This window comes from Leptosomus discolor, chromosome 2, assembly GCF_034619465.1.
Source record: "Leptosomus discolor isolate bLepDis1 chromosome 2, bLepDis1.hap2, whole genome shotgun sequence".
Classification (NCBI taxonomy): Eukaryota; Metazoa; Chordata; class Aves; order Leptosomiformes; family Leptosomidae; genus Leptosomus; species Leptosomus discolor.
In genome coordinates, this window is record NC_141392.1 from 71260024 (window position 1) to 71332112 (window position 72089).

The window sequence follows — 72089 nt, forward strand, 5'->3', positions numbered from 1 at the left end:
GATCCCATTTTAAATACAGTTCCAAAATCTACTTGCTTTACTCATCCATCAGAAATACACCATCGGACACACATATACACACAAATTAAATAAAATTCAGTTTCTTTCTATGCTTTGAGGAACATTTATACTGTTGTCATGTTAGAGTGAATGCAATTGTGTTTTTTACTATGACACACAATTCCAAATATAGTTCAGGAAAATACAGGCACTGCCTTTCAGAGCAAGCCGGGCTAATGAAATATCTTCCTTTGCTTGGGACATTTCCCCACAGAAAATAGTTAACATATTGCAATCACCATAATCTCCAACATGCAGCAAATCCTAATGATCCTGGAAGATGAACAGCCCACAAGTTTTACTCTGAAGAGTTTAGCAAGCGCTATTACTCTGTTTAGAATAGGTACAGAGAAATAGGCACAAGCCCAACATCATGCACAGTACAAACCAGAGCAAAACAATGACTGCAGCTCTCCCTGATCCTAAACAAGGTACTCAATCACGTGACTGTCCTCTCATACTCCAGATTCAAAATACAACTCTTCTGTTTTCCAGTAATATAAAAATAATTCGGACACCTTTCCTACTCAGTTCACCTTTAACATGTTTTGAAGTTTAATTCATTCTTTTCTTCCTCCCCTAAAACAAAAACATTATATCCCTCTTAGTGATATTCTATTTCCTTCTTCGGATAGAAAACATTGCATTATTCTTAGCATCCTCCACTCCTCAGTCACCTTTCTTCTGTTTGGTTTGTCTGATACTTAGTTTGCTGAACTTGATTCTCCAAGACTATTTCAAATTTCTATCAGATAACGTTCTCTCTGATTTTCTGTTTTCCAAAGGTGTGAAATTTATATGTTAACTTGAATCAAAAAAATATATCAATGCATAGAAAATGTCAAGGATAAATACAGTCCTGTTACAGGATCCAGGTAAAACTGAATTATTTACAGAGAGCATGTTGTATCTGAACACAAAATAATGCTTAAGTAACCTCTCCTGGATATATCAATAAAGATTTCCAGAAGTACCAGACAAAAAAGACAAAATACAAGAAAGATTACATTTGGAAATTCAAGAAGTGTAAAATATTGCCATTTAAAAAGTTAGAATAAAATACCACATAATTTCATGAGTTTGCAGAGAAGAAAACAGGAGCCTCTCTAGTTATTCTACAAGATCAGAACAAAAGAGACCAGGAAAGCAGAACTTACTATACACATTCACTTTTTTCTTCAATTTGGAATATATAAGCTTTAGTTACCTGGTCTAAAGATATACAAGAAATGTACACAGACACCAAAAGGTATTTAAAAATGTTAAGGCTGCAAAATCAAGGATTGAAAAATTACAAAATTCTAGGCTTGGTCTTACAATGTCATTGCTGATGCACACACATGTGTGACAGCTCTGATGTTTTTCAGGTGTTGAGAATCTTCATACTGCTTCATTCTGCTTCATCCCAGGAAAAAAGATCAAAGTAATCAGTTAAACAATTAATTATTTCTGCTCACTTTGTAAATGAAATTGCAGGACAGTCAGGGTGTTTGGACCCTCTAATTCTGCCTTATGGGCCGCTTTTCATGGTCAGCCCATACTGCTGTGTGCCACTTTCTGCAACTTTGGATGTAGCAAGTAAAGTCCCACAGAGGGTTGTTTCCCAGGGACAATGTACCCTGTGCTGTGCCAAGCTCGGTGGCAGCATGTGCTTTATATCCATGTATGTAGCATAGGAGGGAAAAGTCTCAGAAAGGTCTTACTGAAAACCTTTACAGTTCCAGTAGGAATGGAATTCTTTATCCCCAAGGCAAAAGCCACCCACCCACATGTTTTACTGCATGATCCTACAAAGATTGTCCTTATGGCCAAAACCTCATTCAATATACCACTGAGCACAGTGCCCTGAAATAATCCATCCTTCTGTGATGCATGGAGACTGAGATGGCTTCTCAAGTCCATTTGCATCAGATATGTACAGCTTCTGCAGTTCAGTTACAATCTAGGGACAATATTTTTTGCTTCTAAAAATCCTTAGGACTGTTCTTTTAACACTAGCATTATTTTTGATAGTACCATAATAATTTGCTAATTGCACACATAAAAAGGGAAAGTTATTAGGGGGGAAGCAAGGGAGGTGGCACACGTATATAGAAGCCGTACTTTTGTTTGCTTTTAAGTTGCCTGAACCTTTTTGAAATTTTAAAATAAATTCAACACAGTGTGGAAGATTAAATGTTCAGGAGAATTTTACTGAACGACAAATGATATCAAAAAACTTTCCTAGAATAAATGTCTAAAATTATTATATATTTACCCTGCATTCATTAAAGTATTTCAGGGTGATCACTTCAAACATTTTGGAACAAGTGACTGGAATTTAACATTTCCATTAATAAATCAGATACTAAAAAACTTACTTGATTGAACAGTGTAATTATTGTCAAAATGAAACCTTTTCAGACAGTTTCTTTCCTAAGTTTTCTATCAAATTAAAAATTGTAAGAAATGAATGATACACTAAAGAACAATATGTGATACAAAACAGTGCAGTGGAGAAAAGCAATGGTAATATTCAGGCTATGCCACTTATCAAACAAAAGATAATGATGGTTAGTCAAAAAGATGGCAAATAAATTCCACATTTACATGGAACATAGTGTACTTCCAAAGGACAGTTTATTCCACCGTAAAAAGTATCTAAAATAGTTGGGTTGAATGTTTTTTTAAATCATTTTGTTACTTTTTATTTGGTATGGAGGGAACCAAGATTATCAGTTTAGATACCTATATTCCAGACAGCTATGGTAGATGGGATGGCTGTCACCTAGAATTTCTAGGTCTTAAATTCCAGTTATCTACCTTTAAAGCAGTATACATTTATTTTAAAAATCCCACAAAACTCTCTTGCATGTATACCAGGCATGGATACTTACATTTACAGGTAACTCAGGAGAAAGAAGCTTAAAATGCTGATGTAGGTCTTAAAAATTCTCTAAACTCCTGAAAAACACATTACTATGAATCACACAGTACAGACAAAGAGGTAAGATAACACTTTTCAGCTGTCTGGATGTACATATCAGTGACTACCCAGCTCAGCACTCCAAAAATTAACAGTTATATGGAATATCACAACAGTCAAATTAGCTGTGAGGAAAAACTAACCTAAAATTAAACTAGCTGTGTGTGGGGGGGGGAAACCCAAACCAAAAAACAACAGAAAACTGAAAATCTACTTTATGAGAACAAAGATATGTGAATAAATAGACAAAACACTCAAAAGCTATAAACCAAAAACCTATAGAAATGTAATTTTCTCTCACCAGAGATGCACATAATGCATTTCTCTCACAAAAATGCAATGGATCAATATTTTAAATTATTATATGATGACATGAACAATGTAATTATCAAAGACAGTCTGTCCATTCTTTAAATACCCTCTGAAGATTATCCAAAACTTAGATTTGTACACCAAAGCACACATACTCTCACCTGAGAACAGGCAAGTGATGAATACACAAGCTTTGACAGAATTTCACTTGAATGCTGTTTAACACAGGGAAAGTTGTACTATACAAGTCCAAAGAAGTGGGAAATTACTGGCATCCAGACCAAATGAAATCACAGAGCTCCACCCCAAATTGCTGGGAGTCACAGTGTTTCTTACACAACTCTTTGCTAATCTTTAAGGTAGTTACCACTTTTAGAACTTGATACCTCTTTGCTCAAATATGAGATGTTTCCCTTTTGCTGTCAGGCAACCTAATGTCTAACAGAGTTTGCATCTATGTGGCCTATAAAAGTGTTTTTTTTTCTTTTTGGAGAAAAGAAGATATTCTGAGTTGAATTAAGAAAAATTTAGTGAAATATAGCAAGTGAAAATTTAACTAGCAATCAGCAGAAAGTGTAAAATTGTAGCTTAAGGTCAGCCCAATAATGAATGACAAAAATGGTGAATGCAATTTATGTGACAAGAGACGATGTCATATGGAAACATAGGATAAATATAAGCTTTTACATCCTCATTATTGAACATACATAAATGAAAGGTGTAATTGATAGTTAGTAATTTTGATTTTACTGCACAAAATTCAAGCAACAGGCACCAAAATACCAAGAAACAGCTGCTTTTCAGGGTCCTGTATATTAGATTAAAAAAAAAAAAAAGTTCAGCCTAAGATGAAAAAACTCTTATTTCATGTTCTGTAGTTTAGATCAACAGATTTCAGTTCTGAGGACCATCCATTCTCAAATTTTCAGTAGACAGGAAAGTATCTTCAAAGATTTCTTCTGATTGATGATTTAGTTATGGTTCACCTTTGACTTGTTTAATTGCACGATCATGCAAAGGAAGATTAAATTAACACCTTTCCTCCTTTAAAGAATGATTCAGTCCAGATTCTCTACATTATTTTTCACTAAATAATCAGGCATTTGCAAAAGCTGAAGGCTAAATAATTAATCAGGCAATGAGCTGAAAACATGAAAAACTAATGAGTCAGGGTGTGTGTAAGAATCACAACTGCTGTAGGATGGAATACATGTGTGGCACCAATTTATATGTTTATTTAGACTTCACCTTTACAAGTATTCAAAATTAATGTCTACAGCCATTTTAAAGGTCAACAGTACTGAGTATATTGGTGTTTTTATATACCAATCTGAATTATTTTTAGGGCTGCACCTGGTGTGAATGACTTTTGAATCGTTCCTTGATCTTTACTGAAATAGATCTGTTAGCAAAAGAAATTGCATTTCTCAGAAAGTCCCATCCAATGCACGGAGATTTCTATCTCTCTTGGAAAGGTTACAAGACATCTGATCACGTTAATCCTTCCGTACAATAACTTCTTTTTTAAATTCAGAGCAAAACAGGCAATATTTTCCTACTAACTCTAAGTCACCAGGGATTGCTGGTACTCTGTGTGTTTGTGGATTTAACCAATATCTATTGCAAAACTGGACGTAATAGATGTACTTTATCCAAAAGTACTGCAAGGAAAAGAAGGTGAAAAGGACCGTACATCTAGCAGAAAAAGAGCAGAAAGAGAACAGGACATTGGAAATTGAAAAGGACATTGAGGTCAGGCTAACTGCCCTGCACATGCCAACATACAAACTGCTGTGCAGGAGGGTACTGTAATGTATTGATACAATGTGGAGAGATTGACTATCCCACTTTTTTCTGTTCCATGTTTTTGTCTATTCTGACTACTCAAAGCAGAATTGTTCTCTGGTAGAAACAGTCCAGTCCTGCAGTAAAGGTCCCAGATTAGGCTGCAAAGATTGAAGGTTCTCGGGAGTCTCTCCCCTCTAATGCTCTGGTAAGAATGTTTTTGGGTTATTTCCAAGGATTATTTCCAAGCCAAATAAATATGGACAAATGGAGAATGGATAATCATAGATACTATGAAGACCACCTTTCTCTGAGGTGTGGTGCAGGGTTTTTCTCTTCAAGAATCATAGGAAATTCTCTCTCACTGCTCTTTCTGTGTTGCTGAATCACTTAGTCAACACAAACAGAACTGTACAAATAAAAGCCAAAATAGGAGAGAAGAATTTTTTACTTTTTTTTTTTTTTAATTTATAGTGGCACAATGGCTACCTCTATAGCAGCACAATAAACAGCATGTGGGCTCTTGCCTGAGGACTGTCGTGCTAACAATTAAACTGTTAGCAAGGTGCCTGTGTCAACTAAGCCTGGGCATATATCAGGGTTTTGTATAGGCCAGGAATAATTTCCAACAGGCTGTCTGAATAAGGCCATCCTCTTTAGGTGGGTAAAAGAGTTAATGGCAAGACATAGGTCATATCGTGCCAGCTGGCTGCAAAGAACTGTCCCAGCCTGGGTTTTTTTTGTTGATTTTAAACATGATAAATGTAGCCGTTGGATTCAGCCAGCCCAATAGCTTGTCTCTGGCAATGACAAATAGAAAATGTTTAGGGAAAGCATTTAAAGAGCAAGAAAAGCACGGAGTGGTATTTCCCTTGGTGCATCCTGCTGGCTTCCAACAATCAACAACCTATGGATTTCATGAGTCACAGACTGCATCCAGATGCATTGATTTTAATAACTTCATCTTGCTTCCAGCTGTTTTCAGCTTTGTATTTTCCATTTTCTTCAGGCTTATTTTTAGAGTGAGCTCTTGGCCAAGAGGGGAGCGCAACCTGCCTCTCTTACAGTTTCTGAGACCAGCTATGCACAAGCTGCATCGGATCACACCAGTTCCAGCAGGTGCAATGGGCTGGATCCAGAAAATTAGGAATTCAGTTCTGGAAAGATCTGAGTACCTGACTGATTTGCTAGACTTCTCTTTTAGGAAGTTAGTGGCCTTCTTCAGACTCACATGCTGGAGAGAAACATCTCTATATGACAAGGTGACAGAAGTTCCATCACACAGTGGTGTATTTTAGATACTTGAAGTTCAGGTGAGCAATGTTTGATTTTCTTTCAAAATGTAATATTTATTTCAAAATTTGATCAGCACTGTTACTTCGTATGTTTTCTGTGGATTTTTCATGAGCTCTTCCAAAGCTTATGCTGCGGATAAACTTGTAGGGATAATTCAAAGCTTTCATATGAATAATGTATGTTGAAGTTACTTGTTCTCCAGTCTAATTAACAGCTTGGTATGGATGAAAGTGTGACATCTGCCTGTAAAATAAATATTTTTTTTCAAGTTCAGGAGATGGTGCCATTTCACAGAAAGAGGGCAGGGACCTTTTTAAATGCACAGAGGTTAGAAGAGGAAAGCGGACAAGAGACCTTTTGAATTTCTGAGCAGAGAAGTTTAGGAGAAGAGCAGAGGCTGATAGTCTGAAGGGAGAAGTAAGGTCACGCTGTCTTTCACCAATTACTCCTTGGAGAAGACAAACCCAATAAGAAAAACACATTTGACTATAGTTCAACTACACTTTACACTAAGGCAGTTTCTAATACCCTTTAAGACAAGACTGGACTCTCCTATCATCTGACACAGGAATCAATGATAAAAAGGGACCTAGCAGAGATAAAGCCCTACAGGCCCTTGATCATGAGCTGTGGCAGCAGCAGGTAACACTGCTGGTGCAAGCAGCTCCCATCTGTGTGTCTGATCATTTGGAGGGGGCTTACAAGCTGCCTGTGGCACATATGCTACTGTTTAGAAATCTATGATCCAGGCTAAAATAAGTTTTTTAAAACAAAAAGACAAAAAAAAAAAAAAAAAAAAGCCTTAGCAGAATCTTAGGCTGTCCTTAGTGTTTCTTTTACTTGTATTAAAACTCAGTTTTGTTCATAACAGTTTTTAAATGGTTTTCCAAACATGGTGTCCCTGTTCATCTGGTTACATGATTTCACATCGTATTTCCTAGTACAAAAGAAACCAAATTATAAGTAAAACCCTTAGACTAATTATATTACTTACAGACTTTTTTCTTCATGACTGATAAGAAACAGACCTGCTACTAGCCATATTCTAATTATAGTCTTAAATGGATTTGGTAATATAATCTGAGATGAACATTAAACTACCTTTGCCTTGTCTTATGCTACCTGGATCAGGAAGGTTGATTGGGGTTGTGGCCTAGGCCGTGAAACCTTTATTTTACTGGCACTGTCACTACTTTTTTTTTTTTACTTTTTTTTAATTCAGAAAAAATAATTCTACATTTTTATTTGATTTTGTTTCTAAATTAATTTTCCATCTCATCTGCTAAGGAAATGAGGTGTGAAAACAGTTTCATACTGTGTGTGAGCACATTAGTTGAGGAAAATACTTTCAGACTTAGTCTGGCTAACACTGTAGCAATGTTACATTTATGTTTTTCCTACCAGCTGAATAAAACACCTATGCAAAAAAATCTTTTTTTTTTCCATTAATAAAAAAACTTCAAATATATAAAAAAGATAAATTTCAGTGTGGCATGACAACAGTGAGTGCTCAGGAAGTCTTAAACTGTCAGTGACCCAGGAGACTAAGCAGTACATCACTGAGATTTGGAAATGTCTCTCAGTATTTGCAAAATCCTCTGTCACATTACAAATGTGTGACCTCTGCACAGTGAAGAAGACTGTCTCACTGATCTATGCGTCACACCTGAAACAATAGGATTCTGATTTTGACCTTACATCAATTTTACTTTACTGCAGTTACAAAGACTCCAGCAGAGTTATTTCAGAAACACGTATGTGCAGCTGAAATCAATGGAGATCCACAGCTCTCTGATATCACTGCCTGAGCTCATCTTCATTATCTTCCACATTTCTTCTCTACTATCTCATCGCACTCAACAGTTGCCTCTGTTTCCTCTTGTATTGCAAGCTCTCTGTGACAGAGACTACCCATTTATGACTTTCCAGTCAGAGTTTCTGGACATTTCTGTAAAGCTAATCTGAAATAATAGTAGTATTCAGAAAGTGTCTAGACAAGGTAGAAGCAATTACTGAGCCAAGGCCCTTCCATGATCATGCATTGCCTACAAATTGCATAATAATAACCTGATTTCTCACTGGAATCTATTCTTGGTGTTTCTCAGTCATGTGAGTGGTTTGTTGTCAGTCCAAAGTTGACAGCAATCTAATCCATAGGACCATTTTGCAATTTATTCTCAAGCCCATAACATATCCAGGCAGTCAATCTCAATCAGAGCATAGCAAGTTGTAGTATCCCTTCAATATCCTCAAACTTTATTCAGCTTGCTTTGGCTGACTGTCAATCCACACTTACTGCTCTCTGCACTTCCATCTGAGTATACTTGCTGGCAGCAGAGAAGGAAACACTGGCATGCCTTACAGGCCATCCAGGCTGATGGATGCTTACTTTCTATATTTTCCTGCACTACCGAGTGCTTTCCTTTTTCAGGATTCATTACAGAAATGCAGGTCATCTTTCAGAGATCTCTGCATAGACTAAAGAAAAAAGTCAAAATTCTGTTTTGCAGCGGGATTCAAGGTTTTGTGCATTTGTTCTCTTTTTCTATCCAACAAGTCTGAGACGCTCAACAATGTTTTCAGCTTTCCCACCATCCAGGTAGAGCCCAGAGATTAGAGGTCCCACCAGGGATAGGGAATAGCCACGTTCAAGGTGTTTTAAGGAAAGACTAGGAAATAGATTGTTCAAATATTCACTTGCAGGCGGAAAAACAGCTTGAATTTTGAACGCTAACAGGCAGCAGCTACTTGGGTGTATGTTTACTGGATTCAGTGTCTGAAACTGAACTTTTGAACTCTTCAACTCTCAGGCAGAAGGCTACTACTTGGTAGCTGCAGCTGCTATGGGCTGCTTGTAAACTTTGTTGATACTCAGACCGAACAAAGTGAGACATCCTGAATCCTCCAGCTAAGAAAACATGACGGAGAAACACACTAGTTAGGAGACTAAACACACATTGTGCTTCTGCACATAAGCTATTTACACTGGGAAAATGGGAGGTTTGGGGGCCAAGAAAGAAGAGCTGGTGTCAAAAAGAAGTGGTCTTGGAAAAGAGAAGCGAGCCTAGAAAGCAGAAGGTGAAGACCCTGGCTGCAGGAAAGATTCTGAAAGTGGAGGAAGATCCTGGAGATCAGAGAGTTGTGTGGAGTTGAATGCCAGGGATGCCCAGGGACCTTGGCTAGTGATGTCAAAGGCTGGTACCTGAGAGCAGCGGATCAGTGGGAACTGACCCAACTTTCTGCACAACTGTCCCAGAGCAGCAATGACCTCCCTGTGAGGAAGGGGAGTCAGGACCCAGGGAAGATAGCACTGTGGGAACAGAGTGAGTGAGTGTATGAAACAAATAGATAGGGAAATAGCTGTCATCTTGTTGGTCCTTAAATAAACCCCAGCATCCAGATCCACTACAGATTGTGGTTTACAATGTCTCACCTGTGACAGCTCTCTACCAGGCTGTCCTTTCCTGCTTTCATCTACTCTCTGGTTTTCCTTCTGTCCCTTAGCTAAATTCTGTATGAAAAGCTTCCATTTCAAGAGTCTCCGTCTCTTGCAAAAGGTTTGTCAGAATTCCTGACTGTATCTATGAGACAATGAAACATAGTAAGAATTCTTCCATTTCCAAAATTAATTCAGAAATTTGTGCTGCCTGACTAGCTGCTACCTTCTCTCTATCTGGATCTATTACTTGCTTGCTAATTGTTTCCATGAAGTCCTAGATGACTGTGACAAAAGCAGCACTTATTTCTCTTGAGCTTTAGGCCTACACACTTCATTGTTTCAATATAATAGACTTATTACGTTCTTCTTCAGAAAGGTCATACAACACCGCCTGTAAGCGATCACCTTTCAGGTGCTGCCGTTGCTATTACTTTCTTCGTTGTGAGTTGAGGCATATGAATAATGTCAAGGGGAAATAGTCTATTCAAATTGTTAAATGAAATTAGCTAGCTTGACACTTCATGAATGTAGAGGAATCTGGGGGGAAATGAAAGACCATAAGGAAGCAAAACTGCATTTTTTTAATCTGTAAAAAATCTTGCCTGGTACAAGCAAGACCTGTCAAGAGTTATACAAATTTCCGTGAAAAAAATTCATAATTGATACAAATAAGATAAACCTGATTTAACTGTACCAGTTCTTTCCAAGTGAATATTTTCTTTTAATTATCCAGCTGTCTGTCAGTCCTAGCCTTGCAAAATTTTGATTGGCAAAGTACCTATCGTATCTTGAAACATGACAAAATTCTCAAAATGGTGTTTACTGAAATTTAGAAAAAAAAATTTTTCCATAATTTGAAATGGTGTATATCCTGATTTGTGACAATATGCGATGTTGTGAGATTTCATAGTTTTGTGAAGTGCAAATGCGGCTTTTCTGCCGTTATTGAATTACCCTCTGCAGGCTTTCGTTAAAGCTGGACAAAGAATTTTCAAGAATTAAGAATTCAGCAAAAGTGTGGTTTCTGCCACCTCAAACTATTTACAAATTTGACTTCGGTTTCACCAAGTACTTTTAAATGAAAGCGTTGGGGATGGTTTGGCAAAAGTATCAGATGAGCAACTGATGATATTCCCCTCTATTCTCCAACAGTTCAGTAGTTCAAACACACTTAGAGGAAGCAGGACACTTCTAATTTGTATCTATATTCTGTACAGCCCTGGGGAGGGTTTCAGCAAAGCTTTTGCTTCTCCTTCCTCTCACTGAAATGCATGGCCTGGTCAGAGGCTTAAGAAACAGATGTGTGCTTAGTCCTCCATGTTGAAATCATAACATTTTTCATATTGAAAATGTAAATAGACAGAAGGTGATAAAACCGGTGGCTGGACTGGTTGTCCTGTCCCACCACCCATGCAGAGCAGGACTAACTAGTAGGAACTAACTGTTAAGGACTCCTAAGGAGTACAGGAAGGCTGGACATTCTTCAAGAAGGAAATCTTAAAGGTGCAGGAGCAGGTTCTCCCCATGTGCCAAAAGACAAGCCGGCAGGGAAGAAGACCAGCCTGGCTGAATAGAGAGCTTCATCTGGGACTCAGGAAAAAAAAAAGGGAGTTTATGACCTTTGGAAGAAGGGGCAGGCAACTAAGGTACTTAGTGCCTTCTTTGCCTCAGTCTTTAATAGCAAGGCCAGTTGTTCTCCAGGTACCCAGCCCCCTGAGCTGGAAGACAGGGATGTGGAGCAGAATGAAGTCCCCATAATCCAAGGGAAAATGGTTAGCAACTGCCACACACCTTAGACACACACAAGTCACTGGGGCCAGATGTGATCCACCCAAAGGTACTGAGGGAGCTGGTGGAAGTCCTCACCAAGCCACTTTCCGTCATTTACCAGCAGTCCTGGCTAATCAGGGAGGTTTCAACTGATTGGAAGTTAGCGAATGTGATGCCCACCTACAAGAAGAGCTGGAAGGAGGATCTAGGGAACTACAGGACTGTCAGTCTGACCTCAACACTGAGGAATGTTATGGAGCAAGTCAGCTTGAGTGCCATCACGTGACACATACAGGACAACCAGGTGATCAGGCCCAGTCAGCATGGGTTTATGAAAGGCAGGTCCTGCTTGACTAACCTGATCTTCTATGACAAGGTGACCCGCTTAGTGGATGAGGGAAAGGCTGTGGATGTTGTCTACCTAGACCTCAATAAAACCTTTGACACTGTTTTCCACAGCATTCTCCTAGAGAAACTGGAAGTGCGCACTCTTCACTGGGTAAAAAACTGGCTGGATGGCTGGGTCCAAAGAGTTGTGGTGAATGCAGTTAAATCCAGGTGGCAGCCAGGCACAAGTGGTGTTCCCCAGGGCTCAGTAGTGGTGCCAGTTCTGTTTAATTAATCTTTATCAATGAGCTGGACGAGGGGGTTGTGTGCATCCTCAGTAAGTTTGCAGACAACATCAAGTTCGGTGTGAGTGTTGATGTGCTTAAAGGTAGGAAGGCTCTACAGAGGGATCTGGACAGGCTGGATCAATGGGCCGATGCCAACTGTATGAGGTTCAACAAAGCCAAGTGCCAGGTTCTGCACTTGGGTCACAACAACCCCATGCAACGCTACAGGCTTGGGGAAGAGTGGCTGGAAAGCTGCCTGGCAGAAAAGGACCTGGGGGTATTGGTGACTAGCCAGCTGAATATGAGCCAGCAGTGTGCCCAGATGGCCAAGACCAAGAGCATCCTGGCTTGTATCAGAAATAGTGATGGCCAGCAGGACCAGGGAAGCGATTATCCCCTGTCTTATGAGGAGTGGCTGAGGGAACAGGGGTTGTTTAGCCTGGAGAAAAGGAGGCTGAGGGGAGACCTTATTGCTCTCTACAACTACCTGAAAGGAGGCTGTAGCGAGGTGGGTGTTAGTTTCTTCTCCCAAGTAAGTAGCAACAATAGGACAAGAGAAAATGGCCTCAAGTTGTGCCAGGGGAGGTTTAGATTGGATAGTAGGAAAAAATTCTTCACCAAAAGAGTAGTTAAGTATTGAAACAGGCTGCCCAGGGAAGCAGTGGAGTCACCATCACTGGAGGTATTTAAAAAACATATAGATGTGATGCTTAGGGACATGGTTTAGCGGTGGACTTGGCAGTGCTGGGTTAACAGTTGGACTTGGATGATCTTAAAAGTCTTTTCCAACCTAAAGGATTCTATGATTTGATGGTAATGCCTGCTGGGGCTTCACCTACCTGAACCTTAAAAACTTCCAAGCACAGAAATTTTGCGAGTTCTCTGTCCCAGCGCTTCAGTCTTTCCCAAACTTCTGACTGTTGCCCTTCATTATGTCAACTGCCATTGCAGATGAGAGTTTGGCTCTGCAATCTTTGTAACTCCCCACATTTGGTCACTTTAACCTGCACTTCACTGAACTGAAAAAGCTCAGCTGCTTCAACCTCTCCTGCCAGCTTGTGTGCTCTAGATCCTTGGTGACCTGAGCAGTCCTTCATTGCACTTCAGTTTCTCAATCTCTTCCTTAAACTGGGTGGTCCAAAATTAGACAGTATTCCAGGTGCCATCTCACTAGTGCCAAGCAGAGTGGGTCATAGCCCAGTATGCAGTTTGTCTTATTTGCAATGAGAGTGCAGTCTTGGCTCATGTTCAGCCTGGCATGCACCATAATTGCCGCGTCTTTTTCCAGCAATGCTTCTCCTGAGCCAGCCAGTCCCCAGCCAGTACTGCTGCATGGGGATTATTCCTCTGAGCTGTGGGAGTTAGAACTTTTCACTTAACTTCGTGAAGTTTCTGCTAAGGGTAGACAGGGATGACAAACTCATCTTCAAGTTTGTCAAGGTCCTTGTGGATTGAAGTGCTGTTTGTTTTGATGTGCTGTGCCTGTCAGACACCTCCACCCATACATATAGAGTGCTGTACCGCACACCTGGTGTTTGGGAAACTCAGGAGCTGCTCAACCTTCTTCCAGCCTTCATGACAAAGTTATTTGCTCAAATTAAGTAGAAAAGATTCTGCAGAGATGGCTGAGACTCCCTTACCTCCGAACACAGATAGTTTATAGTATGGTTATCAATTCACTTTCCTGTGAAGAGTAATCAGGAACAAGCTCCAGGCAAAGGAAGGACTTGCTCTGCCTGTCCCACAGTCTCATTCAGTAATCTGGTTGCTGGCTATGGAAAGGAACAGCAGGACCACCTCTTCCCTGTCTGAAAGTTTGGTGTGCGTGTTTAGCCCTTTTTTTTCCTCTACCTTTTCTTTTTTGTCCCTGAAAATGAAAATTCATGTTTTGGCGTCAGCAGACAGTTTTGCTTCTAACAAAACAATATCTTTGCCTTCATAAAGAGAATGAAATTGAAAAAATAAACTTTTCATTAAAATCTCATCCCAAACTGTATTTTTACATGGTGAATTGTTTGCCTAGACCTAGCTCTAATATTTTCTCTAATACCACACTTTACCTTTCAATTCAGTTCTCAAAACCACTGAAAACAGAATCCATTGCTATAACGATATTTAAGGGATTGAATCTTAAAGCAAAATAACGTAAAAGTATTAATTACTTGTCTTTAAAACTAGAGAGCTACTTTTTGTTCTACTTCAGTCTAAAAAATACATCTCTGTCATCTAAAACAGGATGCTAATCTGTGAGCAACTTGTTTGGAATTAAAATCTTTAGCTTAATTATTTTCTAGAAAACTCTTACAGAGTTAAGTTTTCCTCCTAAACTGTTTCCAAACAAGCTAGTGTACATTAACTGAGCTGATTTTTCAGACTCAATTACAAGATTACATTAATCATCCATTCCTATATTTTAACTTTGGTTTCAATGTCACTGATTTAGACACTCACTTTCAAGAACCCACTAAAAACATAAATCTAGGAAGTGATTCAAGGAAGAGATGCCCGCACATTTCCTTGTGTTCTAACTTCTCTCACTTTTCTTATAGAAAACACAGCAGCAGGAACACTTTCTTCCTTCTCATCCAGCATCGTTTTTTCAGGTAGTCATTTCACAGAATCACACAATCACAGAATCACAGAATGTTAGGGGTTGGAAGGGACCTCAAAAGATCGTCTAGTCCAACCTCCCTGCCAGAGCAGGACCACCTACAGCAGGTCACACAGGAATGTGTCCAGGTGGGTTTTGAATGTCTTCAGAGAAGGAGACTCCACAGCATCTCTGGGCAGCCTGTTCTAGTGCTCTGTCACCCTCAAAAAGTTTTTCCTTATGTTAATGTGGAACCTCCTATGCTCCAGCTTGCACATGTTGTCCCTTGTCCTATCATTGGCCATCACCGAGAAGAGCCTGGCTTCGTCCTCCTGACACTCACCCTTTACATATTTATAAAGATTAATGAGGTCGCCCCTCAGACTCCTCTTCTCCAAGCTAAAGAGACCCAGCTCCCTCAGCCTTTCATCATCAGGGAGATGTTCCACCCCCTTAATCATGTTTGTGGCTCTGTGCTGGACTCTTTCAAGCAATTCCCTGTCCTTCTTGAGCTGAGGGGCCCAGAACTGGACACACTATTCCAGATGGGGTCTCACCAGGGCAGAGTAGAGGGGGAGGAGAACCTCTCTCGACCTACTGACCACACCCCTTCTAATATACCCCAGGCTGTCATTGGCCTTCTTGGCCACGAGGGCACATTGCTGCCTCATGGTCATCCTGCTGTCCACTAGGACCCCCAGGTCCCTTTCCCCTATGCTACTCTCTAACAGCTCAGTCCCCAACCTATACTGGTACATGAGGTTGTTCTTTCCCAGATGCAAGACTCTACACTTTTCTTTGTTGTATGCCAGATTTGGCCTTTGTATTTTGAGTGTTTTGCTATTGTCCAAAGATTTTGTCTTCTGAAGGACTGAAGTACTCACATTACTTTCTCTAGTTCTTCTTGTTGCTTTAAAAACACTTTGAAATGTTAAAGTTAATAACTATGTACATTCTTTAGAGATGTCTGCATACTTCAAAAAAATTAAAACTATTTTTGGAGAGGGTCTTTATTCAGTAGTCCAATGAAAACCTGGGCCCTCTTGCAACTAATTAACAATTGCTTGTTAATTCCTAAAAAGTCCTTGTATTTTTATTGTTTTGCTATGCAATTAAAATATTCTTTTATGAATTAGACTTCATCAGAAAATAAAAAAAATAAATAACAAAGCACTATTTGTATTTAATAATAATTTTCTACTATTTGACTTGGTAATGAGAAGGCTTTACAGACAGTACCCCTTTCTGAATTAAATACAGCATCTAGACAGTCTTAGCAGTCTTTACTGCTAAGGCTGACCCTCAGGAATATCAGACCTTGGAGGTGAGAGAGATAGTTTGGAGAAAGGAAGACTTTCCCTTGATCAAGGAGGATCAGATTAGAGATCATGTAGGCAAACTGGACACTCATAAATCCATGGGCCCTCATGGGATGCAACCCATGAGTACTGAGGGAGCTGGTAGATGTTATTGCTTAGCCACTCTCCATCATCTTTGAAAGGTCACAGAGAACAGGAGAGGTACCTGAGGACTGGAGGAAAGCCAACATCACTCCAGTCTTCAAAAAGAGCAAGAAGGAGGACCCAGGAAACTACAGGCCAGTCAGCCTCACCTCCACCCCTGGAAAGGTGATGGAACAGCTCATTCTGGATGTTATCTCTAAACAGGTGGAGGAAATGAAGGTTATCAGGAGTAGTCAGCATAGATTCATCAAGGGGAAATCATGCTTGACTAATCTGATAACCTTCTATGATGGCATGACTGGCTGGGTGGATGAAGGGAGAGCAGTGGTCGTTGTCTACCTCAGCTTCAGCAAGGCTTTTGACACTGTCCCCACAACACCCTCAAAGGTAAGCTTAGAAAGTGTGGGATAGATGAGTGGACAGTGAGGTGAACTGAGAACTGGCTGAAGGACAGATCTCAGAGAGTTGTGATCAGCAGCGCAAAGCCCAGTTGGAGGCAGGTAACTAGCAGTGTTCCCCAGGGGTCAGTACGGAGTCCAGTCTGTTCAATACATTCATCAGTGACCTGGATGAAGGGACAGAGTTCACCCTCCGCAAGTTTGCTGATGACACAAAACTGAGAGGAGTAGCTGACATGCCAGAAGGTTGTGCTGTCATTCAGTGAGATCTGGACAAGCTGGAGATCTGGGCGGAGACAAACATGGTGAGGTTCAATAAGGGCAAGTGTAAGGTCCTGCACCTGGGGAGGAATAACCCCATGCACCAGTACAGGCTGGGGTCAACCTGCTGGAAAGCCACTCTGCAGAGAAAGACCCAGGAGTCCAGGTGGACAAGTTAACCTTTAGCCAGCAATATGCCTTCGGGCCAAGAGGGCAAATGGTATCCTGGGGGGCATTACAAAGAGTTTATCCTCCCCCTCTACTCTGCCCTGGTGAGGCCACATCTAGAGTATTGTGTCCAGTTCTGGGCCCCCCCGTTCAAAGGGGACAGGGAACTACTGGAGAAAGTCCAGTGGAGGGCTACAAAGATGGTTAGGGGACTGGAGCATCTCTCCTACGAGAAAAGGCTGGGAGAACTGGGGCTCTTTAGTCCAGAGAAGAGGAGGCTGAGATGCTTATCTAAAGTGTGGGTGTCAAGAGGGTGGGGCCAGACTTTTCAGTGGTGCCCAGCGACAGGACAAGGGGCAATGGGGACAAACTGGAGCACAGGAAGTTCCACCTCAACATGAGGAAAAACTTCTTTTCATTAAGGGTGATGGAGCACTGGAACAGGCTGCCCAGGGAGGTTGTAGAGTCTCCTTCCCTGGATGTATTCAAAGGCCACCTGGATGTGGTCCTGTGCAACCTGCTCTAGGTGAACTTGCTTTAGCAGGGGGGTTCGACTAGATGATCTCCAGAGGTCCCTTCCAACTTATACGGTTCTCTGATTCTGTGGTTCTGTGATTTTGCTACCCAACCCACTAAGCTTCACAATGGGTTCTGTGAGACAGGAAAAAAATACTCCTGCCAACCATCTTTCTTTTCTCCTTCCCCAGAATGATGCTCCAGCCCAGATATATTCTATGCCTTCAAAGACAGAGTTCTTTTCCCAAACCATCTGGAAGCATTGATCCTACAAACAGAAATACGGTTTCACATTGGCCTTTCAGGGTCCACAGGGTCTTGTTCACATGTACGATAAAATGCAAACTGTGTATTGTATGAGGAGTTTATGCAGAGCCTGCTTTTGTGATAGGAAAATCTTGATTGATAACTAATGAAAAGAGGTTGTACAATAATCTATGTAGCAGTAATTCTGTAAAATAAAACAGCAGCTATTAAAATGGAGAATTCAAGGGCTAAATGTGGTTAGGATTTTACAAGAGAAAATACATAATCTTAAAAAAATTATACAAAGTTGCAAAGCTTGGAGTGGGTTTTAAAAGTTAGCTACTGTAGAGGATCTACAGTAAGGAGTTGATATTCTAAGACTTTCTTTTCTGCTTAGATCTTGTACGTCTTGAAACCATTGGTTTAGGATTAAATGCACCACAAAAAATTCTTATGTCTTTAGTCAGTAGAAGCCTGCTGCCAAGTAGGAGACAAGATGGAATCCTTGGAAGTTGGCTAATATGGATAAATAAATGAAAAACTTGTTTTGCAATTTCTTGGACGTCTTGAATCTTCATCTGAAAACCAAACACAATTAAGATACCTAGAAGGGCATCTTGCAAAAAAAAAAAAAAATAGTTTGCCTCTTATAACTAGTATGCTGACACAAGTACTTCCAAAGAGAAAAAAGTGTAAAGGTTTTAGAAACATCTCACTAATTTACTCATCAACTGTATCTTAAAGAACATATTACCTTCTAGGAAGTTCGATTTGATCAAATCCATACCCCACAAACACTCTCCCTGCTTAGATATATCCTTGGGAATTCTGAGTGGTTTGAAATATTAGAAATATTTGACTGTGCCAAATAAAGGAAATAAGGAATCCACTGCAATACAACCAGAAGTCTGGTCCCACTAGATCTGAGAATTCAATCAGAGCCTGAAGAGGACAAAGGAGAAACCTGTAAAGACTCTGACTAATAAATGAGTTAGAAAATCCAAGTCTCTTTAATTTTTAAGTAAAAGCATTCAGTATTTTCAGAATATCTAAAACAAAATGGACCTTTCATCCTGAAACCAAAACAATTTGCTCCATTGAAATGATTCTCCTTCCTTTTATTCAGAGACTCCTAACTGGAGTGATGTTAACAGAGGGAGGTTTGTGAGGATTTCTTCCTTACTTTTAACTATTTAGAAAGTTCTCAGCCCACACCCTAAGCAAGTTTTGAGAACATCTTGGATCTTGCTTGCTTGCTAAGGCCTCATTTATGATGACATCAAAGCCAGCATTCAAAGTTATGATAGACAGATTCGGAGTACATTATTTGGATTGATGCTTTTCATAGCTGACCACACTGTTTTTCACTATGCTTATTTCTCTTCCTTTAGCATATAATACCTCCTCAACACATGGGGCTGTGCTCCAGTAGAGACAGTAGAAAATATTTCAATGATATAAAGCTTTGCAAAAAACCCCATCAACAACACACACACTTTGCCAGCAAGAATCTTATACCTGCTTCAAGGTTTCCTGGTATCACACTATACTGATCTGGTTAAAAAGGTCCCCTATGCAATGTCTTAGGTGATGGATTTTGAGCACTCACTGAACCGATTAGTTTCTTTTTTGTATGTGCTACTGAGTCAAAACTCAGTGTCAGTAGCCATAGCTGCCTAAGAAGGACACCAAAGAAACCTTTTAAATGTTTAAAGGAAAAATTAAGCATATTTGGAGAAATTAAAAATAAATTCATTTGTGGAAAAAGGCATCAAACTGTATGCAATGCAGGTATTAGCTGTCTATCAAAGAGGTGTGTGTAAAACAATTAAAATTCAATTAAGGAACCAAATTAACTTTTTAGCAAATTACAGGGGTTTAGGATTTCTGTTAAAAGTGCATTACAGGTTGTTAGCAATTAATTGATGTAATTTAGTATTGATATGTAATTAAGTTCAAAAAGTAACTTTGCTTTCCAGAAGAAAAGCTTTCCTGATTATGTTATTAAACTTAATCAGGTAGAGGAGCCGCGAAGGCATTCCCTCCCTCTCCTGACAAGCAGCAATCTATATTGTCTTAGTTTGACAGGCAATGGTTTATATCTACATAATTTTAAACCGATTACTTATATTGATTTTACATTATAAAAGCATGCTTTTAGTTGTATACTTTCTTCCAAGAAAAATTCTATCAAACTAAATTACAAGATGGAAATAGACGCACGAAAGAGAATAAGTAGGCATAAGTTCTAAAACAAGTACCAAGCAATTTGTATTCACATCAAAATTACAGTCTAAGCTGAACATTAAACATTTATTTAATTTCCTGGGTCCAGCGTTCTTTATATTTTGAACTGGAGAAAAATGTATTGGCAACGAGTATACGTGTAGCATCTTTTATTTTCCTACTTCCAAATCATTCTTTAAAAACCGTTGCCAAAATCCGTTGTTGATTATGGCATAAAAGACCCTAGGGTCCTGGTGGTTAACAAAGTGACCATGAGCCAGCAGTGTATTCTTCTGGCAAAGACCCTCCTTCTCCTCTGTTCAACACTGATGAAGCCATGTCTGGATTCTGGGTCCATTTCGGGAGTCCCTAGTACAAGAGACATGGACATACTGGAGTAACCCCAGCAAAGGACCAGAAGGATGATTAAGAGACAGGAGCATGTCTCTCATGAGGAAAGGCTAAGAGAGCTGGGACTGTTTAGCTTGGAGAAGAGAAAATTTCAGCATGTTATGCATGTGCATATATACAAGAAGGTGGAGTGTAAAGAAGACTACCCAGCCTTTCCTCAGTTGTGGCCAGTGAAAGACAAGAGAATGATAGAATGGTTTGGGTTGGAAGAGACCTTTAAAGGTCATCTGTCCAACCCCCCTGAAGTGAGCAGGGACATCTTCAGCTAGATCAGGTTGCTCAGAGCCCCGTCCAGCCTGACCTTGAATGTTTCCAGGGTTGGGGCTTCTACAATCAGTTTGGGCAACCTGTTCCGATGTTTCACCATCTCATTGCAAAAAAATGTCTTCCTTATTATGTAGTCTGAATCTACCCTCTTTTATTTTAAAACTGTTACCCTTTGTCCTATCACTACAGGCCCTGTTAAAAAGCCTGTCCCTATCTTTCTTATAGGCCCCATTTAAGAACCTAAAAGCTGCAATAATGTCTCGCTGGAGCCTTCTCTTCTTCAGGCTGAACAACCGCATCTCTCTCAGCCTTTCCTTATAGGAGAGGTGCTCGAGCCCCCTGATCATCTTTGTGGCCCTCCTCTGAACTCGTTACAACAGGTTCATATCTCTCCTGTGCTGTGGGCTCCAGAGCTGGACACAGTACTGCAGGTGGGGTCTCACCAGAGCAGAGAGGCAGAATCAGCTCCCTCGACCTGCTGGCCATGCTTCTTTTGATGCAGCCTAGGATATGGTTGGCCTTCTGGGCTGTGAGTGCACATTGCTGGCTTCTGTCCAGTTTTTCATATACCAAGAGGCAATGGGCACAAGTCAAAACACAGAAAATGGCATCTGAACACAAGAGAAAGTTTTTTTTTATTGTAAGGGTGGTTGAACACTGGAGTGGGTCACCCAGGGACGCAGTGGAGTCTCCATCCTTGGAGATAGTAAAAACCCAGTTGAACATGGTTTTGGGCATCCTGTGCTCTGAGCAGAGGCAGTGGGCTAGATAATCTCCAGAAGTTCCTTTCAAGCTCTGTTATTCTGTGATACTGCAAATAAAAATAATTTCCAGTGTCTGAGCACAACCAGTTGAGATTACTGTGATTTTTGCTATTGATTCTAAAAGGGCATGATCAGACCTAATGGATGGGTTAGTGGCCTTTTAATACCATGATCTTATTAATGTAGTGAATTCAAAGTTACAGAACAACACTGATGTGCTTAATTATTTTGTTGCCTTAAAGGTCAACACAAAAATGGTCCAAAATAGTGAGAAAAACACACATCAGATTGCAATTGATGTATCACCCGAGTTAAGAGCCATGGAGCTGCCTGTCTGAGTAAATGGAAAGATAATTATTTCTCAGAAAGTCTGTGCGTGAATTAACCTTGATATGAAATGAATGACAGATGCTGGAATTCACAGAAGCAGAACATCAGCTTCACAATATTCGATTCTTGTGGCTAACTATTCTAATATCTGCTGTTCAGTTAGGGCAGTCTCTCCCCTAAAGGAAAATTTTTCTTTTTTCCAAGACACTTTTCTGCTCTAAAGCAAGGGGAGCTTTCAGCACGGAAACTACCATCAAAGGCTATGACTGCTAAGATCCATTTGTTTTACTTGCTTCAGACTTGGATTGCATGAAAATGAGATGGCTAAATGCAGAGGTTTACTGTGTTTCATATTTTTTCTGCAGCAAAGGATCCGAAGTCCAGGAGAGTGTGAGCATATTACAGAATGAAGCACTGACAAGTACTGTCCTTTAATTCTTTTCCCATTGAATTATCCTGTAAAACCTTTTTCTGTCACCTGCCCCTCTACCCCACCTCAAAAATCTGCATTAAACTCCTCTTCATCAAGGTCACACTGATATGAGTGGATTAAGGTTTGGTATTCAATCAGGGTCAGCAGTATCCCTTGGGCTGCAATGTGCCTAAATTTAATTTACCACATGATCTTAAGTGTGAGACTTTTGAACTGCAGCCCACCTCCCTTGCTTCCAAACAGCTAACATTTCTGAACTTCTCACAATTTTTGTCACATCATTTAGTAATTTTTTTTTATAAGGGAGGACTCTCCCTCACACAGAAATTTAAGGAGACTTTTTCCCATGGAGGTGAATATATGCAAGCAGGTACATTTTAAGTATTTAACCTCAGTATCTCTACCACTAGTAACTGTAAGACAGAATATTTTGAAGATTTTGCAGATTACCCCCTTCAGAATAATCCTGTAATAAGTCAACAGTACACTTTTGCAAGATGCCTATCCTGGATTACTAACAAATAAACCTCAGATCATTAGCATGGAGCATATTGGTATAAAACAATAACTCTCTGAGCAAACAGATTCACTCCTCTAGGTTACAACTGCAGTAGTCTGTGAACCATTCCAGCACTGGATGAAACATTCGAATTCTGGTAGCACTGGTACTTCCATTGTAGAAAATTGTTTTGTGACTTTCATATCTATCATGCTGCACTCTGCAAAGAGTAATAAATTTCATTTCAAAATTTCTTCATTTCATTTTCTAAATATTAAGTCAGGTTGGTAAGACTGGTAACAGAGCCTCGAAAGTTGGGGCTCAGTTTGTAAATTACCATCTGTGAGAAGTTCATATTTGGTCTCTTTAGATTTCTTTTTTTGACCTCTAAGTCTTCCAAATAATAGTTTATAAGATGGAAACTAAAAATAAATAATCATTGGCAATAGGATATTACACTTTAGAACAATTTACTAATATTGCAGACTTGATATCACCTGGTATCTTCACTAATAACTAAATATTTTTCTCAAGAAAACGTTATAAGGTACAGGAAGTATGGTATGCCAGTTTTATGGAAAATATATGCAAGATGATGGTAAAACTTCTCTGGCCCTCACATGCAACTGTAACTTGATTTGCTCTTGGCAATCCTCTCTGATCTCTCAGTGAGATCCAAAACAGTGCTTTGGCATCAGCAGTACAATTCAGAAAGAATTTAAGGACCTGAGTTTGTGACAACAATCCAAAAAACCTGCTTAGGTGGTCAAGAGGCCATAACTGTTTAAGTTTTCACAAGATAACTTGCTGTTACGCATACCGCAGGCTTTTACACCATCACTGAGCATGTAGGTATCGCGGCCCCCAGTGCTGATTCAGTAGGTAAACTCAACGCAAGATTGACACGCAGTGATACTATTGAGTACAACACAACGTATAGCAGTTATTGTCACATTAAAAATAAAAAAGCGACAGCAAAATGGTGATAGTGACCTGCTATGTAATATCCTCATAATGAGAACCCCTACCCCCCAAGTGGGAGCACTGGGTTTTACACACTAAGCTATTCAATAGGTTTTACAATTTGTGCGTATGAACTTTAAAACAAAAAGCTTCTAATGGCTCTTAGTTATGCTCCTCTCTGAGGATTTTGAGTGACAAAACCAAGAAATTAAAAAAGCAGGACAAAAAGATATTTATATCAAATGAATTAGGGTGCTTCTTTTCCCACTGCCTGACTTCATCACACTGGGCTCAAATAGTTCTCACATCAAAACAATGATAAGCAAGAGTGGCTGACACTGGGAGAGGAGGAGAGCGCAAGAGATACAAGCATTGACAGATTAGACAGCTGCCATCTGTCACTGCACTCAGACTGCAGAAACGAAAAATGCACCTTCAGAGTATCCAAGCACCGTGGTCTCCAGGACCACATTCCCCAGCACTGTCTAGAGATATGTTATGTACCAATTGTAGCTGCTAGCTAATGGTTAAAAAAGTCTGAGGAGAGCAGAGAACACATGAAAAAACAAGATATTACATTGTAAAAGGGAAACCTGCTACATTTAGTCTTTATTCTTTCTTTCCTCTCTACCCTTTAGATTGTTCCATCTCACATTCAACAAGGCCTCCAGAAACAACCACTGTTTGTATCTGAGATTCAAAATTCGAGCTATAAGGCACTGTGACAGCTAGCCACAAGTGATGTAGTGCCATTTCTTTTTAGTTTCATGTACATATACATGTCCACATTTCAACATATGACACAAATATCAAATCTCAGAATCAGCAGCACATTTGTAATGCTTATAGAGTCAATTCGCTAACCCAGATTTAGCAATGGAAGGGAAGATCAAAGACAATTCTTTTTCAAGTAATACAGCCAAACTTGTGCTGATTTTGAAAGAAAGCTATCATAATATATAGTCTTAATGAAAACTTTCTGTGGCAATTCCTAATTGTCTTTATTGATGAAAATCTGAAATTTCTATCTGTGTTGAATTTAAAGATAACTCCCTGTGGTAATACTATATATTTCGACTTGATGTCCATAAAATGTCAGAAATTATATCTCCACAGTTATTCAAATCAATATTGTCCTTGACAAGAGACAACAAAGAACAAGTGACACATAGCTGAACATCTCAAAGAAAAAAACACAGATACGAGTAATTACAGGCATCTAAACCACTTTATCTTGTTACAACTAGGATTAACTACATAAAGAAACAAAAGAGAAAAGAAAGAGTGCTCTCATTAAATTAATACCAGTCCAGTTTCTCTTTCTCCTCACTTACTTATCTTACAGCTCCGTTCACTACTTACTATCCACAGTGCAAATACAGAGAAGTAATGATTTCTTTCAGGGCTTTTCTCTGACAATCTCAGAAAGTAATCTTAGATCTGAATCTTAAAACAAGGTAAGATAGTATTATACATTTGCCTTTCTTTGGGTCAGCATACTACACCTAAGGTAAGTGTCAAAAAAGGGGCCAGCTAGACCTCACACTAGAAGTGCCCACTTCTCGACACACAAAATAATGAGCAAGGCCACTCTACTGTATCCATTCTTGATTTCAGCACTTTGTCACATATAGTTTTTGAAATAAATTCCCCTGCTAATGTAGCATGTAGGCACTCCAGTCACACAAGTGGTCAGCAAAAACCATGACTGATACAGTGAGGTTTTATGAGCAGTCTTGATGCCACCAGCCAGCTCCATAAACCTTGGATGTTCAGAAGGCTCCTCCATCCTGGTGGAGCAGGGCAGGGGACACCCCTCACACATTTCCGTCCCTTTGGGTCCCCAATCCCTGAGATCGCTATGCTGGTTTAAGTCCTCAAGGGTCCTCTCAGATGTGCTTAAAGGAATTCTCACTCTTTTGGACAATGATAAACCTTTCCAGCATGCTAACTTTCAGGAAAATACACTTGCACTCATACCTGCTTCTAGGGGTACAGTATAAGATTGCAAAGCTCATCATAGGAGTCAAATGCTTATTTCCTTCTGGCTAAGCCTAGACTGTGTCCTGTGACTCACTGTGCTCTCCTTCTGATTCATCAAATTGGGTATCTGGCCACGTATTTTCTTCCAGGCTAGGTGCCTGGCTTTCCTTCTCACTGAATGTTCATGGAAGCAGTGGAGTTGGTCTAGACTTTGAGCCAGTTGAAGCAGGGAAACATTTTGAGGTCTTACAATTCAGATGTAGTTTTTTGAAGATCTAGATGTCAGTTCTTGATCAATGTTCATTTCCTGTAAAATATACTTCTCTTCCCATAGAACGGGGTACATATGTTTATTTTGTTTTGTGCTGAGATTCAGAGTTTAAAACTGAATGTCTCAAAAATGTCATTAACTCAGGATGCTCAGTTTGAGAAGACTTGAGACTGATTTAAGAAAGTAATTAGAATTTTAGACAACTTTGTACATCCAAGGGAGAGTTCCCACTGACAATACAGGCAGCTGGTCAGCACTTCTGGAAGCCAGATAGCAGGTGTGGAGAGCTGGGTAACCAAAAAATTATGAGCTTAGTATTCGCAACCATCTGTGAAAACTTTGAGTAACAGGCCCACAGTTACATAGAAATAATGTGGAATCAACAGCAATGGAATCCTTGACAGTCTACTGTTTGGCAATAAAAAATATCCTTTATCTTTACACTGTTCCCTTCTGGGTCAGGGGTCATTCTTCAGTGAACAGAAAATTTGGCATAAAATTCAGTTTTAGAATGAAGAGAGTAGGAGAGATTAAGAGAAAGGTGCATAAAAGGATACACCTTGACAGACAACAGAATACACCTTCACAGAGTAATGGTTTATACAGCATCAGGTGAAAGAAAAGAGGCTTTCGAGTATAAGCACTTTGACCCTTAATTTAAAATAGCTGTCTGGTTTTTAATTCTTCTGTATGGGAAATAACAAACTTAAATATATTTGCTATGCTGATATGAAATATCTTTTTTTGGTTTGTTTTGTGTTTTGCCAGACTGCAATAATAATTATAATTGACTTTTCCAAAAACTTTTCTCTTTACCTTCTGAAGAAATAGGGGGGAAAAAAGTATTGCCAAAGTCATATTTACTGCTTTACTCATCTGCTCCTTTTTAGTAACAAATTAGGTATGAGCTAGAGACATCAAGCTTTTTAACCATAAACCTTTCGTTCATCTACAAAAAAATTCTGTACTATACTCCCACAAGACAAGGATCTATGTAGATAATATAGCATATGATTAAATAATCACAGACAGTATTGTAATGCAAATAACAGAAAGGCACAAACGGGGGCTGGGTAATCGTAATCACAGATTCTCAGACTGGTGCTAAGATCTTGATTGTTACCACAGTCAAGAATGAGAAACTTATCTTCTCAGACAGCAGTATCATAACACCACAGCCATTTCAAAGACAGAGAGGGTATGACAAAGTAGTATGGATATTTGTCATCAGGTTTTGTTAAAAAGCATCCCTGCAAATACATCACCTTTGGAACAAATTAGATCACATCCAATTGGTCAGTCTTTTGATCTGCGTATTGATACAAGAACATGTAATAAACTGACTAAATTCACAGCTATGCAGCTTGCCCAAAAGATTTTTTTTTCACAACAGTAATCATATTTTTCTGGTCTTTCTACCAAAACTATCTCAAGCAGGCTGAAGTCAGGCAAACTTTTGGTATAAAATTTGTATGTCACTGGACTGCCATTGAAATGGCACCTTGTCTGAAGGACACATAGTGTTGTGATGCTATTCCAAAGATACAACAACTTTCATCAGTTTATGTTTGCAGATAAAATGCAGCATAGAAACAATGCCCTGTTTAGAACAGCAACTGGCCTGAAATACCTCAGGATTTTATGTAAATGACAGATAGGGAGGGTTTTTATTTTAGTTACTCACTGCACCCTAGAAACAGGAACATCAAAACCTAATACAAACCCTTATTACCTAAATCTAACCCTATAGATGGATATGTTCAATTAAAACTAAGCAAACCACATTACGGAAATCTAGAAGGATCCCAAGAGTCAATTCATCAAATTATCAATTGTGTAATAGTTAGTGTTCATAACACCCTCCCTTCTCCTTTTCCCTGCTGCTGCAAAGTACATAGTCAGCCACTGCCATCTGCACTGACTTTCAGCAGGGCAGTATATTTCCTGACTGTTGCAGCTCCCAGCAGTAAGGGCAGAGCCACCTCCATTCAGACAGTGGATGCTTTCTCTTGCAGGCTGGGTGCAAGGGGTGGCAGGACAGCACCGCCCTCCCATGCACCCTGCCCCTTCCCTACAAACATGAAGAGACAGGGCAAAAGTGGGCTTCACAGCCCATTGTCCTGCCCAGCTGGAACAGCCCTCCCATACCTTGGGCCAGACCTTCTATGCATCTATGCTGTATGGAAACTGATGTAGGTGCAGGGTCTGTTTCCTCAGTACCTGCATCTGACTGCTCAGACTAACACAAGATAAACCTTTAGAATATATATAACAGCTTGATGTAACCAGCCCAAACCAGAGGTTGCCTGAAATACACTTCCTCACAGAAATTAGCCAGAAAGAGGAATAGCACTCACAGAATACTAGATCTTTAATTTGAGGGGCATACTAAGGATATAAGTTTAAATCTTCTTGTATTCCCTGGTAAAGAGACAAATTCAGAGTTTACAGGAAGTTCTTTTGGTCCTACTCTGTCCCAGACGGATCTGTTCATAAAAGCTTTGATTGTGTTCTGCAAAATACAAGGACTTTGAGCTTTGTACTCCACATAAGAAATGCAATGTATTCCAAATATCTAAGCTTAACACTAAATACATCTTTTCTAGCCTGACATATTCACTTACTCATTAAAGTGGAGAGTGACAAAGGACTTAGATTGTGTGTATATGCATGTGTGTAGGCAGATGTACATCACAGATTTTAAGAAGTATTATTTGAAACAGGACTGGGCAACTTTGCAAAACACAACTGCTCTTAATAACTTTGTACAAGAAAGGTTAAGAAGGAAAATTAAACATAGCAATAATTGTCTTTGAGTATTTCTATTTTCTACTGTATCCTGCATTGTTCAAAAATTACCAGATTGTGGCTGCAGCCTATAGACACATCATTCTGTTCCACTGAAAGGTGCTCTGTCAGGCACTTCCTAAGCCCCTTCAGAAAATTTTCTTTCTTGAAATATCTTGCAAGGACAAAATGAATGTGGCAAGAAGAATAAGCTACGCCCTTGTACCACTAATCTAATTCGTAACAGTATAGCAGAGTGTCAGGCAGAAAAACAAACACAAGTTTCAAACACATGAAAGCTCATTAAACAAAATTAAGGCTTTCATACACAAATATAAAATAATTTGTAATTATATAAAGGGCAGCAGCATCAGTCTAGTTTGGATTATGGCACTAATAATATTGATAACTTGACTTACCTGCTCCCAGACTGCTCCTCTGCTGAACAGTACTACCCAGAATCTCTAGAGATGTCTGACAAATGTTTTATTTACATGTTGATGTGTCAGCTCCTGCCTCTCTCACACCTTGCCATGCAAATTAAACATTTATCAAAGTCACAGAGGGGTTTGAATACCATTTTTTTGCTAAGAAATTGTGTGCTGCAGGTAAGTAGTGCTTATTGAACATTTGCCTGGTTTGTATTTACATCTTGCAGGACAGAATTATCTTTCCAGATCCAGATGCCAGCTGTGATTGCCAATATTCTGCCCTTTCATGCATGCTGCTATTCATGGGTCAGACTCTCTTTCACACTAAGACTATTTTACACATATCAGGTAAAGTGGTGAAATAATTTAACAGCTGGAGGAGGCTATACTGCACCCTTACACTGTCAGATTCATGTAATGACAGCTTTGTACATGTGAGAAAAGAAAAGTTTGCCTAACATTATTAGTGACATCAGTGAATGGACAGAAAACTCTCCCTTCCTCCTAAAAATACCTACCCTGAAATTTCTGGGAGTTTTGCAATTTGAACATCCCATGTTCTTCTAGGTCCTGTTCTCACCCTCTAAAACCAAACTAGAGTCCTAAGAAATGTATCAGAGCTGGGTGGGAATCACAATCAGAATAGGCAGATTTCACAGGATAATTTTTCTTCTTTGTGTCAGCTGTTTAGCAGAAACTCCCAGGAAAGTCAGTGCCCCTAATGTCCTGGTCTGTTTAACTTGCTCCAGCCAGTGCAGACTGCTGGAATTGAGTGTTTGGCAATACCTAGACATATAGAATTTGTCTAGACCTTGTAAAAACCTCTACCTGAAACATCAGAGAACATCTGCAAGAACACTGATCCTGCTCAGCATTTCATGGTGTAGTAGGAGGATGGTGTTGAGGTCTGTTTTATTTACTGTACGTGAATAACCATTTAATAATTTTAATTTTTTTTTCCTCAACATCATTTTCTCATTCTATGGTAAATTGAACTTTTACCAATCTACAGCAGTCAAATACAGCCATTTGTTGAGCCCAGGGCTCCACATAAAAATGAAAGGTGGTTTTGTTTGTTTGTTTTTTTTAAGAAAACAAATAAACTTCATAAGTACTAGAAGACTGAATGGCAAACTGTGGTTTTGTTTGAGGCAAATAAGTTTCCACATTAGGTTCCACATTAACGTAAGGGAAAACTTTTTCACTGTGAGTATGAAAAAGCTCACACTGAAAAAGAGCACTGGAACAGGCTGCCCAGGGAGGTTGTGGAGTCTCCTTCTCTGGAGACATTCAAAACCCGCCTGGATGTGGTCTGGTGCAACCTGCTGTAGGTGAACCTGCTTTAGCAGGGGGGTTGGACTAGATGGTCTCCAGAGGTCCCTTCCAACCCCTACCAGTCTGTGATTGTGAGAAATAAGTCCATAACAAGAGCTAAATTTTAAGTGGGTCAAAAAAACAACCCTGAGTTAACCCAGGACACAGTTGAAAGAGTGTGCCACCCAGAAGAAATTACATGGTCTCGACTAGAACATACAGAGTGTGGACTATGGACAAACTATATGCACATCTTTGAGAAGAAAAAATACTAGGAGATGAAGGACGTGACTGGCATTTAGAAACAGAAGAAAGAACAGCATTACTTTACACCTTCATATGAAGATCTGCAGAGTGTACACAACATGGGGAAGATGAGAACAGCATTTTTAGCCAAATAGATTTTTTTAAAGACTCCATGGATGGTGCAACTGAAAAGAGTAATCCGTCTACAGATGGATAGGTCTTGCATTGTTCAACAATACTCAGCTCAAAACACAGAATGCATAATGCCATGTATTCACAGGTTTACAGGCATTAGCACAAAGAGAAAAAAATCAGAAAACAGAAAGTTAATTGATGGACCTGAAGGTTTACAACTGTAACTTTATCCCTATAGGGGAGTATGTGAACTGAATGCACGAAAACAAAATAATAAATGGGAAATGACAAAATATAAAACAGCAGCAACGAGAAATGTGTCTATAACGGGGATGAAAGCTCATCAAGCCATTGCTCTCCCTCAAGAAAAAGCAGTCCCTGTAAGGCGGAGGCTTAAAAGGAATAAGGAAGTATCTGAGGCCATCTTCTTCCTAATGGTGAAAGAAGACCTTACAAAGAGAGATGAAAGACCATCACCATAATTTATATTGAAATAATATCCTGTACCCTAAAATAAAGGTTAAAGGAAGAGCTTATTGCTTGGAAAATCATTGATTAAGCAGAATAGCTGATAAAGCAGGCATCTTCACTGTTACTTGCAACAGGAGGTAAAAGTCTTTCCTTTTCTGTCACCTTGGAAGAATTTAACATAACGTGAAAAAGAATTTTTTTCCACTTTTTGTCACTTCAGAAGTCAATCATATTTCTCATGTAAAGATGCCTCAACTAGATCCAGATGAGTGTTCTCAAAACTGGGAAAGAATTTAAATTGTTTTCACTTCTGCCTTTCGTGTGTATTTCACGTACCTTACTGAAGGATAGGACACACTTACAATGCCACGGGACTGTAGATCTCAACCTCCAATACCAGTTTCTTTGAGACTCACGAGGACAGCTAACAGACTGAGAACCTTTTCACAGTGGCCCTCTTCTGAGGAAATGAACTCTTTCCTGGATCAATTTTGCAGGACACAGCAGGAATTCAGTCTTGGCAGCCACATGTTATAGGGTAAGAAAATCTTGTGCCACAGGAAGTACAGACCTCCAGTCTCGGAACTGTAGAGGGTTAACAGGTGGCCAAGAGGATAGGTGTCAGCATCCTATCATGGCAAACAGTATTGCTTTCACATTAGGTCCAGTAATGTGACAAGTGGACATGACAGTATATTGGCACTGGCACCGACCTTTGCTTACTATTGGAATGAAGCATGTGATCTATCCAGTCAGAAGGGCAATTAAAGGTTAGTCATACCTGTCTGGGGGGAAGAAACACAATAGAAACAGAAGGAAAACCTTTGGAGAGAAAAATGGCACAAAAAGAAAGGATATGAATAGTTCTAGAAAGACTTTCTGGATAAAAATAAGTAAAAAGTAAAATTCATGCAATGAAAATGTTATATGAGGTTCTCTTTGTGGATAAAAAGTAAAAGTATGTGCTTTATATACTTAGACAGAAGTACCCAAATGTCCTTTGAGCACCATAAGTCTGTCTACCATGGATGTCCAAACAAATAACATAAGAAAGAAAAGCATGCAACTGAAATGGAATTATTCAATTTAATAAAGAATATAAGAACTAGTACAAGATTTACATAGTAATGATGCAATCTTTAGGTACTCTAAAGAAAGAACAAAGTTGTTCACAAATATTTTGAGGAATCAAAACAAAGCAGTTTCTATGAGTGCAAAAATGTCGTTTTCCTCTGTTTCTCTCCACTGTGCTGTACATTGCAGTTCTTAATTTTCCTGTGTTCAGGTCCTCTGCAATAATAGAGCAAAGAAGGAAGATGTCTCATACATAACATCAAGTAAAATAATAGATGCCATCAGAAGACAAAAGCAGCAAAAAAAGTCACTTTGACTTTGCCATCAAAACAGATGTTTTTAACAAGTAATCAGTGTTCAAGATCAGCATTTTTTTGCACTGCCAAGACCTATGACTCATGAGTAGGAGAAAATCAAGCTGAGGACACTAAAGCGATTAAGGGACAGAGACCACAACGTATGAGGGGAGGCTGACAGAGAAAATAAATATAAGGGAAAGTCTAATTGTTATTTTCTACAATGTAAAGGGAAATGATAGAGAAGATGAATTCAGACTCACGTCAGAGTTGCACAGCAAAAGGACACAAGTTACAGCAAGGTAAACAGTCTTGCTCTGAGGAAAGCTTTCTTCTCAAGGAGCACGGTTAAGCCCTGGAATAGGTTTCCATCACTGGAGATTTTCAAAATTCAGATGGACAAAGCCCTGAATATTATCTAAATTTTGAAATTAGCTTTGCTTTGAGAAGGAAGTTGGACTAAGTGACATCCAAACATCCCTCACAATCTATTTTTCTATTATTTTTATTATTTTCAATTTTTTTCTATGATTCTGTGATTGTAAGTATAAATTAAAAGGCAAGTTGAGTATTGAGAGCCAAATTTTGGAATGTAAGTATAATGAAGTGAAAGCAAACCCCAGTAATACAAATTGCTGAAGAGAATTGCAGACTAACAATATTTCATTTTATCATGAACTTGAGAATCTCATTTCAGGTTCACCTTGTAATAAAAAGCTTGTAATAAAAACCAAATACATCAACATCTGAATTATGCAACTACAATTTCAAGAACAACTTTAGACATCTTGACTTTGTTAATTTTGCAGTCTTCTATAAGTTTTAATATTGCTGTTGCAATAAAAAAACATGTAAAAATGAGCCACAAATGACTACTTCTTGTCTATCAAAAAAGTACCTGGGATTCTTCATACTTTTGAAAGATTCTTCTTTTCTTAACTGTGCTGTCTCATAAAGCTCTCTGAATACAATGAGAGATTGATTGCAAGGGTCCTCTTTATTCACGATGAAATATTCCATTATGATTGGAGGGGTGATTTCTACCACTTGCCCTTAATTTTGCATGTGAATCCATAGATAGAATTCTTAAACTTCAGAGGATGAAGATGCTGAGAGATGATTGCATGTGCTTTAATACAGTTATACTCTTGCCATAGGATTTTCAACGGTCTCTCCCTACTCTTCCATGTAACAGATATACCCCTGTTGCTTTTAATTCTGTGTTTCTGTATACTGCATTATTAAAGTTGCTCCACATTCAGCAGTGTGTAATGGAAGGCAGGCTGACAACATGCCTACATGCTTTGGCTTGGGCATAGACTTTGTTTGCGCCCACTGAGGACAGAAGGCTGAACAGTGAGACTGTGCAGACTGGGGTTTTTTTACATCTGTTGCAGGACTGAATTTTCCAGACAGAGGGAATTTCGCTGTGAATATTTTTCTGTTCAATCCTGTTATATAAAGTCACTATCTTTTTAGCACTTGCCACCAGCAAACATCTGTGAATTATAACAGCCACATTAAGAAAGGCAGCTTTCTTCTCTCTCCCCACAAACACAGATGCTGGGACCTGTAGCGGAATGGTGAATGGGGCCTAACTAGCTCCTACTACATAAATACTTAACCTTGGCTCTTATGCAAAAAACCCAACTCTGTTTATTTGGTGCTGGCAAGCATAACCTGTCCCTTCTGGTGCAGGGAAAATATGGGTACAATTCTCTTCCTCTGAGGGTACAAAATTCTCCATTTATGCTAAATGGCAGCCAGGGAAGTGTCAGCAAAGCACAAGCTGACTCTTTTGAAAACACAGGGTAACATGAAGCAACAAGGGCTCTTGAGGAATGCCAACCCCTGCTGGCAGGACAGGATCTTGGCAATGCCACCAGTTGCTGCCATGCATTTCCTTGTCCCCATGAAAGAGTTGGATGTTGCAGAGGTGTTCCAACAATTCATGTAGCTAACTGTGACATTCACAACTGGATAAATCACATATATGTAACAGATTGCAGGATAAAGAGCAGCTCTCACAAGGTATATAGTATAAGCATCACCAACCCAAAACAGCAAGAGGGATATTTATTGGATTTTCATAGAATCATAGAATGGTTTGGGTTGGAAGGGACCTTTAAAGGTCATCTAGCCTGATCCCCCTGCAGTGAGCAAGGACATTTTTAACTAGGTCAGGTTGCTCAGAGCCCCATCCAGCCTGACTTTGAATGTTTCCAGGGGTGGGGCTTCTACCACCTCTCTGGGCAGCCTGTGCCAGTGTTTCACCACCCTCATTGTAAATGTCTTCCTTATATCTAGTCTAAACCTACCCTCTCTCAGTGTAAATGATTCTCTTGTCCTGTAACTAAAGGCCTTGGTAAAATATCTTCATCTTTCTTGTAAGCCCCTTTTAAGTATTGGAAGGCTGCAAGAAGTCTCCCTGGAGCCTTTTCTTCTCCAGGCTGAACAACTTCACTTCTCTCAGCCTGTCTTCATAGGAGACACGCTCCAGCCCTCTGACCATCTTTGTGGCCCTCCTCCGGACCCCCTCCAGCAGGTTTGTGCCTTTCCTACGCTGAGGACTCCAGAGCTGGATGTGGCACTCCAGGTGGGGTCTCACCAGAGTGGAGGTAGAGGGGCAGAATCACCTCTCTTGATCTACTGGCCACTCTTCTTTTGATGCAGCCCAGGATGTGGTTGGCTTTCTGGGCTGCGAGCGCATATTGCTGGCTTATGTCCAGCTTTTCACCCACCAGTATCCCCAAGTCCTTCTCCATCGGGCTTTATTTTGTTTCATTTTAGAGTGCTTCTCTATTTTCTCTTGGTCTCTTTTTACTCATGACCTAAGTAAATTGTTTCAAATATCTTAGCATTTCCTCTCTCTACCTAGTCAAAACATACTGAACAAATCAATACATAAGAAGCATTTATTTGCCTGTAATGTAATTATCAAAAATCCCATGTTCCTTTTATCAAAATTCTGTCACCTTCTTTATACTTATCATCTAAGCTTTTAGTTCATCTGTTTTTTGCTTTCTTAAAATCAACGATCCTTTTTTACTAACCTTTTTAACAAAATAATTGAAATTGAAATCTCCACATGGAAAAATCTCTCAGTATCAGGCCATGCTAATGCCAATAAGTGAAAGAAAAAATCTCCCTTCACCTCAGAACCCCTGAACTAGAATATTCATGGAGAAAATAGGTCATCTGCAGCCTAAATTATGTGCCATACAGAGATATCTAGCAATCTTCACAAAGGTACCTTAACACATATTAACTAACTTGCTCAGGAAATTTTGCTGGCCTCTTTGTTTTCTTCTGGGTTACCTTTGTAAGACCATGCCTGCCTCTCTGAAGTGAAGGTAAGGATTTGGATAAAACAGTTAAGGATGCATACTAAGACCTTTGTTTGCTGAATTCGCAGGACAGTATTTAGACTGTCTCCTTCTAGAGGCAGAGAACAGATTTCAGCTATCACATCTAATGTTCAAAGTTAGCACTCTGATACGCTTCCCAGACTTACTTTACATTCACGTCGTCTTATAACAGTGATGTAGTACTAGCCATCTTTACACAATGGCCGAAATGTTGCAACGTGTTTCTATCTTCCATTTGCACGGGAAAGCACACGAGGATGATTCTCTGTGGAAGAAGCATCTAAGGTTGTTTGTACTGGTTGTTTGTACTGGTTCAACAGAGCACAGCAGAGGAACAGTGACCACTGTTCACTTTTTCATATTTGTGACAACGCTTGGACTTTTGAAGGTCATAGGCCCTTTATCTCCACCTTTTTTTAAAAAAAGCCTCAATAATAGAGATGCTTCAATAACTTAGGGATAAGTGAAACATAAGTAAGCACATGAATGAAATAAATGCCTGCTCTCATAGGTCCATTCATTTGGCTCCATACAGTGCCCTCAAAAGCATGCTTCAAAATCACCCTACCTGGCAAACAGAACTTTTTGACAAAGGCAAATGTTGATTAAAGCCATAACCATAATCATAATAGGCACACTAAAACTAATAAAAGATTATTTAAATTCTAAATCCCAGAAGTAACTCAGTGTTTTAGATTGTACAGATATCATGGATTAAAAAAGTAAGATTTCTGGCATTCCTAATCACTGGTAACTACAAGAGTGCTGAAGCACAAAGTGGTTCCTTTATGAGTAATGCATAGTCATACTACTCCAAAAAGCCAAAAGCTAAATAACTGTAGACTGAGAGAACACTGGGAAGACGCATAAGAAAAACAGGCTCTGACATTAGTAGCTAACTGCTCATATAATCCAAAGCTTTTGTTTTAAGGGAGAAAATATTTCATTGCTGTTCTCAACTTGAGACAAATATTTGCTGATACACTGGAAAATGCAAATAACAAAATCCAGTTTTGCACTGAAGTAGAACATCTCCAAGGAACAGGTAAGCACATTCATGACACTTTATCAGGATAGCCAGCAGACAAACTTCCAGCAGAACCACACTGCTTGTCACTGTTGACAGATCCATGAAAAGATGACCTATGTAGCTGCTGTATCTTCTGAAGGAAGTGTCAGGTGGAAAGAATAACCCTGACACTGCAAAGACTGAAAATATGAAAAATAAAGTGTTAGGAAAAAATTGTTCTGAGGTTGGTGGGTGTACTTTGCAATATTTACCACCTTGCTTAATGTCGAAAGTCCCCAGAGAGACTAAGGTGACAATGTAATTTCTAGTAACCAGGTATCATGTGCAGTGACACCCCATAAATTTAACAAATTGTGAGTTTCTTCCAAAGAAATGCATCAGTGTCTCTTCAAACCCTAACACAGTATTGGTGGTGACTGGGAGCTTGACAGAGGACCTGTTAAACTCCCTCATTTCTGCATCAGTACAAAACCCCTCCCAGCATGGTATTTTTTAATTAAAAAAACGTTTCCATGAGGACTAACACAGGAGGCTAAACAATGACCTTTCCTTCCTTAGGAAATGTTTGCTTTCACACTCCTGATCTGTTCCCTGAAATCTGACCTGGACTTTGCAAAGGAAGTTGCAAGCAAGGCAGATCCAACAGCTCTGACACATGGTGTTCTTCATGGGGTTCAGAATTGTACTTCTGAAAGTAAGCATGTAAAACATTTGTACATCCCCCGGAAGGATTGTTGAGAACTGTAAGGAAAGCAGCCCACTTGTATAATCTGGATTGAAATGTCTGTCAATCTCTAATCCAAAAATAAGTAACTAACTCTCCTGGTCCTCCTGCATGACCTGAGAAAACCTATGAATTACCTCCTGCAATGAACTTAGGGACACAGTTTTGTGAGAGCAATGAAGAAAGAAAGGAAAAATACAATTTCTTTTTCATCATATTTATAAAATTTATTTCTGTTCTCCAGCCACCTCTCTCACACAGAAATCAATCCTTTATAGACCATATGGTGAACTGAACTATGGACCCAAGTCAGGTGAACACTAACTTTTCTTTTTCTACGTAGTTTTTAACCTGACTTGGTTGCCCAAGCAGGTTACCACCTGATGGCACTGATGCTTGTGGAGGCACAAGGAGACAGCATGAGGATGGGAATGAGAAATGGGAGTATAAGATCATCACTTTCAAAAGCAGTATCAATTTATACCCACTTCAGTAGATCACAAGGTCACAGCTTGGGTGCATCTAGCCACTACAACACACGGGATTTTCTTAAATTTTCTGTCATACGCAGATCAAGATTCTGTGTTTTTCCAACAGTTCTGTCTAGCCTAAATGACAGTTATTTATCCCATTCTGTACTTAAACTATTTGCTTCATTCAAACTATAATTTTAGTCAGAGGGAGGGTTTAAGTTTGAGCTTCCTCAGTTTATGACAAGGTAGAAAACCTTGACTGGTGACTCTGAAAAAAACCTTCTCCATCACTTACATTTCACTGGTAGAGTCAGGCAACCTGAAACTGCTTGGATTCTGACAGATTTATTGTCTGAATGCAAAGTTTAAATGTGATTTTCTCTCATCAAACTTGACACAAAGCAATTGTGTGCACATGGACAGTTTTGAGGTTAAAAAGAGACAGGGACACCTCCTTTGCTTAGCTGTTATACGGCAAGGTGGTGGCAAAGTATTCTGTGAACCTGCCCTCCCAGTTACATCAAGTCATATTTCTTTCTCATTCCTTGAATGCCATATAAGAATACCGTTTACCAGTTCCAGTTGTGCAAGTGAGTACATGACTATGTTCAAGCTGGTCCTTGACCAATTTCTAATAGGTTTGTGAAACCTTGTTTCACTGTTGTATCAAGTAGTAGTCTAGCCTACAAAAATACAGAGCTTTCACGTGACCACGAGAACTTGAGAATCACCATGTAACATCCACAAGATCTTGAGACTGTGACAACAGATTGTGAGAATTATTTGACTGTGGTTTGTTAGTGTTTATACTGAGAACTGAATGGGCATATCAAGCTGGTTGAATATAGACAACTGAGCAGCCATTTTGGCAACTATTTTAAATCAATACCAGCATCAACCCTAAATGCAACAAACCCCCTGGCTAGAAGACATCTAAAGCAGGATTGATCTCTAGACTTTCACACTGGGATCCATTTGAGAATTGGAATCTCCACAGAAAGCTCCTAAGTGTGTGTAAAAATAATTCAACCAGACATGTTTTTTCATTCGTAAGGAGGGAGGATATGCCAGATAACGTCTTGTCATGAGTTAGTTTCCTTTTCCCTAATGAGAAGAAATAGCAATGATCGAAGAAATAATTCCTAAAGGAGCAAGAACATTGGGAAACACATTCAAATTCCAAACAAAAACGTTTGGACAGGATAATCTGTTATGAAACACATATGGATGCCAAGAAATTACCTGAACAGAGAGATCAGAAGCAAGTTTATGGCACCTCAAACTTAGCCCCAGTTTTTAAAGGGGTATGGCCGGGCGTATCTTCACCTTTTGAACAATGCTGAATGCTGAGACACTTCTTTTGTTCATAGCGTGTGCTGGGCTAATGTAGCTATCAGAGATGTACATACCTGAATTCCCTCTTTGATGATGAGAACAAGTCTTGCAAAGCCAGGAGCTCTAGCAAGACAAGTCACCAACTCCTGTGTGATCTGGAAAGCATGTCCTTTGGGCCTCAGTTAAAACAGAAAGCAGCTCTAAGCCGGGTAAAATACTGTCCTGTCAGAAAAACTGCTGTTACTTGGAAATGAAAACATTTCACAAGAATGTGTCCAATTTGATTATATTTTGGGGAAGAAGTGTCAAAACAAATCATTTCTGCTTGCTTGTTTCAATAAAATGGATAACACTGAAGTGTTTTGTTTAGATACAGTGGAAATGCTCTAACTTTTGTAATATTAATGCTACTATACCAATATGCAGATATTAGATTAATATTAGATTAATATAATTTTTACCTTAAGGGAAAAGTGTTCTTATTTTTGAACACCATGTTGCAACGCTTATTAAATATTTTCAAAATTTTACTTTGATGCAGAATTTTAGCACTTTACTCCAAATAAACACAAACGAAGTTTGAAAGATAAATTTCACAAAGCATGATAGCCATTTTCTATGCATCAGAGGGCATTCACAAATAAGCTGCTTAGTTTAAATATTTGCCACTGATACAGTGCTTTGAGATCTTCAGATGCAAAATGCCGCAAAACAGTGAAGCTGATCAAATTTCCATGTATTGTAAGAAATGCTTGACCTACAGTAACATCTAGAACAGTTGCATCCCACCAGAATTGCTCTGCAGGCATTACCTGCAATAATAAAATCCTATTTTTTTTCCATAACTATGTTATCCCTGACATGCAGATCACTCTTGTAGATGACAGCTGTCTGAAGAAGTAGCTTTACTTTTAACAGCCTGCTACGGTGCTTAGCATCATTAGTTTGGAAAAAAATTCCTCCCTTTGGCAATCAATATGCTTTGTTTTATTGAATTTGTTATCTAATCACACGCACCTTCTGTGCAGTTTGGGAAGGAGAAAAGGTTTTACTACCTTACTGACTTTCTACTCTTACTTCATTGTTATTACTATCCTCAGGCATAAAGATGGGCAGAAGGGAGGAAAAACACCAGGCAGGGGTCTAAAAGAACCCTACTGGAAATAATGAAAGCAAATGATTAAGTGACAGTCCCCGAATATCAATTTCATTTTTATTCAATAAGACATTTATCTATATTAGTTAATAACAAATTATTTAAAATCCATCTGCCAAGATGGGGAAATAAAAGACTACATACCAATGCCATGATAATTAGTTTTCAATTGCCATGTGTTAGCAATCAATTAGTATTTAATATAAAATAATTGTTCTAGTGAAGTCTGGGCTTTTATTGGGTTGTAAATAAATAACATTTAAATATCAATTACATTAATTAATTTTTTCCCCAGCATTTCACTGATTCTGGATAACTCTGATTTTGACTAATTCCTTTAGGAATCTATGCAGCAATAGGATTTTATTCATTATTGTCTGCTTTGAAATGCCTTCTTTAATTCAATCACTTTATGTTCAATGAACTGTAGATAGTGACTTCATTTAGGGGTGCTACTTTGGAGGTATTTTAGGATTCTTGTGTCCCTTGAGACCTCTCTTTTAAAGAATACATAAATTTTGTTTCTTCAGTCTTCCCATGTCTTACCTGCTTATCTCTTTCTCTTTTCTTGCCTTTATGTTGTTTCTCCTACATCCTTTCTAGTGTCAGCCCTACCGCATGTACAGTAGTACAGATGTGTACAAACTAGAACATTATAGTTCTTCTATTTGTACTTGATCTATTAATAATTAATATTAAGCTACACTTCCCTTTCAATAAAGCAGATATGTGAGGGAATTGTCTGTGCGTGAAGAACCTGAAGTTTAGATTTGGTGCACTGCAATAACACAAGCATGACAGATTTGAGGGAATTCAAAACAGGCAGATGAATGACCTTTTATCAACTATTTCATGTTTCTCTATAAATCTCACAGAAACAGAAAATCCTTTCTTTCTAGGTTTAGAGGACAGTCAGGTCCTATTAAAAAGTGCATGTGAAATTAGACAGCCTTCTCGTGCATTACTAGCTGACTGTAATTCTTGCATCTTTTAACTTTCACACACTATAACAGAATGCGTAGTTAAAAAGATGACCTGTATTTGTTAGCTTCAAAGAAATTACTCTGTAATTCATCTAAGAGATATTATTTTGAATAGTTGCCTCAAAATTTTATCAAAATAAAATTGAACAGAATTAACTCCCACAGATACCAAATGTTTGGAGGCAGGAATCCTGTAATGATTTAAAATACTGCTTGAGAACTCTGTTCTTTTCTAGACGGAAAAAAAATTTTATTGTGGCCATGCCTGAACACAAGTGCGCCAGACTCCATGAAGTGTACTTCTGACTCATTTCACTGGAGCACTCAGTTCAGAGAAAGGCTCAAAACTTCTGGAGCTAAGCAATGTACTTCAGCTCATCCAGCCTCCTGCTCCACACTATCGGTGAAGCTAATGCAGTAACGTTTTATCTGTAAAGACACTAAGATTTCAACTCCACCACTGGCATCAATGGGACTGAACATGAGGATAGGTATTAATTTTTGAAGTATCCTATCTTCAAAAATGTTTTGTGGAGCAAGTTTTAAGCTTTCTGCCTTTTAGACAATTATAACTGCTTCACATAAACTCTTCAGCCATTGCACCACAAGCAGAGCTGAAGAAGTAACCATCAGAGTGGGAATTTTACCTAACCTAATCTATTAAGTCAAGTCCAATATTGAGATATATTTCAACCTTCTTTCAGTGGGACAGTAGGAAAATATAAAATATCATGCAAGCGGTTCCAGAAAAAATACTTAAAAAGAGAATGGCTTCATTCTTATTCTGGGTAGCTGGAACAACTAGTTTATCGAGGTAGAGTTTTAAAGTAGTAGGGACAAAGGAAAAATAAGTAAGCACTAAGAAAAGTAGAAGCATAACAGGACAAATACCCTAGAACTTATCTAAAAGGGTTCCAGCAAACCTTCTTCATTTGTTTCATGGTTCGTTACTTAGGCTGGTTAGTAGGTTTCACGCTGTTCAGCATCATTTAAAAACAATGTTTGGATGAGGATAAAGGTTTAATTTATACATTTACTTCCCCTGGCTACCCAGGCAAACAGGGTGCTTCACATAACATGATTACCGAATTTGCATGGATCTGATGGATTCAGTATACAATACTGCATAATGTTAACCCATTTTCCAACAAAATCTGGCTGCAATAAGCTCTGCTGAACTAGCTGAATGCATTACAAGAGTAAAGGAGTTTGCAGCTCTGCTTTAGTATGGTACTGCCCTGCAATGTTTTGTATATGCCAGAAGAGGGGAAAATGTGCTTTATTACTTTCTCCCTAAAAATTCAAAATCCTAAAGGAATTCTGGAGAAGGTGAAGAGTTCCTTGCATTAATGAAATACTTGTAGAATAAAACTATCCTTTCTGATACACATTGAGCTCAAATGAAATCTTAACCATCCTCCTCTCCATCTATGCAAATTTTAGGATGTCCATTAAGGTTTAAGCTTTCACTGATATTTTTCAGTGGTGGCAAAGAATTTGTTTTTTCCTCCAGAAAATGCCAAGGTTCTTAATGTCTTTGAGAACATTCTTCATGTGTCTTATGTACTTCAAATTGGTCGAAAGGATTCAAAGGTTACTAAATGGAACATGGAAAAACTAGACAGGCAAAAAACTTTGCCCAGAGTTAATTTCCTCAGCAGCCTGGGGTACAAAAGAACTGTATAGAGGCATGTTCATGTTCTGCTGTACCCAGACACAAACTAGCTCAGCTCTGAGAATCCCATAACTGCATTAGCATGGCACGGGACCTGAGCTAGTGTAATCCATTTAAGAAGAGCTGGAGATCACAACTCAGCACTCTAAAGATGTGATGGTACAGTGTCTAGACAGGGCTTTTAGCTGCTGACTTAGCCTTGCAAAGCAGTGGCACAAATCTGTGTTCTCACCTGCTCTCCCAGCCTAGTGGAACAGCACCATATTGATGGTGTTGTGGCTACCTGATATAAGCCTGTGACAAAAAAAAGAAAAGAGACAGTATTTTATAGACAGAAAGATCTTTGTTCAGGAGAACCATCTGTCACTGAGACAAGAAGAATTTCTTTTTGCCTGACAGATTTTGGCAACAGATTCTCAACGCCAGGCAGTGGTAGGCGTGAATTGAGCTGTTGATGAATGGGATAGTTCAATGAAGCCATCACTCCTGAGTGTTTAAACAAGCAACAAGATATTTCAGTGGATTAAAGGGAATGAAAGATACTCCGAATAAAACATCGTCATGCTCTCCTATAAAGAATAAAGTATGCTTTCATCCCAATTGGAAATTGAAACAGACATAAGAAGAAAATGGTTTCTAAATATCACCAAATTTATTGCCAAATTTCCTAGATTTAAAAAAAAAAAAAAGGTCTAAAGAGCAGCTAGTGACATGCAGAAAGTTTATTAGGATGTTCAAAATCATAAAGGAAACCAGCAGAAATATTTTTGGGGAAATCACAGAGAAACTGATTACTCCTGCTGTGTTTTGAAATATCAAAGAAAAGCCACCAGACTGCATTTAAATCTAGAACCATGCAAAGGAAATATGTACCAATACAGTCTATTGGTCCAAATGGTCACTGAGACAAGTCTCTTTCAAACTCCCTGTAGGTTAAAAAAATAAATAATGTAAATTTTAAATTACAATATTTTCAAATGGGATAGCACGATAACCCTTTGTTATGCATCAGAGACTGATTCCACTTTTAGTTTCAGTAGCTTCTTAATTCTATGTGATATAAAGAGAATTTCTTTTTACCAAGCTGAATCCACCTTATTCAATTGCTTTGCCTGAGTTTTGGCTCAGTGGAAAGTAACCCTTCCTAGCAGAACATGCCGCAGCCCTGTAATAAAACATTTGTCTCTTATATCTGTAATTCTTTAAAATAGAGGTAGTCACGTATTCAAAGGTATTAAAAGATTTAAGCTACAAGTCAACTATCAGTCCTCAGCTGAAATGAGTATAACAGCTTCAAAATTGTTTTCACATGTATCTAATGCTTTTATGTTCTGGTTACTAGTTGCCATAGAGGGAAAAAGAAAAACAAATAGTAAACTAAAAATAACAGAGTTAATTAACTAACATTAAATCAAATATATTTGAGGTCAGTAAGGTGTTGTGAAGAGCAGGGCTTACACTCTGTAGGAAAAGATGCTAAATATGGAAAATATCTTGAGAGATCAGGTCCCTTGTTTTACATGTTGTCTTGGGTGTTTATGTCTGTGCATACTTAGAAAAGCCTCTAGTAAACAGTTATATAAACAGTTATATTTGTGTCCTGTAGAATAGTTAATGCTACCAAGGAAGGAAAAGAGTGACATTTACTGGCTTTTCCTCTCAGCTACTTTAATTTGCCTTAGCAATTGCGGCCAGCATCACTGCAGAGAGCATCTCCTCATTACTGAGCAGAGCAACTTCAACATCTCTTTCATTGCCATTATTGCTTTGCTCCTTTGATAAATTCTAGGTCACAGGTAGACATTTTCATGCACAGAGCACAAAGCTGCTAACTCTTCTTTCATAGCCCAAATCCCCAGCTGTCCATAGGGAGGGAACAGCAGTGCCAATGAAATGAAAGCCAAGCTGGGCTGCATTTCCTCAGCCGATAAGATAAAAAGTGGAGGGCAGCATGACTTGATCTGTGGCTGGGTTTGTTTTTTTCTCCCACTCTGAGTTATCCCATGTCTCATTTCGCTTATATGTTTCTTTGAATTAAACTTTCTTCTGGAAGCTGTTAAGAAAACCTTTGAAGCTCGCTCAATCTTTAGGCGTGTTTATTTTGCTTGGGGAGAGAGGAAGAAGACTTGGGAGATGGGGAAGGGGAGGATGCTTCCTCTTAAAATCACACCCCATGTAGATCACCAAATCAACACATGCACAACACTCAGCCTTTGACCTACTCAATCAGGAAAAGTTCAGAACAGGATTGGGCACCCAAAAGCCATCTTTATAAGGTAAATTAACTATCTGAACCCTTGTAATGGCCTTACCTGCCAATTGCACAGATAGACTACATTAACAGAGTCACATCAGAGTACCCTGCTGCTTCTGGCAGCAGAAAACCCAGGCAGAGGAAGGGTTCTTGCAGAGAGAAGCCGTGGTCCATTTCCATCTGGGCCATGCAGAGCCCTGGGGATGGCAGCCAGGACTGCACCCTTACAGGGGCTGTGTGGGAGAGAAGCTGTTCTGGAGTAGAGAGGAAAGGAGTCCCATCCAAACAACTGTCCCCACTCTCAGCCTTTCAGGAGAAGCATGCGTGACCCACTGTGGCTAGAAAACTAAATACCAAGCAGGAGGCAGCAAATTTAATCTCACTCACAACTCTGAGAAGCTTAGCTTGCTGTGCATGGACCTGAACGGCTTGCTGCTTCTAACATTCATTTCACCTGAGGTTACTTCAGGCTTTCGAAGTATCTTCCCATTTTCATTCACTTATAAGAGCTTTCTGCTTTTATGAAAAAGTACTATAAATATTACCGCTTAAAGGATACAATATGATTTATCTAGCTGCCTCACCTTCTATTTCTAACATAGTTATTTCTTTTATAGCAGATAATCTGACATTGATTTGCTTCAAAAGAGAGACACAGAGAGAGAGAGGGCATAGGCCTTGTTATTGATATCACAACATTTTGCACCACTCATTCCAGGTCCACACAGCGCAGAAAGAGCAGTCTCCTGGGGGGCTCCCTGCAGGCTTGCTTATCTGCCATCCATGCAGCTGCTACAACCCCCCCACCAGCCGAGCTGGCTGATGGATGCCAAGGGGCTTCCCAAGTTTGCGATTTCACTTGCTGCCTGCTCCAAAAGGTGACCATTGGCCTCACCTGGGCCTGCGCCCACGTGTTTGCTGCTATATGAGTGGACTGCAAGGCTGGACTCGCCTGGCATCGTCTCTTGAAACACACCATAGGTATCACTGGTGCTGACTCTGCAAGTGTTTACAATGTGGGCAGCCTGTTGCTGGCAAAGACAAAGACAGCCCCATCAACCCTGACCGCTTACAATGTCAACATTTCCCCAAATAGCCAGGTATGGTCATTTGGTGGATGTCTGGGTACAAAATGTTTCACCTCTGTTGTTAGGAAGCCAGAGCTGCAGGAAACACTGTCAGCCTTTCTTAGTGGCTAAATAAAGCCTGAGAAGATTTTGGTAGATGCTAATGCGCTGTCCTGACAGGATAGCAGAAGGAACTTCAGAGCCAGATTAAATCTGAGTGAAAACAAGACACCTCCCCATTACCACCACTCAATACATCCTCCTCTCAGAACAAAAGCAAGCACAAAAGAGCAGCCCAACAAGCCTATCCATTCCCAGGCATGAAATAGTACTGCTGGAGGAGAGCTTTGGATGAGATGGAGGAGGAATGATTACAAGTTGGCTAAGATGGCATATTTCCAGGTGTACCATCAGGTTAGGAAACTGTGAAACACCTGCTTGCTGCTTGAAAACATACAAAAATGTCCTGCAGGGGGTTAAAGGAAAATGAGCTTCAGCTGATAAACTGCTATCATTTAAAAAATGACAATTCTATGTCTGTGTCTGCAGCATGGGAGGCTGAACTGCCAGAGCTCAGTATCTGTTCAGCAAGGTAGCCTAGTCCAAGCAGAGCACAGCGATAACAGAGGCCTTGTACTGCCAGGAACCAAATGGCTTTCCTAGAATTGCTGACTCCCCAAATCACTTCTGTTTCTTTCTTTCTTGCAGGAAGCATAAATGCTCAATTCCCAGCCTTTCAAGCATTTCTGTCAGCTGGTCTTTCAAATTATAGGATGACCCTGATGAAAGATGAATTCAATAAAACGCTATTTATCATGTAAATAGCTGAGAACTAGAATAATGTGCCCCAATATTAGACACATTCAGAGAGACTAGGGATTCGTATCAATACGAAGAGGCTGAAATAGCTATTTTAAAACAATAGTTTTAAACTCTGCCAGCATATAGCTATAAATATTTCAGATTGTATGTCTTTGCTATATATTAGATCTTGCCCAGGAGATGAAGAGACAGGACTGGGAACAGTATCATTTTTTTAATTATCTCCAACATGTGGCAATACAGGTGTGCAGAGGAACCCAGTGCTCGCCAGCTACAGTGACCATATTACAGCGATTGCCACATTGTCTCATTGGATTGTTCCCCAAGTAGGCATTTTTCAAGAGAACAGATCTTTGCTTTGGCAAGTATTAATTAAACTAACCAAGCCCTGGGAAATTACTAAAGGTGAACTACAAGACTTTCTTTGCACTGCAAAAAACATAGTTGTAAGTCAAAATAAGATTTCTGGTGAAAGCTAACAGGATGGAAATCCAAGGTGAAGAAATGACAAGGAAAATATCCATCTTTGAAGAGCAGATGGTACCTTGCTGAGACATGTACTCAGAACTTTAGGGTCCTGTCTTCAAGGCCCTACTTTTCTAGGCACAGCTGACAGTGATTCTGAAATGCCAAGTATGCATGACCTTCCTTTCCTAGGAAAATATGTGAAACCTGTCATTGTGGTATAATACTCGGGTCTCAAAAGCTTTGACGCAACTATGTTCTCACTCCAATCTAGTCACTGCAGAAATAACTAGTAAGACTGATGTTTGAAAAAGTTCAAGCAACTATGCAGAATCTTGCATGAATTAAAAAAAAAAAAAAAAAACCACCACCAAAAAAAAGGTTCTATATCTGGATAACAGATTTGTTGTAAGTATTTGAGATCCTATGTTGTTTGTTAAATGGCATTAAGTTTTGGCATGAAAAGAAGAGGCAGCCCTGGGAACTGTATCTTTAAGTGCCTTAGATTCACAAACACACAAAACTAGGGACAGGGGCATTGCAGAAATGAATGTTTATTAAACAGAGCTTGCTGGAGATGGATACTGAAAAAAGAAGAATGCATTTCAAGCACTTGAATGCATCTGTGCTCCTGCTGGGAATCAATGACAGAGCTGCAAATAGATTCTAGGCATCTTGCCTCTCCATTACCAGCTCTAACGCTGGACTCATTCACTCCTAAGCAAATAGGCTGCGTGAAAGGCTTGTGCTTCAGTGAGTCCAAAATTCACTTCCCAAACTACGTCAGACTGTGGGATTGCAGTTATTTTATTAAGAGAGAATGTGCTCCCCACGGGTGAAAAGGCCAGCAGCTGATTCCATTAGTTATGCAGCTGGCTCCAGAGGATCCACTGATATGAGATGCAGACTGGTTTTTACTCATTTGCAGAGCATTTCTTTTTCTTTAAGCTGACCACCAAATTGCAGGTTTTGAGATGCTCGCTGGAAAGAGTCAAATACATTATCACTGAGGCATATACTTGCTATAAAAGCTAAAAATTACAGTCTTCATGTTTAAACATCTGGTCACAACCCAGAAGGGATGTATCCCTGCTGGCCATGACAAAGTAAATCTTAAATAAGTAAAGTTAATTGCCTGTAGTAATATGGAATCTTTGTAATCATTTATGTTCAAGCATATGAGCGGGTATTTATTGAGCTGTATTTTCAGCCATTTATGGAGATTATTTAACACATACATTACCAAAGTTATTAGCTGCAAATTGGAGAAAATGTGCCCTGCACACTGGCACTGTCATTTTATTCCACTCAGTGTCACTGAATCAATGGGCTAGGTAATATATTCACAGATCAACATGACAGGAGGTGGTGATATATGGTTTGGTCTTCCATGTATGTCTCTCTATCTGAGCACATACTCTGTATCTACCCATGCCTAATGGGTTACTACCTTGCCCTTTTCCATCAGACAAGACATACTGGGGTTTGAGATCTGACCTGTCCGCTTTTTCTGTCTTCTGGAAATTTTAGTACATGACTCAAGGGGAAAAAATAAGAAAAGAAAAAGAAAAAAAAAAAAAAAAAAAAAAAGAAGGAAAACAGAAAGAGAACATTCCAGGACTCTTCTTCAGATTTCTGGTTTCTTCTTGTACCTCCTTAGTCCACGGACACTTGTCCCATGTTTCTGTTAGCAGAAAAGTGTGAGTGAGAACCTACTTTGAAAAGGGATCAGGGAGGTTACAGGGAGCCAACACCAGCAGACCTGTCAATTGGAGGGCTGCAAGGGAAGCAGAGGGATAAAGATTTCTTCATACTGCTGCCAAGCCTGGGACAGCAGAAACATTAGTTTCCCCATGTTTTTATTTACCACTACATCATTGATCAATGTACATTAATTACTAGTCCTTTGCAAGTTTCCACTCCCTAACCATCAAAAGTGGAATCAAGCCATCTTGTTGCCAAACTTGCTGCAGAAATTGAATGTCCTAGGCATCAACGGATAATGTATTAGAGGTTCAGTCACACCAGTATAAGATGATGCAAACTCAGCCACCAATCAAAACCTAGAAATACCCAATACTGTTCTGAATCAGTTACAATGCTTTGTACATCTTTCTGAAAAAAGCCTGCAGAAAGATATAAGCTTTGAAGTTCAAGATACTGGACAAAGCAGGAGGTGACTTCTAATGGAAGCTGTCTTCCCAGCATTTTTCTGTCTTTTTGTCTTCTGGGGTTCTGTAGCTTGAATGCCTCCACGAACGATAATTTGCAGTAAGTTTTGCACAAAGGAAAACAGTGTTTAATATAATAGGCCCTAAACCAAATACGTCTATATAAACAAAGAAGAATAGCTAACTTTCTAAAAGAGACAAAGAGAGAGACATATTTTTGAATGTGCCTACATACAGAATGTGGTCATGGCAAACTACAAGCTGCAACATGCTGGGTTGCAAAAAAAATATTTTGTATCCTAGCACTTGAAATTTTCAGGGAAATTATATGTGAAAAATATAGATCCAATGGAGAGTTTCTTACAATAGATGGGCTTTCAAAGGCAATGGCAAATAGAATCAGAAAGCTTCAAGGAAGAAATCTGAATAAAATGTCTTTTGGCTTCTAAAATGCAGAAACATTCCCTCAGATTAGAGATACGTAATAGCTGTGGACAATAATGTTTGTATCATCAGGTAACATTGGGTCATAGCCACGCGCGAGTACTGGAAAACCAAAGAAAATTTACCATGCATGTTTCTACATGTATAAAATAGTTGTAAGAACAAACCCAAAGTAGTTCTACACTGCCTAAGGTAGCCAGGTGTGGAATCTCCAATAAATACAAGAAACAAAAGAATGATCTAACCATAAAGCTCCCAGTTTAGCTTTGCTCCAGGGTCGATAAAACCAATCTGAAGTATCTGGGACACAGTGCTACTCTGTGTGGATATTGTTATCCCTGTTAATACAATAAAACCAGAAATATCAATTAGCAGTAGCATAAAAAGGTGTAATACATAGTTTGCTCACCACAAGACTAATTCCAAATATTAAACCTTGACTAGCTCATTTCATGTAATCTGTTCTGTTCAGTGTCTCACATCAAGCAGATGATTCAAGCCTCTACTACACACTTCCAGAAGGTTAAACAGTAAAACATCAGTAGAAATACAATAACAGTAAGTTCAAAACATTCTTTCTTATTAGTCCAATAATTTTATGTGTTATGCTTAATGAGGTTTAAAACATACTACCACTTTAGACACGCAGATAGAAGGATGGTTCTAAGTAGCAATAATGGCTATTGTCAATCTACCTTCCACAGTGCAATACTGTCCCCCTGAAATATATGCCACCAGAGTAAAAGAGAAGACAAACAAGGCAATTCACCAGTTCTTTGTGAACAAAACACAGCAGGCAGCCTCAATGTCAATAACACTTCCCTTTCACCAAGTTCAGACACCATATGCACCTGTGATATTCACATCAACAGAAGAAATGTTAAGTCGAGAAGAAATCCACCAAAGCAGAATTTCATAATTTCTTGGAGATATCTTTGGTGCTGCTCACTGCTCCTCTATCTGTCAAACAATGAAAATTGCTAGGAGAAATGCAAAAATCTTAGGTGCCAGATCCTCCTCCCTGATCAAGAAGACAAATGGATTCTCTAGGTATGCTTTTTATCAGGCAAAAGAGCAAGGGAGAAGGTGGCATGTACGGAGTGCCATAAACCTGTTAAAAGCATAAAATTAAACCATCAGTGAATTTGGTAAACATATTGTTCTATATTTAGTCTTGAAATAAAGAATTCATCTTCCAATCAACTGTATCAAGTCGTATTGTAGGCGGAGAGATAACAACACCACCCTACATCTAATAAAAGGTCCTACTTGCTGGGACACTGAATACATTTAACCCAGAAGCCAAATGATTCACCTGTGAATAACAGAATGCTGAAAAGATACAGATTTGATTTTCAAAAAGAAAAAGAAAAGATACTTGACCTAGAACTACTGGTATGGCTGTGCAGTACATTCACTTTTCTGGAATGATGTTGTGCGCTAACACACTGTCACGGTTTGAGGCTGGGCCGGCCACTAACAGATGACAGACGCTCTCTACTGACCCATCTCCCCTCCCAAAACGGAAAAGGAGAGAGAACAAGGGAGAGAGACTTTATGGTTTGGAAAAGAAAACTAAAACAGCTTTAATGGAACAATAACAATAAAAGAAAAGATAATAATAAGAATAAGGAAAAAATGAAATATATACAATATGTACAAATAGATACAAAACCAATACCGAACCCAACTCCCCCCACCCTGATGACGATACGTCACCACCACACCGCAGGGCTGGCTCTGGGGCAGTCCCAGGCTGGACTTGGCAGCAGACAGGGATGGGATACAGGAGCTGGACTCAGGCACTGGATTCAGGGATGCACGGATCATTCCTCCTCAGATGTCAGCCATCGAAGAAGAGAGGAAGTGACGAAGAGGGCGAGACCCTCGTGATCTCTCAGCTTTATGCTGAATATGACATATATGGGATGGAATACTCTGTTGGTCAGGTTTGGGTCACCTGTCCAGTTTGTTCCTCCCTGTAGGTGCTTCCCTTTTCACTTCTGGCACACCAACACGGAGTACAAGATTCAGCAGTGACCTTGGTCGCCATAAGAACAAGTATAAGCAAGGGCCTCTCTGCATCCCATTCCTTGGTATGAACTATAAACATCAGGCCTTATCACTGCTGGAAGCAGTCACGGTCTGGAAAAACATGCTGCTGTTTCAGAAAGTGCCGTTAGTTAGAGGGGACTTAACTGAAAAGTTAAAGCACTAAAACAGAACTAGTTCTGATTTAGCCCAAACCAGGACACACACACAGAGCATTACCGGGATTGGTCCTATAAGCCCACAGTAAAATTTGACCTATTGAATTTACTCTACTGTGCTGCAGAGACCTAACAGTCTCATCACGTGCCAGGGAAAAGACAAAAGTGTTTGGTTCTTTCCAGTCTCTAGATAAAGGCAAGGGACTATCTACCCATAAAAGGCCAAGTGCAAACCTGATTTTCAATGTTTTTAGATTTCATTTTTGAAAAATCAAAATAAAGTTTCACAAAACCCACTGTGATTATCTTTCCCATAGGCTGGTTGATTTTAGTCCATCTTTAATTCATAGCTCCTAGAATTATCCACCTTTCTGGTTTGCAATTGTGTATCACCTAGCTAGCAATTATTAAAAATGTATATATGAAACCAGCATTAGAGAAGCATATAGCATGTTCTATAATCCTCTAAGATAACTCATCAAGAGTTGAAAAGGACCTGACTATAAAGACTACTAGTTCTTTGTAGAACAGCAAGAGGCACCTCTTTAGGAACACAGTTTGTGAACTACTCTGGCAGTGAACTCGTTTTTTCAAGGACAATAGATTATATCTTCCTTTATAAAGCAGCAGACATGTAAAAGAATCTGGCATGGACTTTCAGCGTATAGCTTGAACTATATAAATACTGAAATCCATAAATATGAGATTAGACATCTATCCATCTAAATAGAGTCAGTAAGGCAACGGTACTTTTAATTTTAAAAAGTATTGCAGTATTTTGAAAAATTGCTTTAAAAACAGATTTCTATTGTCTTACAATAATCCAATTTCAAATATGTTCTTGCAATAGAGACAGATTCTTTCCCCCCCTCCAATTTATCTAAGAATATTAAAAATTAATTGTTTCTAGCCCATCAATCCACACCTGGAAAACAAATCAAAAAGGTAATGCAATAAATAGAAAAGAATCAGGCATGTTTTCTGTGTCTGCGCTGTTTTCACAAGGCTGACATGAGTAAGTCTGGCCACCCAAAACACTGGAGCTAAGAGTGAGCAGGCTGTGCAGAATCCAGCCAGGTAAGAAAGCAGGATTTGAATGCAGCAGATCTCCTGATTGAGAAATTGTTCACATAAAGAAAAAATAAAACAATGAACCACAAATATTACATTTAGCTGTCTAAAGTCAATTATAGAAATACGTGCTTTGACAGTTGCTCTTTTCAGAGCTGCTGCAACTATAGCTGGGGATAACTAGGGGTATCTGAAATCCCCATTCAAATTTGTGTTAACTGCAGATACATAAAAATCAGATCAATTAGCTTCAGTTTCTAATTATGGAGTAAAATGACTAATTTAAAACACCTAAATCTGAGATTTTTAGCTTGAGCCTACAGATACACTTGAACCTCTGACTGCTTCTTCCACTTCAGTGCCTCATAAAACTACTTAGTCTGAATGTGTTTGAGGTCAGCTTCTCAACTGAAGCATTAACAAATTGCAAGATGGGCAATAAGAGCAGATACGGCTTTTTCTAAGATGAATCCAAATTACTTTTTCCATTGTCTGTCTGAAAGCTGTCAGTAGCGTTGCATGAAGCAACAGAAGTCGAGTGGCTTTTCTATAAATCAATACTGAATATTTTAAGTCTTTTAAGATCTCATACAAGTCCAGCTGAATTTTCTGATTGCTTCTGTATGCATCATTTTATGAAGCATCTCCTTAGAGGACATTTCTGAAATCCCACTAGTTCTCAGCAATCAATTCCATGATACACATGTGGTTTAAAGGTAACATACTAAGACAACATGGGACATGAAAAAATACACAATTATAGTATTTAATGCATTGACAATGGTTGGCAGTCAAAAGAAAGCTTAAGGATTTTCACTTCAGCTGTAAAAGGGCTGATATGTGCTTGCAGTATTACAAAAACCAGCTGAAACCTTCCAGCCAGACAACAGAGTGAAGCCCAGTGCATGCTAACTAACAAAGATGTTTGGTGTGAAGGGATTGTATTAACTGCAAGAATGCTTATTATACAGGTATGTTTTCTTCCAGAACAATAAAAAACATTGCTACACTGTTCTTGGGATTGGAGTAAAAACCAAATACGCCACGAAAAGAGCCCAAATTCCCTAAGGAGCCTGCTTATTGTCTGAAAGAAAGCAAGTTCTTTTTCTGTAGAGTCATTTTCAGTGATCATAAACTTTCCCACTGCTGGAAAGGAACAGGGGATGGAAAACTAGATGTGTTTCAGAGCTTTTTTTGTATCACTACTCTTCACACAGTCTCTTACAATCCACAAGTTTAATATGTTCATTAGATACACCAAGCTATAGAATGACTTTAGGTAACAGCAGGGGAATATTTTTTAGCTTGTGATACACTGCACAGAATACTTGTCAAGCTTTACAATGATTCAGCTATCGCAAGAACCTGCCCATTAAAATGTTCTGTGTCAGATGAAGCTCTCTATTATTCTAGTCAACTTTTTCAAGCCTTCTTAAACTCTGAAGCACACAATATCTGACCTTTGGGGGTTTTCTGTTTGTTTTCCACATGCTTGACTATGAGAAGGAGCTCAGCTGGTGTTACAGACACTCACTACCATTTTTGTGTGCCTGTACCTTCACATGCAGTGCTTATCCCTATGCACAAATTGGTCTGGACAGGAGTCAAACCTAAGATTCAGGAATTCTCTACCAGATATCCAGAGATAAATGCTATATATAAGTATGGTGGCAGTATTACTGTATTATAACACAGTAAAGCACCCTGCACTGGCAGAAAAAGGGCTGCAACACTTTCCCATCTTTTTTCACTTTTCACTTCTTTTCCATCTCAAACAACTATTGTACAAGGAGGACAATAAATCTTAAAAAGTTTAGTCAACACTGTAATGGTTACCTCTCTTTTTCTTTTTTTCCCCGAGGAAAACACTAGAATTTGCTAGTTAGGCTAAATCCCAAAAGGATTTACTTAAAGTTGCACCTTGCACAGTGAAATCCCAACCAAATGCAAAGCATTAGTTTTTAAAGAGCTACAAATAGAGAGACCAAATTACAAGTGTGATTAATGAAAAATTCAAGGGCCTTATGCTTTTAAGGTGTCTTTCTTTCTCTTCTTTGGAATACAGAAAACATGCAAATTCTGAAAAAGCTGCTAAGAGAGCATCCAGAGGCCAAAATGGTTCACATGCTCACGAGTATGTAACAATCCTTCCCGAGGACTTGAGATTAAGCCCTGAATCTACAGCACACTGCACATAGTATCTTTTTTTTTTTTTTTTACCCTTATTCTGTCTTTTATATTAGTGATAGCTGCAGGCAAGGTTTGTTTTCCCTCACTCATTTGCTTCAGTTGTGTCACACGTCATGGTTAGCTTCTTTAATGGAGTGTTTGCAATTGAGTCTGTAAAAATCATTAGCTACGGGTGGCAGATGCTAGGTACTGCTAGGATGGTGTTCCAATAACTTCTTTTCTTTAATTAAAATTCTAAATAAATCATGAGGTTTTGCAAACACAAGCCTACAGTACTTGCATATGATGAAAGCTGTGCTGACTGCTGGCAGTCTTGATGCAGCTTTTTAACCTCCTATTTCTTCTATGTTTTGTTGGGTTTTGGTTTTGTTTTTTCTTGGCCTTTACACAAAATCCCCATATGCACTTCTTCAATGCTTAAAAATCATTATTGCTGAAGATCAATATGAAGAAAACATCTGTGGCTCTTCTTGGTGCACAAAGAGATTTACTCTGGGTTTGTTTTGTTTTGTTTTTTACAAAGAATGCAACTAAAACTCCATTTAAAGAGTAAAGGAAATATCTTCTATTCGGTTGCCTATAGATTTTTTGTGATATTCTTCTGAAACATAGATGTGGGAGCATTAAATATGCACAGCAGAAGAATATTTATTTGCCATAAAAACTGAATAAATTGAATCTTTTTCTCCTTGTTTCTATGGGAACAAGTTCTATTGAATAAACAGTCTTTGAATAATATTTTATTATTTCTAATTATATTAATTATAATTCAATATGTTAGATTAAAATAATTTCAGTTGTAATGAGAAACTTTAATACTGATGCAAGCTTAAAAAAATAGGCCAGTTGAGCTTAAAGTAATTTATGCAGCCTGTAATTTTTAGTTTCCATTGATACTAGAGTTAATTATTAAATGTTTGCATTTGAAACCATAATGGGGTGGCATTTTATTGTGATATTAAGAAAAGATACTTAATAACCATGATGAGAAGAGCAAAAGTCATAGAAAAATTGTTTTATCAATGCAATGTGTCACTAGGGAGCTTTTCTTCGTCACAAAATCTCTGCATTTTCCCATTTTCTGTATAACTATTAGCTACCTTTTCTTTTTTTTCCTTTTTTTCTTTTTGTTTTGCTAAAGTAGCAGTAAACATCTGAAATATGACTTTTAATAGAAATTAAAAAGAGACTGGTGTTGCAGCCTAGTCTGTTGGCTAGCCACTTACGTCCACATAAAACCAATGGAGTCCCTCACAGAATGCCTCAGATGGATCAACATGCCGAAATGGGCTCCAAAACAACATTGTGATGAAATAGTAAAATTATTTTGGAGTGAATACAGCAGTGTTTAACCAAAACTAAATTTGGCAAACCCAGTCTAACCGAGATAAACAGCAACAAAATCACTAACAACAACAAAACAAAAGGGAGGCTGAGAAAGAGATAGACTGGTGGAGCCATGTTCTGCCCTCTCTGAAGCAGAAACAGGAGTACCCACCAGAAAAGAAAAAAGAGTAAGAGGACCCTGTATCCTCACCCTGCCAGGCTGAAGGCAGCAGCTTAAAGGAAAGGGGTGAACAGAGGCAAGTTCGTGTTTTGGGCAGCAGGTGGAACCCCTCCTTGTCCACATCACCCCCCCAGGAGTATCTGTACAACAGATACAAGGATCTGAATGTGGAAAGACAGTCAATGGATGATGCGGATCACATTCATCATCAAAGTGTCGCCAAGGTCAGAAAGGCCTACCCCCTGTATAATGACCACCTCCATGAGGAAGAAAAGATGGGTTATAGTTGTAGGAGATGCCCCTCTGAGGGGAGCAGCGGATCCTATATGCTGGACAGATCCCCCTCTTAGGGAAGTCTGCTGCCTCCCTGGGGTCTGGGTTAAGGACATCACTAGGAAACTTCCTAGCTTGGTATGGCCCTTGGAATATTACCCATTACTGCTCTTCCATGTGGGTGGTGATGAAGCCGCAACATGTAGCTCAAGAGCAATCAAAAGAGACTTCAGGGCCTTGGGACAATTGGTGCTGGAATCTGGAGCACAGGTTATTTTTTAACAATCTCCTTCCAGTCACAGCCAGCAACATCAGAAGAAACAGACAGACCCAGTTCATTAATATATGGCTCCATGGCCAGTGTCACTGACACAGTTTGGGGGTTTTCGATAACAGGATGGCCTACATGGCACCAGGTTTGCTGACATTGGATAGGATTTGCTTTCTCAAACAGGGAAAAGATTTTGTGTTCAGGAGCTTGCAGGGCTTATGGACAGAGCTTTAAACTAGACTTAAAAGGGGAGAGGGATAATATCACGCTTGACTGTGACAAACTGGGGGTGGATGCCCCCTCCCTGTCAGTGTTCAAGGCCAGGCTGGATGGGGCTTAGAGCAACCTGGTCTAGTGGAAGGTGTCCCTGCCCATGGCAGGGGGGTTGGAACTAGGTGATCTTTAAGGTCCCTTCCAACCCAAACCTTTCTATGGTTCTATGACACACCATGATTAGAGGGATGGGGTGCTAGTGAGAGCCCTCAGCCTGTCACTCTGAGACATGCTGGGTACAGTGCAGCACACCTGAAGTCTTACAGAAATGAGACAGGGGTTCCTGAGGTAATAGGAGCCCACAGGGAAACAACAGTAAAATACCTCAAAGAATTAAGCAGCGATCCTCTAAGAAGGTGATACAATCAACAGCCCAGCTGAAGTGCCCCTACACCAATGCACGGAGCATGGGCAACAAACTGGAGGAGCTGGAAGCAACAGTCCTGCTAGGGAGCTACAACCTGATTTCCATTACTGAAACTTGATGGGACAAATTCCGTGACTGGAGTGTGGCTATCAATAGCTACACGTTGTTCAGAAGGGACAGGCAAGGAAGAAAGAGTGGAGGTGTTGCCCTCTAATCAAGATGGATAGGCTGTGGAGAGCTGTCTCTGAAGAATAGACACGAGCAGGTTGAAAACTTGTGGCTGAGAATTAGAGACTGAGGCAACAAAGAGAACCTTGTGGTTGGGGTCTACACCAGGCCATCCATCAAAGGGAACCAATGGACGAAGTCTTCTTGCTCCAGCTACAGTAGGCTTTGCGCTCGTAGGCCCTTATCCTGCAGGGGGACGTCAACAACCCCAACATCTGCTGGAAACATAGCACGGCGAGCTGTAGGTAATCCAGGAGACTCCTGGAGTGCATGGGGGATAAATTCTTAAGCCAGGTAGTAGACAGCCCTACCAGTGAGGATGCCATGCTGGACCTAATGATCACCAATGCGAGTGAGCTAATCAGTGACATCAAGGTTGGAGGCAGCCTGGGCTACAGTGATAATGCACTGGTGGAGTTCATAATCCTGAGGGATATGGGTCAGGTGAAGACTAAAGTCAAGACCCTGAATTTTAGGAAAGTGAACTTTGAACTCTTCAAGGAGTTAGTCAATAGGACCCCCTGGGAAACTGCCCTTGGAGAGAAGGGTGCAGAACAGAGCTGGCAGATCTTTAAGGATGCTTTCCATAGAGCACAAGAGCTCTTGATCCCCAGGTGTAACAAATCAGGAAAGCAAGGGACGAGACTGGCATGGCTGAGTTGAGACCTGCTGGGCGAATTAAAGGACAAGAAGGAAACGCACAGGCAGTGGAAGCAGGGACGGGTATCCTAGGAAGAATATCGGAACGCTGCCCAGTTCTGTAGGGATGGGATCAGGAAGGCCAAGGTGTAGCTGGGACTGAACTTGGCAAGGGGTGTAAAGAATAATAAGAAGGGCTTCTACAAGTGTGTTAATCAGAAAAGGAAGGTTAAAGAAAGTGTACCCCTGCAAGACAGGCAAGATAGTAACAATGTATGAGGAAAAGGCTGAGGTACACAGTGATTTCTTTTTCCTCAGTCTTCACTGGCAACCTCTTGAGTAGATGTGCCACAAGACAGGGATTGGGGGAGCAAAGTCCCTCCCACCATAAGAGAAGACCAAGATTGTGACCACCTGAGGAACCTGATCATGCATAAGTCTATGGGACCCAACAAGATGTATCACAGAGGCCTGAAAGGAATTGGCTGATGCAGTTGCCAAGCCACTCCCCATGATGTTTGAAAAGTCAAGGCAGTCAAGTGAAGTCCCAGGTGACTGGAAAGGAAATGTTATGCATCAAAAGAAGCATAGACAGCATGTCGAGAGAGGTGATTCTTCCCCTCTACTTTGCTCTTGTGAGAGCCCACCTGGAGTACTGTGTCCAGCTCTGGAGTCCTCAGCATAAGAAGGACATAGACCTGTTGGAGCAGGTCCAGAGACGGGCCACGAAGATAATCAGGGGGCTGGAGCACCTACCATTTTACAAAAGGCTGAGAGAGTTGGGATTGTTCAGTCTGGAGAAGAAAAGGCTCCAGGGAGATCTCATTGTGGCCTTTCAGTACTTAAAGGGGGCCCATAAGAAAAATGAAGGTAATCTTTTTAGCAGGGCCTGCTGTGATAGGACAAGGGGTAATGGTTTTAAACTAAAAGAGGGTAGATTTGGACCAGATATAAGGAAAAAAATTTTTACAGTGTAGGTGGTGAACTTGAATATGTTGCCTAGAAAGTGGTAGAAGCCCCATCCCTGGAAACATTCGAGGTCAGGTTGGACGGGGCTCTGAGCAACCTGTCTAGCTAAAGATGTCCCTGCAGTAAGCAGGGGTTGGACTAGATGACCTTTAAAAGTCCCTTCCAACACAAACTATTCTATGATTTATGAAAAAAAAAACCCACAACAAAACAATAAAAAAGGCATTTAAGTGAGGGGAGACCTTAACATCATCCTGGAGAAATTAAAAGAACATAAAAAGTTCACTGGCCTTTTTATGTGTTTCTGCATTGCTGTTGATCATCATATTGTTATTGTCATCACATCTAACTACTTATACACAAAATATCAAGAGTCAGGCAAAACTTTGCTTGTTTTTAAAACATTAAAATCACTTGTAAAATCATTATTCATCATTACCTAGCCTTTTCTTAATCATTCTACAGCAATATCAAAATCTCTTCCTCTTGAATTCCTCTTCATATCAGAAAGTCATCGAAACCATGACTTCAACATGAATTAAGGTAAAAGATTAAATGATGAGTCAGATAAAGAAGAGAATTCCTAGCACAATATGCATATGTTGCATTAATATAGCAAAGGGAAGTCTGAAAGCTACGTGAAAAGAACAAAGTATTATTACTTTATCAAAGGCAACTTAAATATTTAAGCCTTCTCAGGACTGCATTTGTTTAGAAAACACTGACCAGCGAAGTTCTGTTCATATTCTCCAATGGTAAAACTCATGACCACAGAAATAGAAATTCACTTTCAGATTTTTCACCTGTCACCACTCAAATCCATTAACCTGTCAGAATTGATCATTTGCATCAGAAATGTTCTAATAAGTTGCAAAAAGTCATTGAAGAGGTTTTAATGTAACAGCTGGAATACCTGATGAATTTGTGTAATAGTTTTAAAACTGTGGCATGTTAAAGGATCAGGAGTAATTTTTAGTTCTTTCTAAAAGGAATTATTCACTACCCATAAATATTTAAAATACACATACTGGAAAACGCAATATTTTGCATTTGGCAATATGGGTAAACATGATGAGTCCAGAGAGGAAAAAATTCTCATTACAAGCTTCTTTGTTCTGCTTTATTGTTGCTTGTGATCTGCGATACAGTTGGAAATACCAGGATTTTTTTGAAGTAGAATAACAATAATTCTTTTCCAATATAGCCCTGGGTTTGAGAGCACAAAGTCATTCTTCTTATTACAGTGGAGACAGCGCTCCTTATAATACAGTCTAGTCCACATTTTATCCCCAAAATAAGTGATAAAAAGATTTTTTTATGCCATTTTGTAGACCTGGCACATTTAATTCAATAAGGTTATTAGGGGTTGTGTTTGTAATTTGTTCCAGGACCATGTAACTAAGGCCATTACGTATTGGGAAATAACATTTTCAGAAAAAAAATTCCTGCAGTAAATCCTAATGTGCAGAAATGATCCTACAAATCAAAGTTTTAGCTTCAGTGAAGTTTGTAACTGAGGAGGACACTCAAAAAGGAGAAAAGCCACTTAAGGCATTCATTTTGAAACAATTGAATGAGACACTTGTCATCACAGCAGGAAAGAAACAGAAAAGCACTTAAAGCCACTGCCTGTACAAGTAATTTATTTTAGCAATCATCTCCAAAGTTATACAGGAAACAAAATGCGAAGGAAATAACTAATGAGAGTTCATTAATCTAAACTCCAGCAGTCAATAATTTATAGGAATGGGATATGCATTAAAAGTTCCCACAATGCAAACGATATAAAATGAAATGTATCAGAAGATTTTTTTGAAGTCTAAAATAACTATAGCTAAAAATAACTTATGTAAGCACCTTAGCTATGGTGAAACCTTCAGGAAATACAACCCAGTAGGCCTGAAAATGTATAAGCCCAAGAATTCAAAGCATGTGGGTTTGTCCCTGCTTTGAATGAAACAGTCTTTTAGTTGAGGATTTTAGCAACTGACTAGTAATTAATTTAGAAGTTCCAGCAGACTTAGAAAATGCTCAATATACCTTTTGTCTTTAAAAGCAAAAGAACCTGTTTCTGGTAACTACCACTATTTAAATTTATCTTCTGTCTGGTAAAATGCAAACATAACTGAGAATATCACGTGATATTTTAGAAAGCTGTAATAAAGAACAGGACTACAGGAGAAGCATCAAGGAATAATAAAATTCTCAAAAAGAATGGAGCAAAGTAGTAGGGGACTAAGAAGAAATAGAAGGGGACTAAGGAGAAATGGACAAAAAACAGAGTAAGTGGTCAGACAAAGAGTAGGCAGTTATTGGGTAAGCAAAGGCAGACAGTGAAAGGATAAGAAGCAATGAAAGGCCAAGTCACAACTGGAGCTGAACTTGGCTAGACATGTGAAGAATAACGAGGGCTTTTACAGGTACATCAATCAGAATAGGAGGGTGTCTTGGTTTGAAAAGACAGGTGGCTGTGGAGGAAGGCAGGAGCCTCCCTTGAAATGGAGAGTGCAACCCCCTTCCCTCCAAACTATTATAATTTTGAAATTAACGGGCCTTCAGGCAAAGATATGGGGAATAGGAATAACAGTTCTTTACTAATATATATATATATATATATATATATAACACAAGGCAGGGAAAAACAAACAACCCACTGGTTTACACTGACAGAGTCAGGAATACAACCTGACACCCTGTTAGGGTGGCAGTAGCAGTCCGATAAGATGCTGGCTGCAGTCCTCCTGAAGTGATGGGTGTAGTTCTGTGGAAGCAGCAATCAGGTAAAAGAGTCTGGTCTTCCTCCGAAGGTCCAGTGGTCGGCAGGTAGCTCTTGTCCTCTAGAACTCCAGTGGGGGGAAAAGCTCCTCTGGGAATCCAGTGGAAGAAGGCTGCTAGGGTGTTCAAAATCTCCGTTTTTATTTGGCATGGACTGCTTGGCTCCTTCCCCCCCCCTCCCCGGGCGGAGCATCTCACAATGGGATGGGGAGTCGTGAGGCAGTTCCTTGATGGGCCATTAACAGGAGATAGCCCAGGAGCGAGTTATCGATGGGTCAGGCGATAAGGCATTGTTGTGCCCATTAACAGGAGATAGTCCAGAGTGGGGAGGCAGGGAGCACCGCCCCACCTGGTCTCAACAGCTTCTGAAGATGGTAATAGAATATTTTTTTTTTCCTTTTGGCACATTTTACACTGTAACCCAGGACATAATCCACCCCTTATTCTATTACCATCTACACCATACCCAACCCAATGCCCCCTTACAGATACATATATACATATATACACAATGAAACCTTACACAGAGTTCTGACTTAAAATTAGGTCTCCTTGTGGTACACAACGGGTTTCCCCATTTTTCTGCATTACCCACCAAGTGTAACCAGGTCCTTGAGCAAAAACAACCCCACGGAGGGGTGTGCCTTTGCCTGATGTGGGATTAATCCAAACAGTCTTTCCTAACATACCTCTCGTATGTACCACAGGGACTTTATCTCCGTCCACTGTGTGCAAGGGTCCAGACTGGGCGGGACCAGCTCGATTGATGGACCCTCGGGTATTGACCATCCAGGTGGCCTTTGCTAAGTTCAGTTCCCAATTTTTGAAAGTCCCCCCTCCAAGTGCTTTTAGGGTAGTCTTAAGTAGCCCGTTGCACCGTTCAACTTTCCCGGCAGCTGGTGCATGATAAGGGATATGATATATCCATTCGATTCCATGTTCTCTGGCCCAAGTGCTTATGAGGCTGTTCTTGAAATGTGTCCCGTTGTCTGACTCGATTCTCTCAGGGGTGCCATGTCTCCAAAGAACTTGCTTTTCCAGGCCCAAGATGGTGTTCCGGGCAGTAGCATGAGGCACAGGGTAGGTCTCCAGCCACCCAGTGGTTGCTTCCACCATGGTCAGCACGTAGCGCTTGCCTTGACGGGTTTGGGGAAGAGTGATGTAGTCAATTTGCCAGGCTTCCCCATACCTGTACTTTGACCATCGTCCACCGTACCACAGAGGCTTTACCCGCTTGGCCTGCTTGATCGCAGCGCAGGTCTCACAGTCTTGGATAACCTGGGAGATACTGTTCATGGTTAGATCCACCCCTCGGTCCCGTGCCCATTTATAAGTGGCCTCTCTGCCTTGATGGCCTGAGGCATCATGGGCCCATCGAGCTAAGAACAACTCTCCTTTATGTTGCCAATCTAAGTCTATCTGGGACACCTCTATTTTTGCAGCCTGATCTACCTGTTCATTGTTACGATGTTCTTCGTTAGCCCGACTCCTGGGGACATGAGCATCTACATGACGGACCCTCACAGGTAGCTTCTTTACCCGAGTGGCAATATCTTTCCACTCATCAGCAGCCCAAATTGGTTTTCCCCTACGCTGCCAGTTGGCCTTTTTCCACCTTTCCAGCCAGCCCCACAGAGCGTTGGCTACCATCCACGAATCAGTATAAAGGTAGAGCTTTGGCCACTTCTCTCTTTCAGCAATGTCCAGGGCTAGTTGAACGGCTTTGAGTTCAGCAAGTTGACTTGATCCACCTTCTCCTTCAGTAGCTTGTGAGACCTGTCGTGTGGGGCTCCATACGGCTGCTTTCCACTTCCGGTTCATCCCTACGATGCGACAGGAACCGTCAGTGAAAAGAGCATATCGTGTTTCCTCTGCTGGTAGTTGGTTGTACGGTGGAGCTTCTTCAGCCCGCGTCACTTGTTCCTGCTCCTCTTCGTCAGTGAGGCCAAAGTCTTCACCTTCCTGCCAGTTCGTAATTATCTCCAAAATCCCAGGGCAATTTGGGTTTCCAATACGGGCGCGTTGTGTGATGAGGGCAATCCATTTGCTCCATGTGGCGTCAGTGGCGTGGTGGGTGGAGGGAACCTTTCCTTTAAACATCCACCCCAGCACCGGTAGTCGGGGTGCCAGGAGGAGTTGTGCTTCGGTGCCAATCACTTCCGAGGCGGCTTGGACTCTTTCATAGGCTGCTAAGATTTCCTTCTCTGTGGGAGTGTAGTTGGCCTCAGACCCTCTATAACTTCGACTCCAGAATCCCAGTGGTCGGCCACGAGTCTCTCCAGGCACCTTCTGCCAAAGGCTCCAGGACAAACCATTGTTCCCGGCCGCAGAGTAGAGCACGTTCCTCACCTCTGGTCCCGTCCTGACTGGGCCAAGGGCTAGCGCATGAGCGATCTCCCGCTTGATTTGGGCAAAAGCTTGTTGCTGTTCAGGGCCCCAGTGGAAATCGTTCTTCTTGCGGGTAACCAGGTACAGAGGGCTCACAATCTGGCTGTACTCAGGAATGTGCATTCTCCAAAAACCTATGGCGCCTAGGAAAGCCTGTGTTTCCTTCTTGCTGGTTGGTGGAGACATCGCAGTGATCTTATTGATGACCTCGGTGGGGATCTGACGCCGTCCGTCTTGCCACTTTACCTCCAGGAACTGGATCTCTCGGGCAGGTCCCTTGACTTTGCTCTTCTTGGTGGCAAAACCAGCTTCCAGGAGAATCTGGATGATCTTCTCTCCTTTCCCAAATACTTCCTTTGCTGTGTTCCCCCACACAATGATGTCATCGATGTACTGCAGATGTTCCGGAGCTTCACCCTTTTCCAGTGCAGCCTGGATCAGTCCATGGCAGATGGTGGGACTGTGCTTCCACCCCTGGGGCAGTCGGTTCCAGGTGTACTGTACGCCCCTCCAGGTGAAGGCAAACTGAGGCCTACATTCTGCTGCCAGAGGAATGGAGAAAAAAGCATTGGCAATGTCAATAGTGGCATACCACTTTGCTGCCTTGGACTCCAGCTCGTACTGGAGTTCCAGCATGTCCGGCACGGCAGTGCTCAACGGTGGAGTCACTTCATTCAAGCCACGATAGTCCACAGTCAATCTCCATTCTCCGTCAGACTTGCGCACAGGCCAAATGGGGCTATTGAAGGGTGAGTGGGTCTTGCTGACCACCCCTTGACTCTCCAGCTCGCGGATCATTTTGTGGATGGGGATCACGGCATCTCGATTCGTCCGATACTGCCGGCGGTGCACTGTCGAGGTGGCAATTGGCACTTGTTGCTCTTCCACCTTCAAGAGTCCTACTGCAGATGGGTTTTCTGATAGTCCGGGCAAGGTGTTCAATTGCCTAATGCTCTCTGCCTCCACAGCAGCTATCCCAAATGCCCACCTGAGACCTTTTGGGTCCTTGTAATAGCCGTTCCGGAGGAAGTCTATGCCCAGAATACACGGGGCCTCTGGGCCAGTCACAATCGGATGTTTCTGCCACTCCTTCCCAGTAAGGCTCACCTCGGCTTCCAACAGAGTCAATTGCTGCGATCCCCCCGTTACCCCGGCAATGGAAACAGGTTCTGCCCCCACATGTCCTGATGGCATTAGGGTACACTGCGCACCAGTATCAACTAACGCTTTGTATTTTTGTGGCTCTGACGTGCCAGGCCATCGGATCCACACCGTCCAAAATATCCGGTTTTCCCGTGCCTCTCCCTGGCTAGAGGCAGGGCCCCTCTAGCACTGGTTACCATTTCCTTCCTGGACATACATACTAGAGGTTCCTTCAAGGGGATCTGTCAGATCATCCTCCCTTCTGTAATATCTGGCAGCTCGGTCCTGGGAGGTTGAGGCTACCTTCACTTTAGTGTTACTCCCCCGGTTAGTGTTTCCCTCCTTGAGTTGACGCACCCGTGCTGCCAGGACAGAAGTGGGTTTCCCATCCCACCTTCCCATGTCTTCCCCATGGTCGCGCAGGAAGTACCATAGCTCAGCTCGTGGGGTGTACCCTCTCCCTCTAGCTGGGGGACGTTGGGCTCCGACTTTGGGGCCTGTGACTTGTACCGGTGCCAAATGGGAACTGCTCCTCCTCACCTCCTCCTTTATTTCCCTCATCTCCTCTTGTAGGCTCTTAATCACAGCAGAAACGTTAGCCTGCATTGGGCCATTGATCATGCTTTCAAAATTTCTAAGCTTGCTCGTGACAGAACCCACTGTCTCTCGGTCGTTATCTGCATTAATCATTGCAATGAAGGTGGAGTATTCAGATGGCCCTAGATTTGCCAGATTCCACAACATTTGCCCTGTGCACCTGACTTTGTCAGGGTCATTACCATGCTGTCCATCCCTCCCAAAGAGTACCTCCAATACTGCCACTTCTCTCAGCTGCTGGATCCCTTCCTCAAGGGTCTTCCAGCGCATTCTATGATGGTGCTCCTGCATTCTCTCTCTGTGGACAAACCTCTCTCTCACACTCATTAAAAGCTGCTCCCAGAGGGAAAGGGTCCCTGGCTCCCTTACAAATACCAGATTGACACCTGAGTCCTGAGTCAAGGGTCCCAAATTCCTTGCCTCACTGCCATCCAGTTGCACACCCGTACCCATAAGATCCCAGACCCGAAGAACCAGGTTGTAAAAGCCTCACGCCCCCGCCGTACGATGTCTTTGTGCAGATTACGGAGACTGTCATACGTCAGGGACTCTGTGATTATCTCAACCACTGGCTCGCCTGCAGGTTCTGAGGGCCCTCCTTTCTTAACTGAGCGCTCTGATTTCATCTTAGATTTCCTCGTTTCCACAGGGGCGACTGCTGCTGGCTCTGACTGCCCTTGCATTTCAGCTGGAACCTGGACGGTTGTAACGTCTGTGGGTTCTACTGCTGCACCATTAGACTCTCCCTCTTCAAGGCAGGAGGAGGGATTCCCAGCAGCTGAGAGAATGCACTCCTTCAGCATCTGGCCCATCTCACGTATCTCCTTCACCCAATCCGGGTGGTTCATTTCTGATGTGAGCTGTGAGGCAGGGTCAGGTTCTGGAGCAGCATTCCTAGTCAGGGTGGTTATCCAAGCCAATCTCCCCTGATCTCTGAATACTGAATAAAACAGGACTATCAGCAACACCAGCCACTGTATGATATCATTAGCACTTAGGAAAGATCTGAATCCTTCGAAAACTGGTGGAGTAGACCCAAAGAGCTGGGTTAGGGGTTGGGAGAAAGTTTCTCCCGGTGTCATTTCCTCACAGTAGGTACCATTATTAAAGTAACCCCAAAAGCATACATTTAGTGTTTGATAGCTCCGAATCCATGTGCCCGCCTTCCAGAGGAAGTTAATAAGCCATGAATTCCTCACCTTATTAATCCATAAAACAAACTGGATAACAGTCACGGTAGCCTTAGTTATAGGACCCATGTTTAGATAAGGGCCTGCAAATGGGAGAAATACAGCCACCACCACATGCCACACGAACCGGGATAAGCTAGCCCACATGATGCCACTTAACAAGGAATCTATATCCAACGCACAAGAACCGTTATTCCTTTTATCTCTCGATGCCCTCGGGCCCCACGTTGGGAGCCAAAATCTGTCTTGGTTTGAAAAGACAGGTGTCTGTGGAGGAAGGCAGGAGCCTCCCTTGAAATGGAGAGTGCAACCCCCTTCCCTCCAAACTATTATAATTTTGAAATTAACGGGCCTTCAGGCAAAGATATGGGGAATAGGAATAACAGTTCTTTACTAATATATATATATATATATATATAACACAAGGCAGGGAAAAACAAACAACCCACTGGTTTACACTGACAGAGTCAGGAATACAACCTGACACCCTGTTAGGGTGGCAGTAGCAGTCCGATAAGATGCTGGCTGCAGTCCTCCTGAAGCGATGGGTGTAGTTCTGTGGAAGCAGCAATCAGGTAAAAGAGTCTGGTCTTCCTCCGAAGGTCCAGTGGTCGGCAGGTAGCTCTTGTCCTCTGGAACTCCAGTGGGGGGAAAAGCTCCTCTGGGAATCCAGTGGAAGAAAGGCTGCTAGGGTGTTCAAAATCTCCGTTTTTATTTGGCATGGACTGCTTGGCTCCTTCCCCCTCCTCCCCGGGCGGAGCATCTCACAATGGGATGGGGAGTCCTGAGGCAGTTCCTTGATGGGCCATTAACAGGAGATAGCCCAGGAGCGAGTTATCGATGGGTCAGGCGATAAGGCATTGTTGTGCCCAGTAACAGGAGATAGTCCAGAGTGGGGAGGCAGGGAGCACCGCCCCACCTGGTCTCAACAGCTCCTGAAGATGGTAATAGAATATTTTTTTTTTTTCCTTTTGGCACATTTTACACTGTAACCCAGGACAGAGGGTCAAAGAGAACGTACACACACACACACACACACACCCCCAAACGAGCAAGTCTGGCAGGATGGTAACAACAGACAAGGAGAAGACTGAGGTTCTCAGCAACTTTTTTGCCTCCTTCTTTACTGGCAACCTTTCTCCTTGCACCTCCAGAGTTGAAGGACCACAAGATGGGGACCAGGGTGAGAGTCCTTCCCACTATGAGTGAAGACAAGGTTCGTGACCACCTACAAAACCTGAACTTACATAAGTTTACTGGACCTGATGAAACGCATCCAGAGTCCTGAAGGAATTGGCTGATGTAGTCGCGAAGCCACTCTCCATGATATTTGAAAAATCATGGCAGTCAGATGAAGTCCCTGGTGACTGGAAAGGAAACATTATGCCCACTTTTAAAAAGGGTAGCAAGGAGGACCCTGGGAACTGTGGACCTGTCAGCCTTACCTCTCTGCCTGGGAAGATCATGGAGCAGATTCTCCCAGAAGCTATGCTAAGACATATGGGGGACAGGGACGTGAGTTGAGACAGCCAGCATGTCTTCACCAAGGGCAAGTCCTGCCTGACCAACCTAGTGGCCTTCTATGATGGAGTGTCTACATCAGTGGACAAGGAAAGAGCTATAGATGTCATCTATCTGGACTTCTGCAAGGCCATTGTCACGGTCCCCTTCACAACATCCACAAATCGAAGAGATATGGATTTGATAGGTGGACTGTTCAGTGGATAAGGAATTGGCTGGATGGTTGCATCAATCAATGACTCAATGTCTAGATGGAGACTGGTAATGAGTGGTGTCCCTCAGGGATTCATGCTGGGACCAGTGTTATTTAATATCTTCATCAACAATACAGACAGTGGAATTGAGTGGACCCTCAGCAAGTTTGCAGATGACACCAAGCTGAGCGGCACAGTTGACACGCCTAAGGGATGGGATGCCATCCAGCGGGATCTGGTCAAGGTCAAGTGCAAGGTCCTGCACCTGGGCCGGGGCAATCCTTGTAATCGATACAAACTGGCGGATGGTGTGATAGAGAGTCGTCCTGCCAAGAAGGACTTGGGAGTACTGGTGGATGAAAAGATGGACAGGAGCCGACAATGCGTGCTTGCAGCCCAGAAGGCAAATCACATCTGGGGCTGTATCGAGAGAAGCGTGGCCAGCAGGTCAAGGGACAAGATTCTCCCCCTCTACTCTGCTCCGGTGAGACTCCACCTGGAGTGCTGTGTCCAGCTCTGGAGCCCTCAATAGAAGAAGGACATAGGCCTCTTGGAGTGGGTCCAGAGGAAGGCCACGAAAATGATCAGGGGGCTGGAGCACCTCCTCTATGAAGACAGGCTGAGAGAGTTGGAGTTGTTCAGCCTGGAGAAGAGACAACTCTGGGGCGACCTTATAGTGGCCTAACGTACCTGACGGGGGCCTACAGGAAAGCTGGGGAGGGACTGTTTACAAGGGTACCCAGCAATAGGACAAGGGGCAATGGCTTTAAACTAGAAACGGGTAGATTTAGATTGGATATTAGGAAGAAGTTCTTTACCATAAGGGTGGTAAAGCACTGGAACAGTTTTCCCAGAGAGAGAGGTGGTGGAGGCCCCATCCCTGGAGACATTCAAGATCAGGCTTGATGGGGCTCTGGGAAACCTGATCTAGCTAAAGATGTCCATGCTTACTGCAGGGCGGTTGGACTAGATGACTTTTGGGTGTCCCTTCCAGCCCAATGCATTCTATGACTCTAAGTAAGGAACAGAGTGGCAACGGGTAGGAGATGACACATGCATTTGTTCCTGAGTACGTTTTTGTTGTTATGATTCTGAAGGCAGAAATTGAAAGCAGATAGAATTGTTCTGTGTGCTTTTTTAATGTGGGCCACAATATTGAGAAATGGGATGAGAAAGCAGTGGCTAAATTCTTTTTCTAAGCGACAGAACTGTGCTGCAAGCTCTCCAATTGTAGCAAGACCACATGGCGAGGACTGCTACCACAGATCTTAACATGTTCCTGGGTTTCACTTCAAGAGATGCAGTGCAGAATGCATCCTTATCTATATTAATGCATATTCTTATTTCAGACTGTAATGACACTTTGGAAGCAAACTTCTTCACCTTCTGCCATGCTTCATTTCATACTAGAATTGGTCTTGCACTGCATAAACAGGTCCCCTCTTGGATGAGACCAGAAGATAGAGGTCTGTGGCCCTCCTAACAAGCCCTGACTGGTAATAGATCCATGGGACCAGACTAGAGCTGGTGTG